This window comes from Anser brachyrhynchus (genome assembly GCF_964034855.1).
Source record: "Anser brachyrhynchus genome assembly, chromosome: 2".
NCBI lineage: Eukaryota > Metazoa > Chordata > Aves > Anseriformes > Anatidae > Anser > Anser brachyrhynchus.
In genome coordinates, this window is record NC_137695.1 from 27,569,055 (window position 1) to 27,634,561 (window position 65,507).

General features: G+C 41.8%; 2 protein-coding genes and 1 long non-coding RNA gene across 3 annotated transcripts; 1 reads left to right on the forward strand and 2 right to left on the reverse strand.

Annotated features, from left to right (window-relative positions):
• Positions 1 to 10,324: 10,324 nt before the first annotated feature.
• ASNS (asparagine synthetase (glutamine-hydrolyzing)) lies at positions 10,325 to 27,029 on the reverse strand. The gene is made up of 12 exons (XM_080578571.1): positions 26,784 to 27,029; positions 25,115 to 25,382; positions 22,298 to 22,535; positions 20,283 to 20,468; positions 19,876 to 19,977; positions 17,599 to 17,726; positions 16,637 to 16,763; positions 15,122 to 15,228; positions 14,437 to 14,537; positions 12,471 to 12,552; positions 12,056 to 12,211; positions 10,325 to 10,641 (listed from the first exon to the last, which is right to left on the reverse strand). Exons 2-12 carry the CDS (start codon positions 25,361 to 25,363, stop codon positions 10,432 to 10,434), a joined length of 1,686 nt encoding a protein of 561 aa, XP_080434697.1. The 5' UTR covers positions 25,364 to 25,382; positions 26,784 to 27,029; the 3' UTR covers positions 10,325 to 10,431.
• A 14,741-nt stretch (positions 27,030 to 41,770) lies between these two features.
• On the reverse strand, positions 41,771 to 56,227 carry LOC308189700. The gene is made up of 2 exons (XR_013946523.1): positions 55,204 to 56,227; positions 41,771 to 45,205 (listed from the first exon to the last, which is right to left on the reverse strand). It is a non-coding gene; the product is annotated as an uncharacterized lncRNA (long non-coding RNA).
• Positions 44,663 to 52,750, forward strand: C1GALT1 (core 1 synthase, glycoprotein-N-acetylgalactosamine 3-beta-galactosyltransferase 1; the record flags this gene model as incomplete). Its single annotated transcript, XM_080579988.1, has 3 exons — positions 44,663 to 44,885; positions 46,499 to 47,166; positions 48,592 to 52,750. 3 exons carry the CDS (start codon positions 44,663 to 44,665, stop codon positions 48,799 to 48,801), a joined length of 1,101 nt encoding a protein of 366 aa, XP_080436114.1. The 3' UTR covers positions 48,802 to 52,750.
• Positions 56,228 to 65,507: the final 9,280 nt, after the last annotated feature.

A 65,507-nucleotide genomic window follows, 5' to 3' on the forward strand; every position in this document is an offset into this window, starting at 1 on the left:
GAAGGGAATGTCCCAGAGGACTTGTCCTCTTCTCTCTTCCAAGACAGAGAAGTTCCTCTGCTCCATTTTAGGTATTATTTTTATTTTCCTGAGGCTGCAGGATAAGGAGAGGAATTTTGTAGATGACACCAAGATGTGTGGCGAGGATGACATGCTGAAGGGAAGGGATGCCATCCAGAGGAACCTTGACAGGCTCGAGAGGTAGGCCTGTGTAAACTTCATGAAGTTCAACAAGGCCAAGCTCAAGCTCCTGCACCTGGTTTGGCACAATCCCAAGCATGAATATAGGGTGGGCGATGACTGGATAGAGAGCAGCACTGTAGAGATGGACTTGCAGGTACGGGTGGATAAAAAAATAAATATGAGCTGGGAATGGGTGCTTGCAGCCCAGAAAGCTAACTGTATCCTGGGCTGCATCAGAAGCAGTGTGGCCAGCAGGACAAGGGAAAGGATTGTTCCCCTTTGCTCTGTTCTTGTGAGTCCCCACCTGGAGTGCTGCGTTCAGCTCTGGGGCCCCAGCACAAGAAGGTCATGGACCTGTTAGGATGAGTCCAGAGGAGGGCCACGAGGGAGATCAGAGGACTGGAGCACCTCTCCTATGAAGACAGGCTGAGGGAGTTGGGGTTGTTCAGCCCCGAAAAGAGAAGGCTCCAGGGAGACCTTACAGTGGCCTCACAGTATTTAAAAGGGTCCTACAGGAGAAATGAGGAAGGACTCATTGTCAGGGAGTGTAATGACAGGACAAGGCATAATGGCTTTAAACTAAAAGAGGGTAGGTTTTAGATTAGATATTCGGAAGAAATTCTTGACTCTGAGGGTGCTGAGGCAGTAGAACAGGTTACCCAGAGAAGCTGTGGATGCCCCATCCCTGGCAGTGTTCAAGGCCAGGCTGGATGGGGCTTTGGGCAACCTGGTCTGGTGGGAGGTGTCCCTGCCCACGGCAGGGGGTTGAAACTAGATGGTGCTTAAAGGTCCCTTACAGCCCAAACTGTTCTGTGATTCTATGAATCTATGAAAAAGCCCTCTCAGAAATAGGGTCTGCAAGCTCAGAGTACAGCAGCTTTGGGATGTTTCTGCAGACCAGAGGGCAGGACAGGTAGTTCAGGTGCCATCACTTTAAGAGTGAGAAGATTTGTCTTCTCTGTTCTACGTCTAGGGCACCTTGGGCTTGCAGGTCTTCACATCCCACTCTGCCACATCCCTTGGGATAGGTGGTGATGGAGACAAGTGGTGCCGTCACTCAGCTAACTTACGTCTCTGGGTTATGGCTCTGCCCAATTCCCCAAGCAAAGTTTGTTTACATCCAGAGCCCTCCAAGGCGTTGTTTTTCTCTCAGACGCATCGCCTGCTCAGCAGAGCTGAGGATTTCAATCCCCCAAAGAATGTCACAGTGTTTCGCAGTCCTCCACTTCACTATTTAACAGACGTCTCGCTTAAGCAGAGATGACCTAAACCAGATGGATTTTGCAAAACATTTCTATTATTCACCCAGCATGTAGTGCAGCTGATTTTGGTTTGCATTTTTATAGCTCAAACAGGAAAACTCATCTCTAAGTCTCCATTGAGATAAAGGATGTGGATTTAAATAAAAACCGGTGGGCAGTGGGCACACACAGGGAAGAAGACTAACAAGTTGTCTTTGAGTCCAAGCATTGGAAAGGCCCAACTCATTTGATGTCAACCTATCCTACCACAGGAGGTCCCAAATTCATTTGCTCAGATACCACCACCATTAGTGGTGTCTCCATGCAAGGCTACAGGTTTCTGGGAGAACAGCTATGGCTCCATCCCCTTTCTCACCTCACACCTACCCAGATGGGGTCCAGGCTTTTGCATTTATGACATCCACCTTACAACCGCACCCTGCCAATGTGCACTCAAACCAGCTTTCCTCTTTCTCTCAAGCCAGCACCCACAAGCCCTCATTCACCTGAGTAACACTGTAGTAGCATTTCTTTCCTTGACTTCTCCAGTCTGGCCAGATCCTGATCTCAAAGCTCTGGCTAGGCTCACTGACACTGTGGAATATTGCTCTCAGCCATATATCTTTGGTGATGCCCAGACACGATTGGGCAGCAAACATCATTCAGTAAGAAAGAAGCTATCAAACATCACCAGGTCACATTTAGCATCAAAGCACAGACTCAATCTACATGGTCAGCTCAGAGTTGTACTGAAAAGAGAGGGAAGCCTATCTCATTGTCTCCAAACACCATGTTTAAGACCAAGATCCCCATGTTTGTTTGTTTGTTTGTTTGAATTTAAGAAGAATTTGTTTGAATTTAAGAAGAGATTGGACTGTGCACTTAGTCACATGGTCTGAACTTTTGGGTAGACCTGTGCGGTATCAAGAGTTGGACTTGATGATCCTTAAGGGTCCCTTCCAACTCAGGATATTCTATGATTCTATTCTATTCTATGATTTGTTTTTTCCTGCAGGGGAGGAAAAATAAATAAATAGATAAATAACACCTTCCTGTTGAAAACTTCAAATCAAGATTATTGTATCAAGGAAAGCACATGCAGCCAGAAGTGAAGAAAATATGAATCCCAGCTAGTCATTCCTGAAGTTACTTTCACAGCATCCTTTTGAGAGCAGGAAATGGCTCCACAGAAAAGGGCAGTGAGGCTTTCTGCAGTTCACCAGGTAAGCTTATGCTGGAGTGAAAAATCAAGTCCAAGTTTCCTATCCTCTTAGGAAACCAGATGGTTCAAGAACCGCTGGGATTGGCATTTCACTGTGCCTCAAAATGTGACATAAAATGCATTATTTCAGAAAATAGAGCTGGGTGTCACAGTACTCTCACATGCACATATCCCTTTTCCCAGTGACCGTTGATTTGTTAACCCATCTTTCCTGTAAGTAACTCATCTACTGCAAAGAGCAGGCTGTCACACTAGGTTTCATTGTACAATACACTCGAGTGCAGTGACAGCAACAGGGAAGAGTCTGTATGAAATGATGACAAACACAGCTGGGAAATATGTGACTCTAGATATAGAGTTTGAGGGTGCTCACAGGGAAGCACACGGGTGCCCCACACCACATCCCTGACCTCAGTGGATTTCAGTGTAAGGGAAGAGGAGGCAGGATTGTCCAGGGTAGAGAACCATGGACAGCAAGACAATGGTTGCTAGAAAACAGAAAGTTCAGTGGGAGCAACTAATAGAGACATATCAGCCTGTCATCCAGGAGAGCATCACAGAGATGTCACTACAGACGTCTAGCCTTAATCCAGGAGGCTGTCTCATATTCTGGATGTCACCAGTAACACCTGACATACTGACCTCTCTGCTATGCAACACGTAGAAAGGACATGAGACCTTTCTTCTAGCAGGCACCTCTGTCATCTTCTATGCCAGATTCTGCACATACACACACACACAAAACATATTGATTTAGAATCATAGAATTATTTAGGTTGGAAAAGACCTTCAAGATCAAGTCCGGTTTTCCCCTAACACTTAATTTCACCACTAAACCATGTTCCTAAGCACCACACCCACACATCTCTTAAATACCACCAGGGATGGCAACTCCACCACTTTCCTGGGCAGCTCGTTCCAATGTCTAACTGCCCTTTCTGTGAAGAAATTCTTCCTGATATCCAGTCCTGGCACAAACTGAGGCCTTTGCCTCACATCCACGTCACACGTCACACGTCACCTGAGAAAAGAGACCAACGCTCTCATTGCTGCAACCTCACTTCAGGCAGTTGAGTAATGAGGTCTCCCCTCAGCCTCCTTTTCCCCAGATAAACAGCCCCAGCTCCTTGAACTGCTCCTCATACGTCTGGTTTTCTAGTCCCTTCACCAGCTTTGTTGCTCTTCTCTCCACAGGCTCAAGCAACTCAACATCCTTCTTGTAGTGAGGGGCCCAAAGCTGAACACAATACTCGAGGTGCGGCCTCACCAGAGCCAAGTACAGGGGGACAATCACCTCCCCGGTCCCGCTGGCCACACCATTTCTGATGCAGGCCAGGATGCTGTTGGCCTTCTTGGCCACCTGGCATGCTGCTGGTTCACATTCAGCCAGCTGCCAGCTAGCACCCTGAGCTCCTTTACCGCTGGACACCTTTCCAGCCACTCCTCCCCAGGCCTGTTCCACTGCATGGGGTTGTTGTGCCCCAAGTGCAGCACCCCGTGTTTCGCCTTGTTGAATACCATGCGATTGGCCTTGGCCCATCGGTCCTGCCTATTCAAATCCTTCTGCAGAGCCCTCCTACCCTCAGGCAGATCAACGCTGGTGCCCAACTTGGTGTCATCTACAAACTCGCTGAAACTCAACAGAACTGGTCCCAGTACTGAGCCCATTTGGGGAACACCATTTGTGACCGTCCACCAACCGGATTTAACTCCTTTCACAATGACCCTTTGGGCCTGGCCATCCAGCCAGTTTTTTTACCCAGCAAACAGCTCATCCTTCCAAGCTGTGAGCAGCCAGTTTCTCCAGGAGAAGGCTGTGGGAAAACAGTATTGAATGCCTCTATCTTCGCAGACTTTTCAGTTACAGGCAGTGAAAAAAAATCCTCTCTATAATTCAGAAAATACAACAAAGGGCTTTCACAGGAGCTGGGTGTTTGAAGCTCGGATTCCCACAGATGGCACCAACTCAGCCCCAGCAGAGCCTGAGCCGCATGGGGCCAGTCCATAGCATGAAATTCACTGAAATTGTGCACAGACAGAAATCACAACTTGAGCATATTCCTGAAATATGGAAATATGAAATACACCATAATGAACTGCAACGTCCGCAGATGGTAGCCCATTATCAGCCCAGGCAATAGCAACCTGTGTATCCACAGCAGAGCTTCCCTACACTTCCTCACCACCATGATTTAAGCTGGAGGAAACAATCAAATCTTCCTGCCCTGCCCTCAGAGGCTGCCAAAAGAGTTCCAATTAGTGTCAATTGGGATAATAGCTCTATTTGCATTTTTAAGCTATTATTAGCAAGTTGTCAGTCAGCCAGTAATTTGTATCACTTTGGTATAATGAGTATTTAAATATTTAAAAAGAGAACATTCCTTTCTACCACCCCCTTCCTTTTTGTGCTAAAATAATAATGGTTTTAATCAAAAGTAATTTGTATTAATATACATTTTGCCCCAGGTGTTAAGAGCAATCTTCAAGAGCAGTGGTGAGAGATGTTAAATAATACAGTTTATTAATATAGACAACTCCTTATAGCCATGACAGTAGCAGAAATGGAGGCTGCTTTTGCAACCAGATCATTCTGGCTCTATTTGGCTACTGTAAGATGATTGTAATGTAGAAATTGAGGTCAGTTTCAATTTTCTCTACCCAGGATTACAATTCCCTAAAGGACTAATTTGGATCCATTATTCCATCCTCTCAGCGCAAATTCCTCAGCTAAGCACCCAGTAGTGCACGAGGCTTCTTCCCATAGTCCTCCCGGAGCAGGTGAAAGGCTGTGCTGGTCAAACTGGACAACCAACTGCATGCTGCCTTTGTATCACCAGAGTTGCTGGGGGATGTTGTTTCCTGACAGGGTTTATTCTGCTTTCTCAGGTACATGAAGTCTCGGCAGCTGTATGTCATCACATAAAACTCACAGAACACATGGATTGCTCCATTTACAGAAATAGAAAATCTAAATGTATATGATGTGCTGCATTTTACAATGTTTCTTCAAAAGCCAAACTAATTCTTTTGAGGAAAAAAAGAAAAAAAAAAAAAAAAGCAAAAAAAGCAGAGGTAAGGCCCTAAACCTTCCTGATGCACATCTGTAAAACTTCCCAGAAGGATTCATAGACATACAGAGGATCATACACCGTCTGAAATCCCATGATCCATATGTTAACTGTGACAAAAATGGGGTGGAACGGCAGACTTCAGAGGTAAAATCAACATTTCCCATTCCCCAGCCGTGTTACCTTCCACATTCCTTAGAATTGGCATTCCATACCATTTGTAACTCACATGTATAATTTATAATATTGTAAGCGCTTTTAAATTATTTTCAAATTTAATATTGAATGCACTCAATATTAATGTATTCAATTCTTAGCTGCCTTCTCACCTGCAGCACCAGAGTAAGAAGCTCTGCACAGTATCTTGTGAGCAAGATTAATTAAACCTTCTTTTCCCCTCATCATCTTCGCTCCTACTCTAATTTACTGTTTATTAAATTCACTTCCATGAAGCTCATAAAAAAAAAAAAAAAAAGAAAATCAGCAACAAGCACGTGTGAAAAACCAGGCTACAAGCCCAACTGAAACAGGATGGAAAGCAGTTTTCACCATGCATGGAGTCTGTTTGCACTAACACGTTAACAGCGGCTGCCATCTGCTGGCTAGAAAGCCACTAGAAAAAATAACTTCCAATCCAAATTCAGACTTGGACAAACTGTTTTTGGCCTGCTGGAGTTATATCTTGCCCTCCTCAGACACAGGCTCATGCCCCGCAGCATGCACGCAGAGCAAGGGGCGAAAGTCATGCTCTGCAGCAGAAAACCTGGTGGGAAACTCTTCTTATGACCCCCAAGTAGGGGGGAACAGCAGCATCGGGTGGCTCCTAGGGTACCATTGGCATCTTCTGTTGTAGCTCATTGAGCATTTCGAAAGATCCAAACCCAAACATACATTATAAGAAAAACCAGTTGCCTGGCTAGTTTTCCCTTAGCGTTTCTAGCCAACTGAAAGATCGAAAGTGGCATCACACAAAAGAGTGGGCGAAGTATCGTGAACAGATCTTAAAAAGGATACAGAAGCTGACTGTGTCAATTCTGCTAGCGACCACCCTACCAACCTGCAAAATACCAGGGCAGCACAAACCACCTTTGCTTCTTCCTCCTCAGTTCCTTCTTTCCTTCTTCAGGCTTTGTAAAAACACCAGCCATTACCTCTACCGCAGTCGGGCTCATTCATAGCCTTTTAAGAGTTTCCTGACTGCAGCCCCTATGCCAATTATAATGTATTAGTTCATATGTAAATAAAAATTTCCAACAAAATGGGAACCTCCACCTTCCACGCCTCACCAGCATTATCCAGGAGATTTATCCACCAGCATTATCCATGGGATTTACCCCACTATAATGGTACGCAGGCTCTCCTACACTTCAGCCCCACAGTCTTTTGGGTTCACTGCTCAACAGCCAGTTCAAACACAGGTTTACCTTGTATTAATCCCCCTTACATGACTCATTTTTTTATTTACTTGTCATATATTAGGTCTATATCAGAATAAAACACAAAGTCCAGCCTTCCAGAGTCTCAGAATACATATATATATATATTTTTGGTATTTTCATTTTAACCCCAATTTACTACATTTTATCTCAGTTCTGAGTACAGAAACCTGACAGCCTTGATTGATATTAACTTTGGATAAAATTCTCTACGTAATTAGATTCCAGAGAAAACATAGACATTTGTTCCTTCAACCTAACTTTCCAAAAGCATTTTTTTTTATATATCTTGGTGAAATCAGTTAAATAAGCATCACCTTATAGAGGTTCATCAGAAGACATTTCCCACACCAAAGGTTCTCCAATGGGCTCTACATATTCTCTTAAGCTCAGACAGGCTGCTTTTACATGTTACTGCGATTTTAAGAAGACACTGCTTCAAACACTGTGGTATAATTTCAAACCATCCCACCTAGAAATCTCTGCCTGATGGATTAAGGCTCCCCAGAGCCCTGTCAGGTGTTCCTCATTTCTTATGTCTTTGTTTGTATTGCAAAGCTTCTCTATATATACACTTTTAGGGGGTACTTAGATGTGGAGACGGTCAGGGAAGCCCCACAGAAGCCAATCAACTGGGGGTTTAAATAGCAGGCAGATTTTTATTAAAGCGAGGCATGGGCGTCACTGAGCAGCCTTAAGCAATTAGTACGGCCCATGTGCTGCGGTGCTCTTTGGCACATACACTTTCTCCTTTCTCAAAGCAGGGAGTGACTGCAGTGCAAACATCCAAAGCAAAAACAAACAAACAAAAAAATAACAACAACAAAAAACAACCCACAAAAAAAGAGCCCCACTATTTTATTCACTTTGCAATAACCTTACAGGTTCTCCCCCAGCAGTCCTGCAAGCCAAGGAGTTATCTGTCTCCTTCCTCCCAGGTGGACCACTGACTTGACTTCTCCACTCCACCTCAGACACACTAGTTTAACTAGCTGCCTCAAGCTGTCAAAACAGTCCAGCTTAATTTTCTACAAATGAAATGTAGTGAGAAAAGGAGGCAACCACAGAAAGAGAAAATGTAAAACAAGACAGGAGAGCATGGCATTCTGGACCTGCGTCCCATTCCTTCCTATTGCAAGCTACAAACTCATTTATGGCTAGCAGATGATCCCAAGTAGCTGTGGTCTTAAAACAGAAAAAGAGAAGAAACTACAGAGCTTCACAGAAGTCAGAAAGTTTGTCGAAGTCAAGCCTATACATGGGGAATGAACGAGTACCTTTTTACTCCTAAGACCCCTCGTATATATACCTCTAACAAGAATAAGACAGCAAGCAGTATTTATCCTCTGCACTTCAGTGAAAAGCTAAAAAATAATTAGGATCACCAGTCCAGGATCTTGCATTGCTATGTGAATGCCCACTTCATTAGGAATTAAAAATAAAAAATAAAAATGGTGGATTTCCTTGAACACCTGGCTGCTCCACAATATTACTTATCCTTGCTAGGCCCTAACACTAATTCTGAAATAAAGAGCAACAGGTGAACGACGTTGAAGCAGAAAGTACATTAGAGTAAAGACCAGAAAATATGTTGTGCTTATTTTTTACTGCAGGCATTTTTCCTATTATCTGAGCCTTGGGAAGTTTACAGTGAGTATTAAATCTCACCTTTATACATCAGTACCCAAGTAATATACTCCATACTCCATACCCAAGTCAAAATATACTTTACTGTTTTAAAGAAAATCCGAGAAGGCAAGCATGGGGCCCTTATGTAAAGAAGTCTGCAGGAATTTGTTATCTTACTCATCCCATGTTCATAAAACAAGTACGTGCAAATCAAAACATGGCCACTACTAGTAAAGCATGGGCTCCATCGTACCACTGAGAAGTTTCAGTAAAGTTTCTGGAACACATCAAATGCATGATTAGGAAGGGGGGAAAAAAGTAATACATAGACAATCATTTTACAAAGATCTTTTAAAAAAGAATTGCTTATATTTTATCTTTTAAATAGCAGCTGCTTTGGTTTCCTTGTCGAGAGGGGCATTAAACTAGACTACTTCATCAAAAGCATGATGTTAATCAAGGCGATCTGCAGCACTTGTGTATATTTTTTGACTAACCTCATGTTTACATTACCTCTAAAAAAAGTAGGCCCCTGTACTGAACTAATTAATAAGAAGTTGTCCCGGATAAAAAGTAATTTGTTTGAATGAAAAGTTTTATGTTTACTGAAAAAGCTTTTTTTTCCTTTTTCTTCTTTTCATTTTTCTGTTTTTCCAAGCAAGGCATCCAATCCCATTGTCTTTGTAGGTGCTTTGTCTGACTAAAATCTATGGTTAACAGGGCTGGCTCACCACTCAGTTGATCACATGCAATTGAACAGCAACACAGTCCACCTTTCCAACATACAGGTGGAAACATTATCACAATAAGTCAAAAACTTCTTGAAATATTATGTCAGGCAACTTCCATCAGACAGATACAAATCACCCATTTAACACTCTGTTTTCAAGAACAACAAATACATTTAAAAAGTGAAGCCCTTGAGTTAGAAACAAAGATGTAACTCAGCTTCTTGTCTGCTCTGCTCTTTGATAACAGTCACAGTACCTTTAAACTTGTGGTATATTTAAAAGATTCAAAATGGCCAACTGGTGGCTTTACAGTAAGGAGTAAGATTCCCTTTAATTTCATTAAGTACCAGCACCACCATTATAAATTCTAGTTAGCACCTCTGCATAGCTACGTGTGTCTTTTGAACACTAGGCCAAGGTTCTTGGGAATTATTACAAAGACATCCAGAACAGAACAATATAGATACAGCCTATCCAAATCCCACAGCCAGATATACAAATCACTAAACAGCTAGGGTGAACTTGCCATGTGCTCAAAGGACCTTCACCAGTTTGCATCACTTTGCCTAATTCAAGTCCTAAAATCAGAGTTCACATTAAAATATATTAAATGACTGCAAGGCAAATTAATACAATTGAGGCCACCGCATAAGGAACAGTGCTGCTGAATAAGGTAGTTCCTTGTCCATAAAGTATTTTCCCATAAATCCCCAAATTTGGGTACAGCAGGGTGAATTTTATAATAGTATACTAACCACAGAAAGCTCTCATTTCCAGTAGCATTGTCAAAACGCATCTTAAAGACCATTTAAGATTTAGGTTTGCATATATCTTTTTTTATTATAATTTTTATTTTATTTTTAAAGTGGAGTGTATGCGAATTGCTTGCAGTACTTCTGTTTGGGGGATTACTTCAACAGCCTATTCTTGGGCAGCTGACTTGTAATGTTTCAATGTGCGAGCAGAAGGATCAGCAGTTTTAACCCATCTTGGCATCCAGTAGTGGGGCAGCCAGCTGCTTCGTCCTGGGTAGTGCTTCTCAAAGATCTGGCGGTAATAATAACTTTCTTTTGTTTTAGGAGGATTAAAAGGGTATTTCTCCGCTGCCTTTTCAAGCAGAAGGTCATCAACCTACAAAAACAGCAAAGTTCAAATCAAGCTGCAAATACATTTCTAACTTATACAAGCCAATTTGCTGCAAATTAGAGTCATGCAAGGATTCACCACTGAATGCCTATAAGTTTTATATATATATATATATATATATAAATAGATCTATTTTAGAGGCATAGGTTTCTCACAGGTGCATTTTGTCATAGGCTCCTTTGATCTTTATGGACTATATATAGACCATATAACTGTATTTCCAGTGCTGTTAATATTTCTCTGTGTATTACATGTGATTACATGTAATTTATGTTGGGTTAGAATCACCTTTGTTAGTTAGCTCAAAAAATCCCCAATAACCTTCTTTTCTATCCTTCTCTTCATTGTCAATCAACTGGCACAACTTAGAGCAGTCTTTTGCCATGTAAGTGCTTTCCTGTTTTTTTTCAGCTCAGACAGAGCTGTTGACTGCTTGTATAACCAGGCTCTTAGCAACAAAAGACCTGGGATGCAGAGGCAAAAGACACCTGCAGCTGTAAGCTGGCTAAGAAAGGAAAGATGAAAAATTGTACCAGTTTAAGTAATTTCTAAAGCAGCTTTCCCTGCCAACATGCTATCTAACTCCCCACAGCCATGAAAGAAATTTGCCCCTACTGCAATTGTACAGGCTCAGTAGGGGCAGCACAACCCTGCTGCGTGACCCATCTACTTTCTTGTCTGTGGATATATTAGAGAAGGAAAGTGGGATACAAGCAGTTGATGGCAGGACAGACAAATACCCATCCATAGGCCCTACTACACATATTTCTGTGTAACAGAGCTGCAGTGTAAAATGAGTTCTTAATCCCTCCTCTCAATGATCAAACTGCCTCTGTACACTAGAGATTATGCTTTGTCCAATGCAAAAATGCTGTAAATATTCAGTGGATATTAATAATAAATTCCGTGGATAGCAACACAAAGAGATGCATTAAAAAGCAAAAGGACTTAGCTAGGCATTATCTTGGAAAAAGCAAATGAAATAAACAAGGAAGGACATTATAAAGTCGTTATACTACTATTCAGCTACAGAATAAGTTCATGCAAGTGTCTTCAACTGAAGCAGCTGCTTCAGAAATTTAGCCCAGAAATTGTGTTTGCCAACACACGATCTAATTTGCAACCCAGATACTTACATGATGCTCATTTCCTTACACAGTCATTTCTGTCAGGCTCTAGCATTACTTTGTACCTACAGTTTCAAATGCCTTTAAGCAACACCGGTAGCTGGCAGACTGTTGATTAAAATTTATCTTGCTCCTCCACCACAAAACTCAAGTTACTGTCATACCCAGATTTATTCTCCCAGCTAAGCATATGACCTGCCTCTCCTTGGCAGCAATATCTCAATAGACTTAAATGTGAAAACAAACAAACAAACAAAAAGGTGGTACGCTACCTGTTGATCAATATAGTCCTGAAGAATAGAAAACCAGGATTTCTTTACTGATGTTATACCATCACTGAAAGCTTCTTTGGGTCTCCAGAGTATTTCTTTGGGAAGTAAGTTGGAGTCTTCAAAGGACTGTCTTAAAAGGTATTTTTCGATTCCATTCTGTTTGCAGAACAACAAACAATGCCATGAGCATCAGTACAATGCAGAACTGCAGTACAATGATTTAAATACTTGACTAAGAAATGGGTTCCTTTCAGAACGTCTGCTCAGAAAAGGGTTCCCAGGAGTCCAACAATCCAGCAAAACATTTAAGAGCATGCTTGGCTTTGGTCTCAAACACTGAATTCAGCTATTTAGTCATGCTTAAAAATTAATGGATATGTGTTCTACATTTGGGTCCAACCCTAGTTTTACATACCTTTGGGGTTCGCATTTCTGCTGGTAGAGATAAATAGTAAGAAGTAAAACGATGATCCAAAAATGGGACTCTCAGTTCAAGACTAAACAGTGGAAAAAAAACAGAAATGACACTGAGTTAACCCAACACATCATCCACTTATAAATTCCCTAACGCATAAGCTTTCTTTGTCTTTCACATAAACACAAGGTTAGCTGCTTTTACATGAAAGACATTTCACTTGCATATTCATGACTAGCTCATTTAATTAATCGATCTGGAAAGTTAAATTTATTGTCTGAATGGATTAATTACAGATCTCAGATGATTTATGATGCCATCTGCTGGACGGCTTCTAGTACAATGATTTCCAGACGACAGTCCTACAGGATTTGCAACATCTGTGGTTTCATGCAAAAAATAAATACAAAACCCACGCTGAACAATGCTGTTGTCCCCAGAGAACTACCAAGAACCTGCAAGTTCTGACTGGGATTTGCATCAGCATTTGTAAAGACGTCACAGAACCAAGCAAAGATTCCCAGTCATTTCTACAATCTGCATTTGTTTGTATTTAAAAAAAAAACAATTAAAAGGAGCCTGTATGGTTATTAAGCTACTGCCTACTGATCCTGCAGTATTTGCACACCAAGTTCTCTCCTATATCAGTAGCAGATATACGAATACAAAGTCTTCTTACTTACATTCTCTTATACATAACATGGCTTTTAAAAACACTGAAAGCAATAAATGAAATTAGAGTAATGGAGGCAACAAATAAAATTACAGTAACTCTGCCTTTGGTAGGAAGAACCCCTCTCAGTATTTTCCCTCCAGAGACATTAAGCTAGCTAGCCTCAAAGTCAAATGGAGATTTTATACTAGACGCAGAGCTGAAGCAGAGTACAGGCTGCATCCAATTTGCTACTACCACTCTGAAGACTGATGTTCTTCCTAGAGTAGTTAAGACCTAGACACTAGGAATAAAGTCATCCTGTGTCACAATATTCTGAATCATTTAGTAATTCAAACAGCAACAATTAGATGTTACAATTTCCTCAGTGGTGGATGAACTTTTCCTAAAAAAGAAGTTCTTAAAGGATCCTAACTTTTTTGACAGGGTGGAGAGGTGGGCCTGTGCAAACTTCATGAAGTTCAACAAGGTCAAGCTCAAGCTCCTGCATCTGGGCCAGGGCAATCCCAAGCATCAATATAGAGTGGGTGATGACTGGATAGAGAGCAGCCCTGAGGAGAATGACCTGGGGGTATGGGTGGACAAAAAATAAGTATGAGCTGGCAATGTGCACTTGCAGACCAGAAAGCCAACTGTATCCTGGGCCGCATCAAAAGCAGCGTGGCCAGCAGGGCGAGGGAGGGGATTCTCCCCCTCTGTTCTGTTCTCGTGAGACCCCACCTGGAGCCCTGCGTTCTGCTCTGGGGCCCCCAGCACAGGAAGGACATGGACCTATAAGACCAAGTCCAGAGGAGGGCCACAAGGACACTCAGAGGCTGGAGCACCTCTCCTATGAAGACAGGCTGAGGGAGTTGGGGTTGTTCAGCCCCAAAAAGAGAAGGCTCTGGAGAGGCTTTGTAGTGGCCTTCCAGTACCTAAAGGGGACCTACAGGAAAGCTGGGGACAGACTCTGTGTCAGGGAGTGGAGTAATAGGACAAGGGGGAGTGGCTTTAAACTAAAAGAGGGTAGGTTTTAGGTTAGATATTCGGAAGAAATTCTTGACTCTGAGGGTGCTGAGGCAGTAGAACAGGTTGCCCAGAGAAGCTGTGGATGCCCCATCCCTGGCTGTGTTCAAGGCCAGGCTGGATGGGGCTTTGGGCAACCTGGTCTGGTGGGAGGTGTCCCTGCCCATGGCAGGGGGTTGGAGCTGGGTGATCTTTAAGGTCCTTTCCAACCCAAACCATTCTGTGATTCTATGATCCACTTCGGCTCTTAAATCACATTTCGTCATCATCCGAGAGACTACACTTTACCCGTGTGCTGCAGTAGTTCTGTCCGCACGAAGTACATCGAACAGGTAAAGCTCCTTCAGAAGCCTCTCACTCTCTTCTGCAGCTTCTTCGGGAGACGGCGCCTGTAACCAGACACATGTATGTAGCACGCAGATCTAATACAGCTGCAGCAAGGGAACTATTACTTGCTGTCCTGCATTTGTGTTGCAGTGATCACCGCGTACAGACCTGTGACATACCTTAGTGAGAATTTAAACATGCCAAGCTAATCTTTGACAGCAAGCAAAAATATATGCAACTTGCACACTGGGATTCCCTACTACCTACTTATATAAATAATCTCTCTTCAAGCACAATACAAGGTATACGTTCTTTACCTGCCTTTGCAAAAACATCATTGTCTATATAGAAGTTATAATTTTGATTATCTTCATTTTCAGGTTTTCAGGAGATTATTTAGGATCAACATGATTTCAGAACTAGCAAAGAATACACACAAGAAATAGTTTCAGCAAGTCTGAAGTTTAAAAGTTATTTTTGAAGTGATTAAATCAAATCCCTTGGATTTTATGCCACCTCAGGAGAACGTCTCAATAAACACACAGCTGTACCAACTCTCAAACTTCACACCTTAAAATCTCAGTAGAAGTTTTCTGTTCAAGGGGAGAACAAGTTCAAGGGCCTGTTGAACAGAAAACGTATTTACCTTATGGAAATATATATATCCTTGTGTCAGCTCATCTGAGCCTTCTCCTGAAAAGATGACCACACTGTCTGTTTTCTTGCGTATGTACTTGGAGACAAGATACATACCTTAAAAGAAGGAGAAAGTTATTAAAATAGAGCTATACATATGTTATATACAGTTAGTACAGATTTAATTTAGCATTTTGGAAGTTTTTCTCCAACAATGTATTCCTCTGTAGCAAACAGCTTCAATACACTAACATAACATCTCATTGTTATTCAAAGCCATCACTAGCCAAGCAAACCAAGTGCTGCAAATAGATCTGTGTACTTATACTTGGCCCTCAAAATATCAGAAAGGCGCATGCGTTTGTGTGTGTTCGTGACCCTGGGAATGCTGGAGGATTCCCATAGGAACACATACCAGAGTTGTTCTGTCTCAATTAGAAATTAAGCACAAGATTAATTCCAGCACAGTCTTGAACAAACTTTCTGGTTTTGGAGAACAAAAATACCAGCAAATGTTGCTGCTTAGCTCTCTACCACTATGGATTGAACTAGATGAGGCCATTTTATCCTTTTTTTCTTTTTTTTTTTTTTTTTAAAAAAAAGAAGTGTTTATTAACCAGAATTATGTCTTCCCCTCATTACATCTTTCTAAACAATAAACTTTTATAACAGAAGTATTAGAGACCTATTGAAAAGGATTTATTTCGCTGTATTTCATACTAAGCAAGAATCGCAAAGAAAGAAGAATGGCAGATGAAAAGTTGCCTTCATTCTTAAACAAACATTTTCAGTATTTCACATAGCAATTCTAGCTTCTTATCCCATACAGTTCTCAAAACTGTCTTGCCTGTTTGGTGTATTAGCTTGTTTACAATGCTTTACACTGACACGAGTAACTGAGTAAAATGCTGTAACTGGCATTACACAGAAGGCCACATTAGATAAGAGTTTTTCATTCTTATCATGTTGGCAACCCTTTTTAAGGACCTGCTGGTGACTGCTGTCATTTCTCAAAAATCAAATGTACATTAGAAGAAGTCTACCTGACTTGAGTGTATATGTATTACTAGAGGGTCACAAGAAATACTTCACTTTAATATTAAAATTATTCAAGAAATGGGGTAACCATAACTGTTTTGCTATCATAATATTCAGTGACCCAGACACTGAGCCTCAAATACAGGTTATGCCTCAGACAGCCTGCAAATTTTTTCCCTTCCTCCAAGGTTCATATTTATCAGAATAGAAAACCAAGACCTGTAGATTTTTTTTTTTTTTAAATCATGTTTCTTTTTCATCCCAAAGCTTCAGGAACAGCTCTTGACAATGTTTACACAGTCAGTGACTTTGAAACTAACAACTCATTTTGTCTCATTGTGAGGTCACAGACAAGACTGGGGAGCAGAACTTGGGAGTCTCAGTTCCCAAGTTCTGCAACAGCTAAAGGATCTAGTAGATGACTACAAGGTTTTGCATAAAATTTATTCAAGCAACATAAAGCAAAAATTGCTACTAAAAATCTTACCGATTGACGCTCTTACTGTTGTTATGTCGTAGGTTTCCAAGGAGAAGATAACCTCCTCGATTGCCTGAATTCCCTCTTCAGAATTAAATATTACTTCATGATGTTCACTGCCTATATGCGCTGCCACCTGTTTGTAAAAGGTTATAATAATGTATTGCATTTCAATTAAAGCATTTTTTAAAACACACTTTGTGTTTTACACACCCATTTTATATGCACACCGGAAGCATCAGCTAGCTTCCTTCTGCCATACTGAGAATAAGATGACATAAGGCCAGTAAAAGGCGACACTGGAGCAATCACTCTGACTTGCAGTGGTACATTCGCCAAAGGGAACACAGTCTCCCTAATTACACAATGTTCAATCATGACTACAACAGAACATCCAGCTGCTTGTCCAACGCCTAACAGAATCTGCAGAGGATCTAAATACTTTGAAATTTGCTCTGAAAAGAAAAAGCAGCTCAAAAGCCTTAACAGGCTGGATACCTAAAGTATATCCCACAGTTATCCTTTCCAATGGATATCCTACAGTTTGTACAAGGCTCTAAATTCAATAAAATGGCAATTAAATTGCAATATTTAACATATATACAAATGTCGTAGCGTAGGAGCAATAGCATGGTGATAGACTCTAAAACCTAGAGGCAGAATTGGGACGACTCTGAAGGACTGTCCTGTTGGACACTAATAATGCACTAATAATCACAAAAAAAAAAAAAGTCTTCCAAAAGGAAGAGAAAACGGCTAAGACTTAAGTTATCTCTTTCTTAAGATTTAACTAAGCAGCAAATGTTGTACTAAATGATTTACTGCAAATTGATTTACATCATAGCAATAAATGAATAATAATCAGCATTACAATCAATACCACATCGTGAAGTTAGTACCATTATTTTACATTGTTTAACATTCAGCAACTGTGAACAAAGTGGAAGCCACATGAGCCACATGTACTGTACCTTTCTGGCAGCCAGTAAATCAGGGCTGTTTTCCATTCCAATTGCAAAGGTTTGTAATGGATAATTGATGTTCATTTCTTTCATCAGTTTCAGAAGAATGGCTGCAACCAAACTGGAATCTAAGCCCCCTTTAAAAAAAACACAAGCAAACAAAAAAAACACCCTGATAAACCACATTTCTTGGTTAGGTGTTTGACTGTTTTTTGTTTCCCTTTAAGGGAACCAACTCTAGATAGTTGAATCTTATGAATGGGTTTCATTTTTAAGCAACGTGAATCTAAGGTAGTTCTTGTAACAGTTTACCTCTGCTTAACAAGATAATCATATGACTTTATTGGAACATCTTCAGTAAGTTACCAGTACTTTTAATGTAAAAAGCATCAATGGAAATCCTGCATTAAGACAGAAAGTACTCTGAAGTCATTGTATCACTAGAGATGTCCCTTCTCAACTCTGCTACAATTGGGCTTACTCTTCATTCCAAAACTGCTCTCCATCCTCTTCTTACCTACACATTTGATACTGTAATACTAGAACTATTTATTTTTGATTTGTTGCTTGAACAGAATTAAGTAAAAGTCAAGCAAAATATTTTGTTTGACCTACAACAGAACATTTAGTGAAAGGATTCCACTCTTCCCCAATCATTTTTCAAAAGCATGTCTGATTTTTTTAGTGAAATTAACCTTTGTAACAACATCAAAATGAAAAGGTTCACTAGCGATATTTTTTTTTCTCCTCATCTTCTTTCCCAAAGGAAGACAGGGAAGGATTTGAACAGTATGGAAGACAAACACACTGTAAAACACCAAGAGGCACACAAGGAGCCCAGATATACCCTTACGACTCCTCCATTTTATTTTGAATAGCTAGCCCTATTACTTCTTGACCACTTCTGCTTGTTGCTCCCTCTCTGAAATACTGATCAAAGCACAGTACCTCTTCTCCCACACCTGCCTGCAGTTCTAACAAGCAGAAGGCAAAATCCTCTTCTCTGCTTCCTACACTCTGCACACGTTTTTTCAGCTGAGAGCATTCACATCTCTTCCCACCCTGATTCCCTTTGTAGGAACACTTCCCTGACAAAAACTTTCTCTAGAAAAAGACATGCAAAGTCCGAAGAAATAAGGACAGTGTAGAAATCAAACCAAGTGCTTGGGATGTGAAAATTGGGGAAATGAACACCTGAGTTTCCACTGTGAACTTGAGGAACTCCCTTTGTGATTGGAAGTACAAGCATTTCTCTAACTGTGATGCTCCAAGCATACTCAAAACTGTGAAGCATGGAGATACTCTGTTATTATATCAGCCCAGGACATTAGGTTTACCACAGATACAGAGTGTGCATGTGGATCTGAGGAGCTGACCGTCCTCTGATTTTATTTCTGAAATTTGTTTTTGAAACAGGCTTTTTTACTGAGGCTGGGAAGTCCCAGCTCTGCATGTCTCTCTGTTTCATTTACCTCCCTCCTACTTTTTATGATGCCACGGTAAGGAAATACTCCAACAGTATTTCCTGTTTAGTTCTCTCTCATTCAGATGCACACTTAATAGAGTATGTGATAAACGATGCAATTATTGATGCTCAGTGCGTGAATGAATAGCATACCAGAACTCTAGCTACAAGTACAAAGTGCTACAAAAACACAGTGAATAAGATGTCAGTCTCATGGCTACAAAGCCTTACCTCTGCAAGACTGAGCCACCAAATCACAACATTGATCAACTAAGTCAGAGAACAAGTTCTTGAGCCACAAGCTATTACCTCACCTGAAAAAGAGCGTACTAAATAATTATGGTCCAGATGCTCCGCTGCCATTTGGTAAATCAAGGGCAGTTTGGGATGGAAGCTAAAGCACAGGAGGTGACAAGCAAACAGGAGAAACTAAGTTCTATCTGAAATATGCCTTTCTCTAAGCTCATTCAGAGCAAAGTGAACTTTTTTAGACATCAGCCTAAGCGTAAACCTTCCAAGTTTAAGAGTACATTTGGTGACTTTTCAATATGACTACTACCTTTGTTTCTTCTTCGTTAAAAATGGTCATTGTCTCTACAAGACAACATCCCAGCTCTAAACTTTAAAAGCGTAAGACTTTCAAGATATCTGTAATCTGGAAAATTTTTTGTCACAAACCACCAAGTTCTCTGTAACCAAGAAAGCAAATGAAGATTCAGATCAGGTACCTCATAGCAGAACAGTCAGTTTACTTTCTTTTAACTGGTAGATGATGCGTGGAAGAGAGAAAAGACAGAATCACTGGAATTCTTGCCACTTACCTGACAAAAGACAACCAATTCTTCTGTGAGCCATCAAACGCTTTCTAACAGCATTTTCAAACAGAATACGGATGTTACTTTTTACTGTTTCAAGATCAAAGCCTGTCCAGGAAAAAACAAAACCAAAAAACATTAACGGTGCTGCTTAAACTTGGCGGCATTATGTGATTAGGAAAAAAATATATATTTGTCTGAATCTCCTTTGATAATAAGGGCATGCAAGTTCATATATCTTGGTATGTAACTATCTTCAAAAATGATTCTCAACTTGCTACGTTATAAAGGTTCTTTCATTTTTTTCAAATGGCAAATTTTAAAAAACAATCAGTTCAAGCTTCATATTCAAAGATTATGATTTTTCCCCAGTTTTTAATCAGAATTAACAGGCAAATGTTTTGCTGTACTACCTGAAGGTAGATTTTCCACTGTATCACAAGCAGCATGGAGTGGTTCATCTTTATAGCTATGAAACTTTACTAATTCCACTGATGCAACCTTGCCAGAGGGCTTCAAATCCAGCACTTCATAATGTCCCGGAAGAAATGGTTCCACTTTAGGAAATAAGGATGCTGAATGCTTTAAGTTGATAAGTCCTATAGATAAAACAGGAACAACAACAAAAAAAGTTACAAAAAGAGTTAGAGAGTTTTTAACCTAGATTGGCTAAGGCATACCTCACTCAACAACCCCACTACTAAAACTGTATACAAATATTTTCTCCAGATCTTAAATTTGTTATAAAAATATCATTCTGAGTCTGAGTCTGCCCTGGTTTATGGGAAGGTAGAGGGAAAATGCAGTGTCCTTAGGTTCCTCAGATGCAGCATGGCTGGAGAGAGCAATGTTGGCGCAGCAGTAAACACAACACTTCGCTTTCAGGTACTTAGAGATCAGAATAAATTGTTAGGCCCCTACATCCAGGACAGTAAGATGTATACAATCCAGAATTGGATGATAAGCTACTGCTGCAATCAGTGGAAAAAAAAGAGTTACGACACGTAGAGGCCTGAAATTTCATCTCTTGTAGCATTTAGAGACAAGAACACCTTAAGTCTCTAAACGGTTAGTCTTTTGAAGAGAGACAGGCATAACCTCTCCTTTAGAGAGCATGGTGACAAAACACCACCTCTCCTTTTTGTAAAATACCTAGAGATTAGAGACCTCTCATCCAGGAAGTGGTACGCCCAGCTTGCCACTATGGAGCATGATTCTGCTTCTGGCAGGTTGCACACCCAGATCTGAGCCATTTCAAGCTGAGGCTGACAGCATACGAAGGAAGTCAGATTCTACTAATTGATAAGAAGCACTTCACTCCTGTGAGCATTTCTCTGACTGAATACATGATGTCCAGGTCAAGATCTAAGATGCTTATGACAATTCAAAAGAGTTAATAACTGATTTTATGTTAAAAATTAAGTGTAGTCAAGCTAACGAGGGGGTTGTAATAATTTTTTATCCCTGAAGTGATTGCTTAATTGACATTGATTTACTGATTTCATAACTCATCAATTTCAGACTCATCTACACTGTTGCTTAACAGAAGTCAAGAATCAGACTTGTGGCCAAAACTTATGTCCACTCCTCTTATGAAAGAGGATGTTTTGCACCTGTTGGTCACCCAGATGCTACTTGAAGAATTCTACAGAAAAGTTCCTAAGTTACTGTTAGATACAGACTGGCAATCCACAGTGAGTGTGATAGGATACAGCTCCTAAAATATTCACTTCCTTTCTTCCTCTCCAAGAGCCACAGATGGTACAGCTGTGGTACCACTTAGCACTACTAGTAGAGGAGTCAACTTACTTCAGAGTCTGATAATAAAGTGATATGGAACAATCATGAAAGTCCATTTTAGTCAGAGTGCATTTTAGGCAAAAAAAATCACTTTTGGCATTATTTATGGAGACTGGAGAGAATTATGTTAAAAAAAAAAGAACAGTAAAGGTATCATCTCAAAGGGAAAAGAAGTTCATCAAATAACACAAGCATCAGTAAAAAATTATCCAAGGATGCAGGAAATTTCAGTAGGATTTTAAAATTCTTGGCTTTTACAAATTAGCAGTTCTTATGGCATTATTTCCCAGTTCGCCCCAGAATACCAGGAACAAATACTTGTATCATTTATTGTAGCATAAATCTAGCCTAATTCTATAGACTATATTCAACTTTGGGTTAACTTAAGACATCTTAGGCTCAATCTGCAAGTTATTTAAGGGATATTAATGATAATTAAATGTCTTCAAAGGTTACTCTCTGTAGCTTTTTGTTTTACCAATGCATAGATTTTATACTACTAAATATAATTCATTTATTACTGAACTTACAGTTCACTTTCTCTTCACACTTAGGAGAGCCTGACAAAGAAGTTGTCTCCAATAACAACACCTAAGTTTATTTAGGCACTAAACACAACTATTTTTACCTTTTGCCTCAGAACAGACACCCAAAAATCCATCATCAGTCAGCACCTTAAACAGTGGTCTGACTCCATAGGTATCTCTCGCCAGAAACACTTTTCTGTTTGCTGTGTCCAGAAGGATGAAAGCAAATACACCATCCAGCATGGATGCCGTTTGTTCTATTCCTCCTTTGTTGTAAAGATGAAGGATAACCTCACCATCCACCAGTGTTTGATATTCAAATCCAAACTGCTTCTGCAACTAAGAAAATGTAAAAAGAAAAACACAAATAGCATTGGCAAACATTGCTTATTAACTGGAAAAAAAAAGCAACACACTAATGTAATTGTTTAAGATGACAACAAAGCTGTGTTTTTTTTTTTGTAAAATACAGTTCAAAGCTACATAAACATTTCTGCCAGTGAAGGAAATTAGACTTTTGTGTTCAAATTACTATCCAAGATCATCTCTCACCCAATGTAATTGACTCTGTAGCCTTAAGCAATGTGCATCATAGCAAGTTTTCAGAGAAGCATCTATATCTGGGAATGTAAAACTGCAAACACACAACGCTGGTTTAGCCTCCCCATCTCCACAGACAAATGGCACGAGGAGGCAAGCACTGGTCCTAAAAATCCAACTCAAAATAGGATCAGAAACAAAGGACAACAGCATTTCTTGTAGTCTCAAATCTCTCAGTACCACTTTCTTGTCAGATAATAGAGATAGCAACATTTACTTAAGGCTCTCTGCCCTCCAACACGTTGACACAGGTAACATCTCTGCAGAGTAAAGTACCTCAGAAACAAACTATGTTTTATTTGTGTTGTTACTCAACTCTTCAGTGTTTTTTTTATGCACAGAGTATTTCCTTCTGCATAATCTTCCTCCATTCTTCAAACTAACCTTTTCACTTTGTGTAGTTGAAGTTGGGGAGGAGGAAATTAGCTGTCAGGCTAAGTCAGACCAACTATATATTTTGTGTTCTTGTGGTGTTACTTTTAAAGGCCCTTCAAGATCTTCCAGACACCTGGAGTGAAGATGGGGGTGACAGCATCAATAAAACGCTAAAATAAATAAATAAATGAAGAAACCCCACATAACCAATGATTTTGCATTTTAGCTTATGTTCTTTGGTTTCAATTGCTATTCATGGAACAGAGTTGGTTCAAATTGATTCAGTACTAAGATAACTAAGCCACTGCCCTGAACAAGATGGCTGTTTCTCCAATGATTCTTTCCTAGGTAGGTTTCAGATGTTTATTTGCAGTTGAAAGCCTGAAAGAAAAGTTTATTTATGAAGAAAGAAGGCACCTAACCAAGGTAGTGAAAACTGAACAAACTCCTGCTGATGGTGATCCAAGTTTTATATAATTAAATTCCCCTTCCTACCCTACACAGGTTTCCGTGTGTAACATAACAGGGAGTGATTCCTACTCCTTTCAGCAGCAGAAAAAAAAACACAATGCAAAACACAGCAAATACCATAGCCTGCTGACACAATACATTTCACATACACTTTGCCCTGCCATACATATAATCATAGAACCACTTAGGTTGGAAAAGACCTCCAAGATCATCAAGTCCCACTGTTAACCTAGCACTGCCAAGTCTACCACTAAGCCATGTCCCTAAGCACCACATCTACATCTATCTTTTGAATACCTCCGGGGATGGTGACTCTACCACTTCCCTGGGCATCCTGTTCCAACGCCTCACAACCCTTTCAGTGAAGAATTTTTTCCTAATATCCAAGCTAAACCTCCCCTGGTACAACTTGAGGCCATTTTCTCTTGTCCTATTGCTTGGGAGAAGAGACCAACCCATACTCCGCTACAACTTCCTTTGAGACAGTTGTAGAGCCAGATACTTACAAAATTAAATAATAGTAACAATCTCCTTTCTTTTCAGTCAAATTCCCAATGACACCATTGGGAGTAACCTGACTTCAAAAATGCATTGTATTAGAAGCAGTGACACCTCAGATTATTTGTAGATTTCTGATACTACCATGCTCAATTTACGATCCATTTTAGGCATTTAGTTTCAGCATGATTCAGGATCAGTCAAAAACCGCAAGCCGCACTACACGCTGAATTCAGATTAATTAAATCACTTCCCTTTATGAGCAACACAGGCAGTGTGGACATCTCAGCACTGGGAGAGAGGCACACAATGCTCAGCAGCAACATCACACCTATCAGGGATATTCTGACACAGGACAGAGTTGCAGCTTGTTTTGTGCCCTAGAGACTTGTTTAGGTGACTCTCAAAAAACCCCACAAAGCTTCTGCCTTAAGCTGCAGACACCTAAGGCCTTTGGTGGCCTACAGGAAACTTCTCCCTAGTGCTTGCTGTTGTTACAGAAACACATAAGCATTCCTGCTTTAAGTTAATAACTGACATGTCCCATCTAGATTGAAATGCAGAAGTAAAAACGAAATACCTGACAGACTGGAGAAGGACCCAAAATAACTGATGTGCAAGACACTCTAAAATCATTTGCATTATGAAGAGGAAGGTGGGAGAGAAAGGGGGCTTGGAATTTCCCTCCTGAAGGATTAATGAAGAATGAACCTTTGTTTTAAGTTCAAACCTATAGATGCAAATACTATTTCCTTTCTTGTCAATTAAAAAGGAATTTTTCAGTATTAAAGACTGTCGCAATCTAAGCCACCACAGATTGACAGCTTACCCAGAAATTTTTCCTCCTTTTTTCTTCCTTCATCTGATAGCTTTTTTTTTCTGATATTTTAGTCCACCATGTTTTAAACAATTTCTGAATACCTACCAGTTTTGAAATAAAAAAGAAAATACTGTACGATCCCTACAACACTTACCTGTTTGAAATTGTATATTTCTCCATTGTAACACAGCCACAGATATGGGAACTTCTTCACCCGGATAGGCTGCATGCCATACAGCTGATCAACAACCGCGAGGCGATGGAAACCAAAACAACAGTTGGTGAATCCATTGACGTTCTCGAAACGAAATGCATCGGGACCTCTGTGTGCGATCTTCATGGCACTTAGACACTGGACAGAAAGGCACTCATCGCTTCCAAACAGGGCCCAGATACCACACATTGTGAAGCTGTTGAGTTACCTAAAAACGAAGAATGTGTTCAATTAAAAAAAAAAACAGCATCACAGCGTCATCTAAGTTGGAAAACACCTCCAAGATCAAGTCCAACCATCAATCTGACCTATATGCAATAGATGACACCTAGAAAGCAGAGATCCAAACACAGGTACCAAAAGTAGGCTATCGATTGTTGGACTGTAAAGAGAACCGATGAAGAACGTAGCAGACTTTATTAACATAAGGTAAAATAGTTTCCCACAGTATGATAAGCAATCTTTGTCCAGTTCAAGAAATTCATTTTAAACCTACTTTCAGGTTATGTTTTTTCTTTTTTTTTTCACAGAGCATAAACAGAACAATTTACTTCTGGGCACTGGGTATGACTCGCTGAAGTAACATCACACCAACAGCTCCCTTCACTCCTTTCAGAAGAGAGCCGTTCTCCCTTTACTGCAGTGTACCAAGGCACGAAGGTAAGTAACTCCGTGGTCAGGAATGAAACAAGTCCAAGCACTTCTCCTCGCACTTAGGTAGAAGCTGTTTACCCTGTTACACTACCTGGGCAACAACTCTTTCCATACTCCGAGCCAACAGAACAGGCACAGACCCAGCCTTTACACCAGCTGCAGAAGCCAAACCACAGCTGAAGGCCCCACGCGCTCCCCTGGGGCTTGGGACGCCCCAAGCGCTCCCCTGGGCCCTGGGATACGCCAAGTGCTTCCCCCGGGGTTGGGACCCACCGGGCGCTCCCCCGGGGGCTTGGGACCCCCTCCCCAGCCCCTTCTCCCCTGCAGCTGGGCAGGGGCTGACATTTGGCCACACAACACACTGGGTCCCACCTGGTTGCGCACGGGGAGATGGCAGGGGACGATGGCAGGCAGGGGACGATGGCAGGCAGGGGACGATGGCAGGCAGGGGACGATGGCAGGCAGGGGACGATGCCAGGCAGGGGACGATGGCCCGCAGAGCCAGCCGCAGGGCAGGATGCCCACAGCCTGCGAGAGGCACTGGTTTAATAACGGGAGAGGGGAAAGTTCAGTCCCTTGGCGCCATCAGAGGGTGCCTCCGGCCCCGCCGGGTGACTCGGGGCAGCTAAGAGCAGACACCACGAGGGACACAAATCCCTCCTGCCCCTCCTGCCCCGCTCGGTTCGCTGGGCACCGCTCCCCAGCCGACGCGCCAGCCGCTTTCCCCCGGGCTCCCCCCCGAATCCCGGCAGCCCGGCCCCCGCGGCTGTGCCCGTGCCACCCCGCCGAGCACGCCCAGCTCCCCGGGCACCACGCGGCAGCGGGCCGCGGCCGCCCCTTCCTTCCCCGGCCGGCTGCAGCGGCCCCCGGCGCCCCTCGCTGCCGAGCCGCGATGCGGGGCAGCAGCGGCGCCGCCGGTGCCCGGCCGGCCAGCAGCCGCCGCCCGGGCGCTTACCGTGCGCCGGGGAGAGCCGCCGTCCTCGCTGCGGCGTGGGGAGGAAGAGGCGGCTCTGCGCCGTGCCAGGCAGCCAGAGCCGGCGGCCGGGCTCCTCCCCCGCCGCCTGCTGCCGCCGCCGCTGCTGCTGAAATCCGCCGCCAGGTTTCATCATGCGGCTCCCTCCCTCCTGCCGAGCGGCCCTCGTGGGCCCCGGCCGCCCCCGGAGCCGGCAGGGCGCGGCCTCCCTCCGGCATCCGCTGCTCGGAACTGAGCCTCCGGCCTCGGCATCCGGCTTTTTGCCTTCTTCTGCGTTAAGACACGTCCCTCCAGGCGGTACCGGGGCCCTTAGGTCGATAAGGGCGGTGTGCAGCCGTCGGAGACCCCCGCGTGGTTGCCCTAAAGCCGCTGTATTTCCCTCGGAAGAGGGAGCGCTTACAGAGCTGATGCCTTCAGAAGCGTTCACTGAGGAGTTTGCTGGGGGAAACTCGGTCTTGAATAAAAGATGCCATGGGTAAAGGCGTTTTGGTGGCTGCCTGAACTTCATTAACGGGCAGTTTTGCCTTTTCGCCTTTGAGAGCGCTAAAGTGAATTAAATTCGGCTCGGAAGACCAGAAAGTGAAGTGCTAAATAGGAGCCTTTATTCGCCACACACGCTTCAGGAGTGCCATTAGTTGTCATTTACATGCACTGCGGTTTCATGGCTTGCTTTAGTGGACTTGGTTTAAAACTGCAGTGCAGTGCATAAAATTCGTCAGGTTATGGAGACTCAGCAGTCAGGGCGTCTGTGCGTAGAATTTTAAAAGGACCTTTAAGAACCCTTTAAAGTTATATTTTTTTAGAAAGAAAAGCGTGTTAAAGTATTGCATGCATAAGTAGGCTCCTGAGCTGGTCATGCACATATGGAAGCTTCCACTGAGCACTGCTTCACCTACACCTGAACCAAACAGTGCTGAGACTCTGGGCAGCTGCGGTGCCAGGTGTGCAGTTCGCAGAGGCTTTGCGCAGCCTGGACAAGCAGAGTGAGAGCAATGGCACATCGAGACACCACTCGCAGAACGGCGTTTTTTTCTTTTGCTTCTTTTCTACCCACAAAGACGCACAGAAAAGATTTTTGGAAGGGTCTGCTTAGGTTTAGGGTGTTGTCGGGATGTTTTTATTTTATGGGCAATTCCTGGTTCATAACTGGATCTCATGCAGTGCTTTACAATAGTAAATGCAAAAGCATTTGGGAAAACGCAGATCCTTTCATGGAGAAAGTGAAGGAGAGTGGTGAGAAGCAAATTGCAGGAAGTCACCCAGAAAGGCTGGGCAAGCACGGTCAGTGAAACTGCCTAAGTCATCACTAATGTCTGCATCCCTGGGGCACACTGGATAACAGCCACATATTTCGCCTCCCTTTTACTACCCTCTTGTAAAAACTGGAGGTAACTGCTGCATTTTAGTATGTCTTGCATGTTTTATCTTCCATTTTAACGAAGTTTATGGTGTTAAATATAGGACTAATGGGAGAAATACCAGACAAAGTCTATTTTCAGACATTGGCAGTTTTACTGTTCTCTAGCTACAATAGCACAGGTGATAACTGATATGTCTCTGTCGTTTTCTAGCCTTTTCTCTACTATTGCCAAGTAGCCCTTTACTGTCTATTTACATTAAGTGTTGTACTTCAGTGTCCAGTCTTTGTTTTTATCGTGTCTATATACAGCACCGCATGTAATTATGCCCCAGAGTCTCCCAGCTCCATTCCTCAGTCATCTTTCCTCTCAGTTTTCCCCCTCCTGCAGACACTGTCACGTGTAGTTAGTTTCTCCATAGCGTTGTCTTCTCCACTATTTCCTTAAAGCAACTTGTGGAAGTATTCCAGCTTTCCCGTTTCTGTATGCCAGGATCACAGCCGTCCTTGTAAACCAGACTCTTTGCAAGCAGACTCAGATCTGTATTCCTTATTATTCTGATAATTGCCAGGCTTAGATTGACTTTTGGTCAAGGTTCTACATGTCCCAATGTCCAGAATCTCTCCTCCGGCTACTCAGAGAAAGGCCAGAGAAAAGTCTGGCTGTCACTAGTAGAAGAGGAAGGTTTTGTTGACTTTTTGGCACCCTCCCAGTGCGGCGTTCCAGGACCACCCACTAGAGTATGCAGGAACATATAGTTAGGGAAGAGCCAGGTCATTTTTTTCCTCCTGTGTCCCCTACTCTTCTTAGGCTTAATGTGACTCTGTCTTAGAGCAGTGGCTGGGTCCTAGTACCTCAAAAATGAGTCATCTCCCTAGTCATAAGTCTAGAAAGAACTTTTAAAAGTGTTGCACCATGGGTGATGACTCACAAATAATGATGAAGAGGGGTGAGTAATACAGTCATTAACGTTAAAATGGTAGCTTATGTCTTACTTATTCGTGAAGGAACTAGAAGTGCTTCTGTTCTTTATTTTTTTTTAATCTTAAGACTTCTGGTGTTCATGGGTGATATCAGGCAATGAAGGGCACAGTTGTATTGTAGCTGACAAAATGACTTTGTTGGAGGTATGGGACACCTGAAATGAACGGCAAAGAGCTTACACTGGAGGCAACAGGTAATTGAGTATTTACAAGGTGGAAGAGACCAGGTAAGTAAGTATAATGTAGAAGCAGAGGAGCAAGCCACAGAAAGGCATTAGTGGGAGTCGCTGGATATTTGTGGACAATTTGTAGAGAAACTAAGGGGGGCAAAGATGTCCTTTGGAATGGACAAGTATGAGTAAATGCCATCTGCCTTCATTTCCGACCCTGCCCTTCAACAAACTCACACTTTCTGTGCCTGGCTAACATACTACTACCCTCAGAGAATTTGCATCTGCTCTCTTTCAACATCCTGACCCTAGGACTTTGACGATTTGCAAGCAGTAATTAGTGAGCACTGACTTACGAATAACACTGAAGTCCACTGTTTCCTCTTGGTCAGCTGGCTTGCTTTCACACTCAGTTTTTGGAAGGCTGTATGTCATTGAACTGTTGCAGCAATGTTAACTGTTGCACTGAGGTGGTCAGTAGTTGAGCACTGCTCGTCACTGAAGTCTGTGCTCCTCAGTTTATTCCCTAAAGATTAATACTTTTTCTTCATCCATCAGATGCGTTGCCACCAGCATGCCTGGAAGACTGGAAATGTGTGAGTTCTGTGAGATCCATGAAATCTGTTTGTAGGGCAGGTAGAACCGAGGGGACAGCGGAAAAGTCAGAGGCTGTGATTAAAAGAGACATGCAATGAAGGTCTTTTGGTTTCAAAGCGATCACTGTAGTACCTGGAGGTTTTGCAGAGAGTAGCCTTCTGAAGGTGTCCCTCATGACTTCTGGCTTTTTGCATGAGAACAAGTTTCAGCTGGTTTTGTGATCATGGCTCTCCCAGCTCTCTCCTTGCGTCCTGTGCTCTCACCAAGAGAAAAGAGAAAGAGTTTTTGTTCAAGAAAACAAGATCTTAAGTAGAAGACAATAGCCAGAACGCTACAGAAATCCTTTCCCTTTTACGTCAGCATCAAATGCACATACTCCAGAGTTTCTCGGACAGGAATTGAAGGCCCTATGTTGACAACGAAGGTCACAATGAGTGGATTTACAGGCCAGGTCATTAGGGAGGGCAAGACTGCAAAACATCTAGTGATCTGCCTCAGCTCGGCCCTTGTACCGCCCCTCTGCATGGCAACTGGTAGTGAATAGCTGGGGAACACGGGCATTCTGCACCCTGTCTGAACGTCTGCATAGATATGGATTGTTAAACACACTTCATCACCAAAAATTTGAGGGGTGATAAGGGTAATTCTGAAACATTTTCTATTTTTAAAAAATGGGAGCTTTTGGTGGTGGGGAGGTGATGGATATGTGTCTTGTCCACACCCTTATGATTTCCTTTGCATCATGTATCCATTTTCATCTTGAGCCAACTACTCTCCATTTAGCCTTGAACATATCCTGAATTACAGTAGCATTTTTTTTTCTGTCTCCAGTCCTAACTGGTGTAGTAATGCAGTCATGGGAATAGGCGGTTTCTGGATTCCAGATGCCTCAAGCTATCCTTTTTTCAACTCTTAGTGACTGGATGTTCATGACGTAAACTCGTCGCTGATCACCAAGAGTCCTGCATTTGCCAGCTTGAAGTTTTTCCTTGATGTATTTGCTGCACAGCACTTTGCCACATATCATCATAGGCCCAACTGAACGGGATATGCTACCAGGATTTGTGTTTGCTAGCATCCACAAATTACTTTGGTGTTAAAGACTGTGCTACACTTCATGTGCTTCCGTCTTCTCTTCCTGAAAGCACACTGTAACAAGAATATAATGCCACTTTGGGGGCAGGGAGAATCAAGTGGCAAACAGCAAATGCTCGTTCTGGCAGCAGGCTGGTATATTTTCTAGGCTAGGGACTGTACTTGAAGACAGAAGACTGCTTCTGGAACCACACAGAAACGCCCTTGCACCATGATAGCTTTGGCAGCCCATTATACACTGGGAGAGATTAGTGGTGGGCAGGACCCAGTGGAAGCTGGAGATCAGTTTCTCCTCCCCAGCTGCATGGATTGGCAAAGATAATGTATACTCTGGCTATCTTTACAAATATAAAGACATGCAGTTGGATATATGTACACTTACCAGGAAATATTTGCAATGCTAGGTGTTCTGGTAATATGCCTGCCATCCAAAACATACAGCTATGTGTCAGGGGTATGCGTATGCAGAGAGCAAAGCCCTTTTCCTATCTTGGTTTTTCTTCCCCAGGGGACTAGTAACATGATGAGCTAACCAGGTGAAAGTTTGAGAGATTGCACTCAAGATCTCAGGCAGCACCATGTTTTAATACTCCCATTTGAGCGGGGAAAAAAAGTGCAAACAGAAATTATCAAATTCAAAAGCTGTTTGCAGGTCTGTAGCTCAAAGTAAGATAGGCTCACATTTGTATGAGCCTTAGTCTACCTTTTACCCAGTAGGATTGCACCGCATGTCAGAGAGCTTTGAGCTTACAGCTTTTAAAGGCCTTATTGACCTATTGACTAAAGGCCTTATTGACTTATTGACCTATAGCGGAGCTGTTTATTCCTATAATTTTGAATATATCTATTTTTCTTTTATTCCACTGTGTTCTTTTTTTTTTTTTTATCCTTTGGAGACATTTAAAGGACATGCAGACTATTTGTCTCTCCTCCAGACAAAATCCTCTCTTGGTATAAAAAGTAGTCGTCTCTCCCCCTGGGAGTTCCTATTGCTGTCGTCTCTCTTATTTAATCCTTTTTCTTTTCTTTCTACTTAATTATGTTAAGCTTCAAAACAAATAAGGCTTGCTCTGACCTCAGAGTTGAGAGGTCACAGCACCGAAGTGTTAAAAGAATATCTTTTCTAGAGCCGGGCATTCAGGTCTTCAGTAAAGCACTAGAAAGGCATGTCTAGTGCAGCAGTGAGAGAAAAAACAAAGTAAGGTGATTTGTTACCGCCTACACAAAAGCCTTAGCATTTTGCGCTACTGCATCATCCTTTTTTTTAACGTCCCAAGTCCTTCCATTATCCCCCATGTGTCTTAGCACATACAAGAAAAGGTTGTTGAAAGAGCTGTTGGCCATACAGCGCCCATTGCAGGCATGGCATATGGCATACCAATGGCTCTTTTGTAAGCAGGCCCAGGACCACAGAGGAATGAAACATTGCTGACTTTAACTGAATAGTGGTCTTGGCTAATGAGAAGAAATCCAGTGTAATTTATGCCCTCTTCCCTGCGGGGAGGTGAACAAACCCCCAAACCAAAGAACTATTACATATGCTTTTTTAACCACTTGTAAAACGAGACAGAAAAATTACTTGTCTGATGCTAATAATATAACATAAAGAGGAATAATTCTCTAGAGTTTTTAGGCATACTGGTAGAACTAATTTAAATTCTGGTTCTTTTTCATACAGTAAGAAAGACTAAGTGTCAGCTGAATTAGCATTTAAACTAACAGATATAGTCAACGTGGCAGGATTAACTAAAAATTACAATCTTCAGTTCACTTCTTCATTGTGATTGACCCATTGTGATATTTTGCCCAATTCAGTAGATGTTTTAATACAAACAAGATCCTTTTAATCTAGAGCAGAGCTAAATTCCACTGTAAGAGACGTGGCTAGCTGATGTAGAGTTGTTATAGCAAAATCCATGCTTGAACGTACATAACAGAGTCTTAAACACATAGGAATGTAATTTTCATTTGGAATAACTAGACTTGATTCTAACAAAGTCATTTTCACACACATCGTTAGTACTGCTTTAGTCTTTTAAAGCATTGTGTTTCATTTTGTGATGTATTTGGAAGACATCAGCAACAGTGTCCCATGAAATATGCTTGGATGCACATATGTGCCCTCCTAAATACAATTAAGAACAACAAGAGAGGAAGAATGACAGTTATTGAATACTGCATGTGGATAATTTTTTCAAAGAAAGTAAAATAGTCTTTGGTAAAGGACTGAGAAACTATTCTAAAACGTATGAATGCCGCTGCTCTTTCCCATCACTAGGTAGAGCTATTGCCTCAAAATGAGAAATCGTCTCACTTAGCGTTTGCAGCTATCAAATATGGGTGGAGAACAAATACAACAAAGAGCTGCAATGAAATAATTAGACTGGCAAATGTAACACTTTGCAGTGTGGAAAATAAACAACTGCAACAGCACATACACTGAGCCAATTATTTTCTTTAAAAAAAAGTTCCAGTTTTCTCACCAAAGTACATACTAAAATATAGCTTGCTGCACAGCCAGTGTATAGCGCCTTTTTACTAACCCGTTAAATCAAACAGTATTGAACCCTTTAGATGATTGCCTTGCTTCTTTATTATAGCTATTTAGTCTGCTTTTTTTCCTAGGAATTAATTCTGAATTCTGTAGAGGAGTAAACTTTTATTGCTGCTATTTCTATTATATAAACAGTAAAATGGAATGGCTCTCCTCCTTATTCTTCCCTAGCTAGAAACTCTAACAACAGACTTTGTAAAAATAGCTTTGTTTCCTTACATATAAAAAGAAGGTAAAAGAGAAGAAAAATAATTTTCTAACTAGAAAAAGAGAAGAAAACCAAAAAGAGATGAAAACCTAAAGAGATGAAAACCAATTCTAATGAAACTCAAAATGCAGTAACAGTTCTAAAGGATTAAAAGAACTGAACAATTGAAGGATTGGAAAGTAGGAGAAAACTTTGTTCTGTGTGCTGATTTGTACTGAACAATACCTCATTTCTCGTCATAGATGTCAGATAACAATGTGGATATTTCTACTAATTTAAAAGGTTAATTTCCAATATTAATTCCGACATTTTTATTAAGCTTTTTGTGTTCTTTTTTTTTTTTCAAAGTAAAATAAGGAAATAAGAGCCAACTAAAATTTTCTATTGACTTTCACAGAAATACAAATATACAATATTGATGCTCGAATTTCATTTTAGCTCACAACGATCCATTAAACCATTTTGCTTTTGCCAGAAACAAGTCCAAGATAGGCAAACAAAAGAACGTATCCACAAGTGTTGGCTACTCTTCAAGCCATTCTGAAAGGTACTTCTTTTGGTTGGGACCTTTGATGTGTCATTTTCGTAGGCTTTGACAGAGAAAGTATTTGCTCTTGCCCTGGCTACCTCCTAAATTGCTTGTAGCTGTAGAATAAATGGAAATTTAGTTATCTGTATAGAAATATATCAGTAAGAATAAAAAGAGGTACATTTTTCTTAGGTGCTTAAATCATTTTTTCAATGCTATTTCTATAAATAAAGCAGGGCCAGCAAGTACATTTTAGTACAGTAGGCTGAGTAATTATTACCACACTTGTCAGTGTGATTTATGCCCATGCCAAGCAGCATTCCTTGAGAAAATCCCTGGGCATGGTTTACAGAATAACACCCACCAAGAGCTAGTTCTAACGAGTGCTATGGGCAGGACCGAGGTTTCCCCCCGTCCACAGTGCAGTCTGCCAGGGAAATCCAGCAGACTTCATGACCCTTCGGTACCCCTGCATGCCTTCCCTCCACATTCCCCAGTATGGAAACTGTGCACTGCTTTCTCAGTTTTGTGATACAAAAATATCATTCTGGTGGGCTGCACAACAGCCCTCAACTTAGTTTGAACTGAAAAATCATAACATAATTATGCCAAATAATGGTCCCTAGCTCTGTCTTACTTAGAAATATGTGTGTAGCCAAAGCATTTTTAAGTGCTCTTTGGGGCAGGTGTGTAAGCTGGACAGAAACACTGTGGGATGTGCTCTTCTTGCAGAATTTCCAGGACAATCTCATATTGCATTTTGTCCAATATTTCTAATAAAAATACAAAGACATTTCACATTCTTTAATTTTGGTAATGAACAAAATTCCTTCACTTCACACTCTCTTAAAGTGCTCTTTAAATAACACATGTTCAGCAAGATCCAGTGATTTATTTTTTATTCTGCCACTCGAGGTGTACCATTTAAGTTTTTGGCACGCACCGAACACTAATCTATAAATTCACAGTGGATTGTTTTAAGTCAATTATTTGTTGCAAGCAGATCTAATTCACATGAATAGCAATGCAGAGTTTGTACGTAGTTTAAATGCAGACAGTACTTCTAACTTTTCAGATCAGTGGTGTGTATTATCGCATGGCAGTTCCATTGTTGTTTGTGCAAGCAATGCAGGGAGTGAAGTTCCTTACCATAATAGGTGGTCAGACTGTGAGGCGGCTGGTGTTCTTATGAGTAAAGGGAAAGTGGGGTGACACACGTCAGCACAGAGAACCCTCTTCTTTGTTATATTTAAATCCCCTTTTCTCAAATAGATGACAGCAAATAAATTAGTTTTACAGCTTTGTATATGTTTCTAATTGTCCCAAGACACCCAAAGGAAAGACCTTGCACCAAACTAGTGTGTCCCTTCCCAAGAGGGCAAAGGAGTGGTGGTAAGTTGAAACTCTGCTTGCTTTCCTAAAGGCCTTTGTTTTGCTCTAGCAGTTAGTGTAGGCATGAATTGTACTTCATCTAGGCCAGTGTGCTTTCAGCTACAGTTTGTGGGTTCGCAAGCTGACACAGAATAGGCTCTTTAGAGAACAGTCTCCCTCAGTCTGAAAGGCCAAGATAATGGGATTTTTTTTAATAAATACTATACAGCAAATAAAATATAACATTTAATCTTGTCATCTCTTTGACCAAAAATGAGTGAGAATGGAGAACACAGAAGCAGCTTTCAGTTAAAAGCAATGGAAATTACTCATTAATATATTTTTTCATGGTATTTGATGATTATTCATAAAAGTAATGTTGTAAATGAAGTCAAGATAAAGTCAAGATAAGACCATTCATAATTGAATAAATTGTTGAGAAAGCAAACCAGCTATCCATAGGAGTATGTAGAATTTGACCTAGTAAAGCTGGTTTCTTGCCGGCCATCAGCATGTAGAAAGCAACTTGCAGAAGGAAATCAGTTTCATCTTGGATATCTAATTAAATATTTAAATGTATTATGACTTGCCAAATGTCATTATGACACCAATGACTTGCCAAATGACAACAGCACTTCCTCTTCCACCTTAGCTTTATGTCCTTTCTCTTATTTAGAAACCTGCATTCTCAGCCTCCTGTACATGGCAATGAGCAGGGTTAAGTAGCCGCCTGTAGCTGTTAGGGTAGATGTGTACTCTGGAGTGCTCCCCAGAGGGCCTAGGGGTGAAGATGCCCAGCCAGGCAGCTCATGAAGGCGTGTAAAGTGGCTGAGGGCCTCTTACCCTGCCTTTGCCCTGTCGCCTTTTGAAAGCTTGCATTAAACAGTCCGTATGTTGACTATGGCTAGCCTGTCTACGAAGGGAAAGATCTGTCTTTCCTTCCTTTCTTATATACTTCCATGAAGACCAAAGTGACTAATTTCCTTGTAAATGAAATGACTTCCCTCTCAGTATAAATAATTAATATTACAAATAAATATATTTCTAAATATATATCTCATTATAAATAAATAATTTCCCTCTCATTCATTCCCAGCCACACATACCCAAGAAGGTAAGTGACATGAGCAGAGGACAAAGTCTCCCACAGAAGTAGCACATTTCTGAGAACGACTGTGGTCAAGCAGATCTGCAGGCCCTGCAAGCAAGAGAGAGCACCAGGCTGCTCCTCTTTCCTACCCAGAACAAGGGGACAGCTTTTCCTTCTGCAGAGCCACCCAGCGGCATGCTCTGTGGTGCAGAGCACACCAGCACTACAGGTTTGCAGAAGTGTTTGCTACCGCAGCTCATGCAGGGCAGCCTCTTAGAGGAAGTCCAGCTCTGCATGCTCCTTCGCTCTGAATCCGCAGACTGCTCATCCATCCCCGAGTGGAAAAAAAAAAAAAAAAAAAAAAAAAAAACAAAAAAACCAGCTTGTATGTTTGCTATGCAAGTTTCTCCATAAAATGTGAAACAGCCATTACACTGTGGCCAAACCAGTCACATTTGTTAAAGCAAACACTGTGTGTACACCAATATTGGCAGACCATAATTGACCTTCGTTAAATTACGGTACATTCCACCTTCTCTTTGAAATTTTCCTTTCAAATTAAGCTAACAAAGAATAAGATGGCTCAGTAAACATGTCAATATGAAAACGTGTAGCATATGTATATACGTGGGCCATGATCCTTGACAGTACCACTCCCATAACACAGGTGCCAAGTAAAATGAAGTTTTACATTCAACTAAATCCTATTACATCATCCATAAGATGAGACATTTTGAAAACTTCACTTACTCTATTTCAGAATGTTAAGGCATGCCCTGGGCATGGGTGGACAGAACTCCAATCAGAATTAGCCGGGGAAAAAAAGGAGGAAATGAGTAAAGACAACTCTCTCTCTTTTGCAGCCTTTGCAATTTCCATTGCCTTTTAATAGTTTATAGTCGGATTTATTAATGCCAAACACACAAACTTTTCCTCTACAACAACAACTGTATTCACCTCACTTTTGACAGAACTAGCTCATGGAGATACCATTTCCTAAGTTGCTTTTAGTTATTATTTTAAGAGTGCAGCAAACCATGAGATGGGACAGGAATGGAAACAGTGACCTGAAGCCACATGAGAGTTTATTTGACCCATACAAAAGCCAGAATCTTGTGTACCTATCCGGAATGCCTCATCTTCCAGAGAAAAAGAACTGAAAACAGAGGAAGGGACACACGCCACAGTGGACCAGTTGTTTTGGAAGGAGGGGAGACAAAGAACAAGGAGGCATCTCTTGCCATGAGGGGTAAAGCTATAGTGTGAACTGAACCTGGAGGGAGAACCAAGAGCCATGGGGAGGGAGATATGGCAAGACACCAAGAGCAGTGCGCACAGTGGACTCTGCTGACAGGAACTGGCGGCCCTCCCCAAGGACCAGCTCTTGTCCGCACTTCTTTGCACCCCAGTCCTCTTACAAACACACGTCCCAGTGGTGGAGTCACTGTTCCTGGGGGTGTTTAAGGTTGGACGTGGTGCTTAGGGACACGGTTTAGTGGGTGATCGTGGTGGTAGGGGGATGGTTGGACCAGATGGTCTTGGAGGGCTTTTCCAACTTCAATGATTCTGTGTTCTCTATCTGGGAACTGCAAAACCTCATTAACTTCCTGCTGCTTGCAGGATGCTACAGTAACAGATTTACAGTAACGCAAACCGCCTTTTAAATCTACAATCCCTCTGCGTGCTTAATCCATTTCCCTAAGGAAATACACCCCAGGGCACGCTGCCCACCGGCGCTCCGAGGCAGGCCGCGCTCGCCCAGGGCGATCAGGCGCCATTTCCGCGGCCGTTCCCCAGCAACCGCCCCGAGCACGGCACGGCGGGGGCTGCGGGCCGCCAGGGGCCCGGCCTGACGGCCGCTCCCGGGGGCAAGCGGGCTGCAGAGGGGCCGGTAGGGCGGCCGGGCCCGCAGCCGGCGGGCGGCGGGGCGGAGCGGAGCGGAGCGGGGCCTCCCTCGGCGGGCAGGGCCGGGGCGGGCCGGGTGACGCGCGGGGCAGTGCCATGGGGGCGGCGGCGGAGCGCGGCGGCTTGCGGGGGCCAGCGGCTGAGGGCGAGCCGGGCCCCCGCCGGTGAGGTGAGGGGACGGGAGCGGGGCCGGGGGGCGGCGGGGGGGGGGGGAATGAAGCGGGGCTGGCGGCCCCACGGCCGGCCCTCGGCCCCGCTGCCGGGCACTTCCTGGAGCGGTGCGGCTTGGGCCGGCGGCGCCCCCGGTGCGGTGGCTCCTAGCGGGGTCCTCCCGCCGCGGTGCCGCTGGGCTGTGCCCGGACGGGGCAGCCGAGGGGTTTGCGCCGGGGAAAGTGGCTCTCGGGGGAAGGCTGGAGCCCTTAGGTGTCTTAAAAATGTACAGCTTCGGGAGGGAAAAATGCTGGGTTGGCAGGAAGCTGCTGCTGTTCGCAGCGAGCCTCGGTGCGGGCAGGGAGCGTGCAGCTGCTTTGAGTACAGCTTCATCTGACAAACCCGGGTATTTACACGTAAAGCTTCTAGAAAGAGCTTTCTTGGGCACTGTGCAGCTAGCTGTGCCTTCGGGGGTTTGACTCGGGTTGTTCTGGTGCCTGGCGTGGCTGCTGAGGGCACGGTGGCAGGGATCGAGCTCGCTGCTGACTGCAGCCCTCAGGACACAGCTGCTGTGTGTTGGGCCCCAGCACTCGCTCCCAAGTCAAGGATACAAGGAAGAGCCAGCCGTGTGTGTCTGCTAGTCGTATTTTTCGTGGTTAATATAGGAATCTTAGTCTAAAGTGATAGTGGAATGGTACTGGGATTAAGCAGGTGCAGAAGTATCTGCATTTTGTGCTGCATGCTGTGAATTGCAAAACCCCAGATTCATTTTTCTCTGTTGAATGTGTTTCCTCTGAAACGACTCCAGAAGGTTTTATGGTCTGAGTTTGCTTAAAAATATTAAAGGTGGTTTTGGGGAGCAAGCTCTGGTATCATATATTCCTGTTGCTTGCGGATCCTCCTTAGGAAGGACCCTAACTCTTCTCAGCACAGCCAGCAGAGTGAGAACAGTATTTTAGATGATGGGATAAAAGCCTCGTCTCCAGGAACACAAGGGAGCAGAGGCACAATGGCAAAGGGGGGAAGAAACATTAACGTCATATGGGGAGGAAGCCCCCTGCCCTGTCACAGGAGAACCAGCACCCCGTTGTCCAGGTGTGAGACGTCAAGAGAAGTCAGCAGAAAGGATCTTTAGATCATCTTACAGGGTTTAGGGGGGTTACTGCGTACAAGGTGTAGGGTCATGTTATGGGAGCCAGGAGAAGAGCGTCTTGTGATTGTATAGAACTTATGGGATGCGTAGGGAGGGACCAAAGGAAGGTGACCAGGTGGCTTGGAGGGGAGCAAGTATGGGAAAATAGATGGGTAAGGGGATAAAAGGGCCCAGCCACCGGCTGGTCAGCGTGCTTGTCTGGCTGTGCTCTGTGCCATATTACCACAGCCCTTTGCGTTCTCTCATTAAGCTCCATTCCTAACCGCTTTCCTGGATGAGAGGACTTTTTATTCTGTGTTCACCTGTGCACAGTGAGGTTGAAGCTCCAGCAACGGGGGCGGTTCCGTAAGCTATAGGGACTTCTGTGGCTGGAGACAGAGGGTCTAAATGCCCGTGGTGGACTGGGAGCACAAGTCTGCAGTGGTGGTAGCAGAGAGCCGGGAGTGCGCGCACATGGTGTGGGTGAGCACGTTGCGGCTGTGGGTGGAGAACATCGGGCTGGGCTGGTGCACGGCGAGCAGGGTGAGAGGCTGGGGAGCCAGGGACCGAGCTGTGAGTGTGGGCACGGCACTGGTGAGATCAGAGGGTCCTTGAGCGGGCAATGGGAGAGATCAGGGCGTCCAGGCCAGCTTCTGGAGAGACCGTAAGATCTGGCGGCCGCTTCGGAGACTGTACTTGGTTGGGTGGCACGAGGCCAGACCGCTGGTGCCGTCTGTGTTTGCACGAGCTCTCACTTCAGCTGGGGCGGTCTCTGTGTGCAGGTGTGTGTGTGGCTAGGGAGTAGCTGGTGGCAGCGTGTGGCAGGTGTAGCCCCTGGCTGCACCTCGGGCCGTGCCACTCGGCTGCCAGGTCCACCAGCACCTAACGTGTAAGCAGTACCTCTTCTGTAAGCTGAGGATGCCGAAGTCTTTGACTCTCAAAACTGGAGACTGGAGCCAAATCTACAACGACCGTTAAGCTGTAATAGAGTTGTAAAACGTTTGTCATTCTGGCTAATGCAAATAAAGCTACTTGCACGCATATGTAAATAGAGAGATTTGTTTAAGCTGCCGTGGTGTAGTAATGGAGCACAGATTAAACGCAAATTTAGGCTTTTGTTGTAGGTGTTTTTTTTTTTTTTTCTTTTTAAATACGATCTGGTTTTGAAGTCAATAGAAGTAAAGATAGAAATAGGAATAAAAATGGGGAACTTTTAGTGCCGTGGTACGTTTTGCACTTTCCTTTTCCCTCCCCATATTTCTCAATCTCGAGTAAATCTGGTTGTGGAGAAGAATGGTAACGCAGAGCCTGAATGGGGGTGCTTATCATCGTAAGAACTGACCTTCCTTTTAGACGCTTCCTGGTTTTAGTCTAATGCTATAACTTTCAGTTATCGTTGCTGGCAAATTAAAGGACTCTGCTTGTATCAAATATCAACATACTTTTAAAAAAGCAAAACCAAAAGTTACTGTCCTGCTTGCTGTTGGAGTTTGTGAAGATGTGGATATGCACGCGTGGGTGTAATGGTCCAGTCTGGTGACATGAAATCGATAGACTGAGAAGCAGATTGTTTTAGATTGGAAACTGTAACTGGAGGCATTTCCTAAGAAATGTGAAGGGCTGCTTCAGCACCTGTCCCTTCTTGCCCCAGAAGTCCTGCTTGCTTGTGGAATACCACAAGTAAGCTTCAGGTTGCCGGATGGGCTGCACGTACTTTTTTCTGCTTTAACATTTTCCATACACTTAGGGTTTTTTTTTTTATTGTTGATGTTTAAGAATATAATGCAGTTTTAATTTAACATAATGCCATCATTTAATAAGCAGCAGTTATTTCCAATGACTTTATTTTGCTTTCTCCAAGCAAGAGCAATTTTAACAGCTGTTAGGGCAGATAACCGAAAGTGCATGGCAGAGAGACACAGCATTGCAAAGTGGAACAACGGGGACGTCCAGAAAGTGCTGTAGGTACGCTGTGTGTGTGCATGGGTGTTTTTTTTCCCTTTAAAATATGCTGAAGAAGGCGTTGTTTTATCCTGATGCTCTCCCTTTCTGTATTGCTAATTTTAAGGGGATCTTTGTGATGATAGGTGGGACAAATAACAACAACAAAATGTATTTTTAGTACAGTGGATGCTTTTTGGCGTCATAGGCTGCTTCTGCATACAGGCTTTTCCTTAAATTGTGGCTGGGGCAGGGTTGGAGTGTACATGATGTAAGTAGTCCTTGTGTTTTCTTTTCAAGTTAGTGACATGTAAGAGCAGAAATAAAGCTAGACATGTGATATATGACAATATATGATTAAAAATTGTATACTGTGCAATTTCATATTAAAAAACTGGAGTTCCTTAACACCTATAGTTGTAATTATGTGAATTTGGTACAGCCTTTAAGTTTCCTAATTTTTCTTTTGTGCTTCAAGTTGTGTTTCCAGTTTTGTTTCATTTTTGTGGCAGCATGGTAGGGAAGCCCTGTCATGTGTTACAGCTTCTCCCCTCTCAGATGAGCTAGGTGCATACGTGTGCAGTCAACCCGATGATCTCCGAAAGTGCCAGCCTAGCGGTAGGCACACCTGCTCTCTGCCCGCTCTGCTTTCTGATCAGGAGAGAGGTGGGAGGGATGAGAGCGGGTGTTTGGAGCAGGTTCTTGCTGCGGAGCTGGCTCGGGGGCAGTCTTTTTGCCAGGTGCTCTTCGTAGCCAGCAGGAGAAGTGGGTGCGGGCTACGTGAGTTGTGCTGGTGGCTGCAGCTCGTCTCTGACCAGGGGTTTTCAGAAGGAGAGCAGCGTTTGGCAAGGGCTGATACCTTGCTTGGAGTCGGCTGCCTGTGTGGGGCCTTTGCTTCTGCTCAGATGTAAGACCTGGCAGCACCAGGACCGTGTAAGGTTTAGAGTTTGGGGTCATCCCGGTGCTTTTCTCTGCTCGTTTGTCTTCAGCGGTAGTAATGAGATGCACTTCTGCAAATCGAATGTATTGCAGACAGCAGGATATCAACTTCAAATACAATCGCTGCTCTAGAATTAACAAGTAGGCGGTGCAACAACTTTTTTAGCAGGGTGTCCCACCTTTAATATGTACAGTACTTTAATATGTGCTCATTTTGGGTCTGAGCTACTGTATTAGGAAACTTGGAGATGAGTTCAGAACAACCTAAATTGCACAGGTTAAGAGATGTTAGGAGATGACGCTCTTTTAGCCAGGTTCGCTACATGTGTCACGGAGCACTGTAACATTCCTGTTCCCTAAATAGTTTCTCCCTTTTATGTCTGTGTGTCTCAGACATACCTTTGCAGTCTGGACCCTGTTCCGAGATCCCCTTCCCTCGTTCTTGTGTAGGAGGGCCCCATTCTTCTCCCACACTAGGAATTCTCATTCCTTGCAGTTGTTTTTCCTGCAGCGCTGTCAGTGTCACCGCAGAGCTGAAGGATATTGTCGCGGAATGTCTGAACACTTGCTCCTGCCTGCCCTGCTGATCTGCAGAGAGCAGCAGATTGTGCAGACAGCACAAGTTCTTTTTAAAGCTAATCCGGATGGTCTGTGTAATCCCGAACTTTTTTTGGCTCGCTACCTAATGCAGTTGAGTTCAACACCGGTGATGCTAAGGGTGATGCTAGTGGAGGGAACGCCATCAACTCGTTTGTAAGGGTCTGGCTTGGCTCCAGCGTGGATTTCACTGGCTGTGGTTTTGTAGCTTAGTCATGGACTATTACAAAATATCTCAGCCCTTTCCAAAGATGAAAAGGCCTTAGGCCTTAATGGCCTGAAATTGGCCTGCAAGTGCTTAATATGTTATAAATTCAGGATTGATTTGAATGTGTAAAGCTCACTTTACATAGGCATAGATGTTGGCTGCAATTAATTTTATAAAAATGCTAAGCCAGGTCCTTTTGGTTTTGAGAAACAAGGGTGTGGCTGAAGTGGAGGTTTTACATGACTGGAATACACATTTTTTGATGTGTAGAAGAGGCTTTAAGGCTGATATGTCTTACTCGCCTTTTCTGCCAAATGCCTTTCAAAAGAGAGTGTTTCCTTATGAAAATTCAGATGTTGTCCTACTCTTTCTTCTGAACATCTATCCTTAGCACTTTTAAAAGTGGAAGGAAAGGTTCCCTGCTTTGAGATTAGAGTAGATTTGCTTTATAAGTCTTCAATGTCTGCTCGTATTTGACATCTGTGAAAGAATTCCTGTCATAAACTGACTCCTCGGGTTTAAGTCCATCTCGTGACTACATGGGATCTTGACCTGTAGATGGCCTTTGATTGTCATCTTTCAGTTTTGTAAGATTTAGCTATTACTTTTTTTATGCACAATTTTCTGAAGACCAAGAGAATAAAGAAGTGAACATAAATCACCTCTTTATAATTAAGATCTAGCACTTTAAACATATACATTCCTGTATTAATTTTGTATCAGTATAATTAAGTAAATGAATGTTTTCCATTTTGTATTCTGACTGTCCTTTATAGTTTTAAGCTAAATAGTACACAGCTGGCCTTTTGCACTAGATATATGTCTGTACAGTTTTATGTAAATATTTGCATTGCTCTTGTACTTAAACTTTCGTGCAAGTCCCGGGGAGCTGGATCTGAGGTAGCATTAAGATTTCTGCTTTTAAAGATTTGGTCCTGATTTCTTCCTGTATTTTTTGATTCAAGTTCTGTGTTGAACTGTTTCAGGCTTAATATATTTTTCATTTGTTTTGGACAGTGCATTATCTTCAGGAAATGGCCTCTTCTAAGTCCTTGATGAACGTTCTAACCTTCAGTTTTGGATCTGCAATAGGATTTTTCCTATGCTATCTTCTGTTTAGCATGATACTGGAAGAAAAGGTTGAAATCCAACCTCATATTCTTCACAATGATCCACACGGCCAACACTCAGCAGATACGGATAACGATCAGTTGCAAGGACAAATGAATTTCAATGCAGACTCTGGACAGCACAAAGGTATCTTGTTACACCTGACTGATTATATTGGGTGTTCCCTTTTCATGTATTGCAAAATGTTGTTTTCTTCACTGCCAAAATTTTGTATGAGTCATTTTCTTTCACTTTGCCAACGTTCAGGTTACATCTAAATAACTTTTATCTCCCAAGGTCTGCTGAATGGTGGTTTTCTTCAATTACATCACAGCAGTGATTCTTCCCTTTCCCCTTGGAGCCTAACTGTTTGTCCAAGTACTGGATCCAGACTTGGCAGTTTCTTTAGGAAGTTTGGAATTTCTCTGTAGGAATTTCTCAGACGAACCATTGACATCAAATGTGATCTGTTAAGCAGATATATTTGTTAGTGTTGTAGATGTGTTCAAATAGCTTTTTAGCTTTTAGAAGGTAATTTTGGACCATTTCTAACATCTCATCTAACCTCTCAGATGAAGCTAAAAAGAGGAAAAAAAAAAAAAAAAAGGAAGAAAAGCAGCAGTGTGTCACTGGGCCCTGTTTACTAGGCTGATTATGTGGTAATCCAAAGACAAATTGCTGTTCTCAGTCAAAAACAGAGAAATTGGGTTACACTTTTTTCTTTCTTTATCCTTTTTTTTTTTTGTTTAAAGAAGGTATACTTTTATATTTGACACATCTCATTATGAGTTCATTCTAAATCCTACGTGCAGGTAGTATCTGAACTGGGGCAGTTTAGATTAGAAAAAACGCATGCACTACAATGCATTTGCTGAACAAGACATTAATAGGTAATTTGTTATTTCAAGTTATTTAAATTGCAAACTCTGTAAGACAAATTTGTGAGTGCCTTGCATATAATCACAGAAAACTGTTGCAAAGAAAGCCTTGAAAAGGTTATACAGGAATATTTTAGGACCAGTGGTGCAGATCTCACTCTCCATGGAACGTTCTTTTATATGAGTTAACATCACTCTGTATGTGTCAAGTGAAAGGTTTCTTTGAGGAAAATGAACACTTTGGCACCTTGGATAACATTATATTACATACGTCTTGTTCAGCACAGCAACAGTAGGTGCATACTATGCTATTTTACTTCTTCTGACATTTTATAAATAAGATTTAACTTGATATTATGATAAGTTCTTTTGTTCTGGCTTACCATCTGCTTTTCCCTTCAAAACCACATTGCTTTTTTAGAAATATTTATTAGATTCTGTTGGTTAGCATAAAATTACATAACAAAACTGAGAAGCTTTTTGACCTTTTTGTTGCAGTCGTGTTCACTGGGAATGGTAAAAATACTCAGTTTTTAAATTGTCATTCATTTTCCAGTGCCATAAAAAGGATGGCTTCTGATAGTTTGTATGTACAAATCAAGACGTTCTAAAGTCACACTTTCCCAAACAGATTCCCATTTTAATGTGGCTCTTATGCTTTCCTTTATCTTTTGAAGTTAAAGTAGCCTGAAGAATTTTAATTTCTTGGTTTGGGGAGTTCTGTTTTTCTTCCTAAATGTAATGTTAATTTCATTTGGAATAAAAGACCTCCTCTCTGTCTCTTCTGATTTAGAAATGGAACGTTTGGGGAGAGGTTGTTCTTGGATTTATTTTACTGCTCAGTCAAGTCTAATGCTTTCAAATTTTCCTCTTTTTTTTTAGATGAGAATAAAAATGTTGCAGATGGACTGTATCAGAAGGTGAAAATACTTTGTTGGGTCATGACTGGACCTCAAAATCTAGAAAAGAAAGCCAGGCATGTTAAGGCCACTTGGGCCCAACGTTGTAATAAAATACTTTTTATGAGCTCTGAGGAAAATAAAGACTTCCCAGCTGTGGGCCTAGAAACCAAAGAAGGCAGGGACCAACTGTACTGGAAGACTATTAAAGCTTTTCAATACGTGTATGACCATTATTTTGATGCTGCTGATTGGTTCATGAAAGCAGATGATGATACATATGTTATATTGGACAACCTGAGATGGCTTCTTTCAAAATACAGTCCTGAGCAACCGATATACTTTGGAAGAAGGTTTAAGCCTTACGTGAAACAGGGCTACATGAGTGGAGGAGCAGGGTATGTTCTAAGCAAAGAAGCTCTGAAGAGATTTGTTACTGCATTTAAAACAAACAAATGCTCTCACAGTTCCTCTATTGAAGACCTAGCACTAGGAAAGTGCATGGAGATCATTAATGTACAAGCAGGAGATTCTAGGGATACAAATGGCAGGGAAACCTTTCATCCCTTCGTTCCAGAACATCTCCTAATCAGAGGATACCTACCAAAAACATTCTGGTACTGGAATTACAATTATTACCCTGCTGTAGAGGTAGGTCTTTAGGAACCTGACAACCGTTTTATGAAATACATCTTATGATGGTACGATGTGTGTATTGGCATATTAATGGCAGCTAAATGTATTTTAGAAAAGAAGATTTTCTTGTGACTTCCTGAGAAATACCTCTGTGCAGACTTGTTAAACACAGTAGTCATCAACTAAAACTTGATGCTAAGAACTTATTGTCCTGGAAGAGCTAGTGAATCTGGAATTATTATTGCTGTCTTCCTATGTTCTGTGGACAGCAAGAAATGATGAAATCTTTCTAATAGGTTTGTCTGGTGTCTTCACTACTACCTTCCTTGCAAAGGTATTCCTCTGTTTTGTACCTCCATATCCCATGGACAGTGTCCCTAGCTTCTCTTCCAGCCACCCACCTACCAGAGAGCAATGAGAAGGGAGGCTAGTGTGGTTTATTACAAGCTGTGTGTTAAAACTAATATTTGTTTCTTATGTTTTTATATGCTTCCTCATCCTTCAGGGTGTTTTTCTTCATTTTATCTTACAGCTTTAATTTCGGCTGGCTTTGCTTAAATTAAGTTTCCAACTTGAGTATTTGTTCAGCTCAGCCTTTTGAACTTTCACTTTCAACTGTTTTCCTGGAAAAAAATAGTCGTTTTTCATTTAGGTTTTTGCATATCTTTGTATGCCATATGCTCAGTTACAGGATTTTTTGCCCTAATATTAACGTTGATAAGAAATTTCCAAGTGTAAAAAATACCTGAATCAAAGACATTGCCTCTCGAAGCTGAATCAGAGCTAGTCAAAAACAATTTGTAAACAATGTGTTAACAGCTATCTTTTAGCTCTTCAAAATGCTTAGTAATGTAAACGAAATTAATAAATTTAAATAAATAAATAAAAATAATACTTCCAAACTGATTCATTACAGCAGCTTTCTCTATGTAGAAAGTTAGATACTGGCAAACCATGCCATGCTTGAGCACACACACAGGTGCACGTGAGCACGTTTGGCCTTTGTATTCTGGGTGATTGATAGCATGATAACAAGCACGTATTGTGTCACATATAAATGCAAATGTATTGCTTCTTATATAAATACAATATACTTCTGCCTGCTTGATGCTGCTTCGTTTTGTTTAAACCGGACATAAAAAGTGAAATATGGAAAAGAAAGAACACGCTCTGGCATTAAGGAGGGCAGCTGGTTTCTTCATTGGCTTGGCTACAGAGGCAAAAGATTTTGTCCAACTGTGCTTTTGGAAAGGTGCTTTGGCAAATGTGTCTGATTAATCCATTTTGCTTGCCTAATATTAAGCTTTCAAATGCACAAATGATGATAGTGAATTTCTTCCCATGAAGTCAAGTGTGTATTTGAATTCTTCCTACAGTATCTGTAATGCAGGGCATGCTCTGGAATTCTTCCTGATTATTTTGACTTGTTTTGTATTTTAGGGTCCCGGATGCTGCTCCGACCTAGCCGTTTCATTCCACTATGTTGACTCCATGACTATGTATCATTTGGAATATTTGATTTATCATCTCCGTCCATATGGGTATTTGTATCGGTACAATCCTGATTCGGCAAAGAATCTAGAAGAGCAGAACAAAAATGAAGCACTAGAGGATAAGCAAAAGCTAAAGCAAACAATTTCTGAGAATTAAATGGACTTTGAAGGAAACTGAAGGAAGCCAGTACAGAGAAAAAGGGCCTTCCCCATCTCCTGCATGAAGCTTGTGGACTAGAATTATTCGTGGTGATTCTTATTTCAAAAATCACGTTGGCAGTACTTCCAGCCAGTGTCTGTGCACAACAGAGTCCAGTGAGGGCTCTGACTGTTTGGGATAGTCTGATCTTGCAGCCCTACTCATGAAGATTTGGGGCCCTAAAGCTGTGAAATAGGAGGTTGTTCTGGTACATTAATCTCTGGAAGAACTTGTATTAAAAACATAGTGAACAAGTTCAAAGATAATCATACAGTATTTCTTTTCTTTGTTTGTTTCTTTGTTTCCTTCCAAATGTTCTGTTAGGTGAGGTCTAATACTAGAAATCTGATATCGCACAGTCAAATATTTCATGATGGAAATATTTCTCTTGTGTTCTCAATATTTAGAAATTACTTCGTGTATTTTGCCCTACAAGGAAGGGAGAGGGGTAAAAGTACAGCCTCAAATCTGCTTTGCCTTAACAACAGACCGGTTGATATGAATAGACAGAGATACACCTCAGTGACTCACTTCTGAATTATTTCAGAAATGAAATTCCCTGCTGTGAATTATTTATTTTTTTTTTTGCTGTAAGTCTCTATTCTATAAAACAATATGAAGTTGGATTACTGCTAGTAGCTAGGAATAGTTACTATTCAGATTGCTGAGGTGATGTGAGGAGCTTGCATACTTGGCCGTAGCTTTTTTTTTTTTTTTTTTTTTTAAGTCAAGTTACCACTTGGTAGAATGGATGACTCATCTGAGAACTTCATAAGATAAGGTAGATGCTTTGCCTTACAAAAGTCTATCTTCCTTCACACCTTCGCTATAAATCAGAAAAGTTAGTATCTTAACAAAGCTACAACGGCATATAATAATTTGGTTTCAGCCTGTGTTAGAATTACTTCATCTCTCTCTGATTCTCACATTACTCTACTTTCTGAAGTTACCTTATTCATTAAAATTTTGCAGATACAAACAAGTCCTGTTCTAAAACTGCAGCAAAGCTGATTTGACTGCTTGGCTGAAGTACTTAATTTCACTTTTCTGAACTTTTTTCATCCATTCTTAACGTTTCTTCTGTATTTGTTTCTTGTATTTTTCAAAACGCAGTGTTACATGATCCCTGCTTCACTCTTGTGAAGCTGAAGTATGTAGTTGTTCGGGTGCACCAGCCTGAATGCAGGAATCTTTCAAAGTGCATTAACTCTCTCCACTACTTTATGAGTATCTCTGCCTCTTAACTGCCTCTTAACTGGAAACACTTTCTTGGTGTGGGACAAAATTGTGTTAATAACTGAAGAATTTTCAAAGGCCAAGCCTGTGTTTTACGTACCTAACATAGAACTTTCTGATTTTCTCTTCATCAGATTCAACTGATAGCAAAGTTCAGGGGACAGGGTTAAGCTTGACATGCCTTTATTCCACACATCGGCAAAATTTCTTTATCTTTTTTATCATTTTTCACCTTCATCATATTGATGAATTTGGACATAACCTGATTACCTCCAGTCATTGCTTTGGAGAGGGCACATACTGGTAGCAGACAGCCGTACGGACTGCTGCTGTCCTTCAGGGTGTTCCTTGAAGAGGACGTTACCATAAAGTACTGGAATTTTTTTTTTCCAAAGATGGTTCTCGCACACGGATTGGGGTTCTATCTGTGGTCCAGCAGTAAAGTTCATGACTTCCTTTCTGGTCATTACTCTGCAGTAAAATGGCAATTACTGAAATATTTTAAGGAATCGAAATGCTAATGTACAGCTTCTCTGCCTGAATACAGGTTGGGTTTATATATAAAGTATTAGTTAAATGAATAGTTCCTGTTGCGTTAAATCTGTTGATCCTGAGAAAGGTTCTCTCTGAAATACTGAAAGAGACAAGAGCTTTATTTTAAGTTAACTGACTTAAGTAGAAAATTATAAATATATTTGTTTAGAAAAAGGAAAAAGTCTCCAGTTAGCTGTAGTCAGAGGGACACTTGTCCAGAGGAGAATGTATGATACTTTATTTCAGATAGATGCTTCCGTCTGTGAGTTGAATGTTTATCCCATGTGCAACACAAAACAATAATATTGTGAAATCCATATGCTATTGATAAATCCAGTGGCATTGTTCAAAGCTGCAATTAAAAGATTCTGGAATACATAAGGAAACTATGAAACGAAATCAATATCCCAACTTTAATCTCTTTGCCTTTCCTCAGCAGCAGTTGTAATACTTGTCTGCTACCCAACTGTCTCGTGGGTTTAGAAGGCAGGGCAGGAATGTCCCTCCAAGAAACATGCAGGGCGCTAGAGGGAACGGAGAAATAAAGGAACAAGCAAGCAGCATGTAGGTGCAAGTTGCATTTCTTTAGGAACGAGGCAAAGAACATCCTACCTTGTGATAAACCAGCACCCTAATCTGGAGAAGTGAGAGTCGCCTGCTCTTCAAATGTTTGTTCTTGCTTTGTTTTAAAGTGTCCTCGCTCTTGGGCCTCTGAAATGATTTCCTTTGCCTTTTTGACAGCACTGCACAGTATTTTTTCCTTTCAATATCCAGGCAGGCTGGAAAAAAGTATTGATTTTTCATTCTGTGATTCTCATAGAGGGCTCTTTGTTGAAGTGTATGGTTGTAATCATGAGCTGATACCTCCCAGAACAATTGGTTTGCATCTCACTCTTCAAAAGCTTAGGGAGGGAAGATTGGAATGTGAGCAGTTTAATTTTCACGTATAATATTACACAACTATTAGTAGTTTATTATTTCACTCTCAGGGCTTCATGCTTTGACAAAATATTTATTGAGTTTGAGTATTTCAGCAGCCTAAGGAGGCTACATTACAGGTGTGGTCCCCATTCTGAAGCACAGAAGCAGACTTTCAGGCTATTCAGATCGTTGCGCTCGCTTTCTCTGAGATTGCTTCACTTTATAAAACAAAAAAGCTTCCATTGCCATAGTAGTGCTTTAAAATGGCACATCTCAAAATTTTGAATGAGTTGTCTTGAAGTTACAAAGCAGCAGCGTTTTCTTAAGCAGCTGCTTGCGCTTGGATGTGGGATGTCACTTAGTGTAACAGAGCACCATTTTAACCTTGTGTTAAGTGGGTTTTAGTTCAGAAGGAACGAGAACACCAAGTGGCTGCCTTCCGATAAAAGTCCCTAGCTGAAGGACAGAAGTAATCGTGGCTTGCAGAAGACTAATTTTAATCTTCACTCCTAGTTCATTTTTGCAATCTTTATCGTTCTTAAGAGGTTAGACACTGGTGATGTTAGCACAGTCTCTTGTTTTGTGGAAGCTCTTTGCCAATGCCTTTTGCCTTTTAGAACACTTTGGTTTGCTCTGGTGGGGGTAGATACTAAAATCACTTTTTGTTCACATGTTGCCATTTGCTCTGTTACCTTTCCAGAAGTGTACCTTTCAGTAAGTAGCTGATAGACCCGTTACACGCAGTTTGCTGTCTGAGAAGGGTTTTTTATCTTTGTACAACAGAGAAAAGTGGGTTATTTCTCTGATGTACCTGCTGCTGATGCAAACAGTGCACACGTGGATGAAAACAGACCCCTCAATATGGGTCTGCTTGGGAAGGCTGTTTTGTCCTTTTTCTGTCAAGAAAAACGTCTGTGGAACTCCAAAGGTGTAATTTGCTTTGTTTTACCATACTGTATTTAAAATACTCCAGAAATGTTGTTAATCCTCTAAAAAAAAAAAAAGAATATTGCTGCTGGACAGTATGTTCCACTTAAAACCTGTGAATGTTTCCTTTTGCAGTTCTAGGTAGTTGTGTCCCTAATGACAGGTATAGGTGACTTGTTTGGACTGATCACCATAAGATTGGTTTCTTAAATACCTTCTTTAAAGTGCCTTTGACCAAATTTTAGCATCAAAGTTAAGTTGAGAATTGAATAAATAAAATAAGTTATCTCATACACAGTGCATGTCTGTCTTCATTTACCCATCCTATACACTAGTAGTGTAGCAGCACAGTTTCGATGAATAAAAATGTTCTTTTTTTGGTGGGTACAGGAAAGTTGAAAAGCTTCTTGCACTTACTAAGTTTTCTGTTATCATATTTACATTACTAACAGGTAGCGAGCTGTGTAGAAAACAGTTTTGCTTTAAATATTAAATTAATTGTTAGTGCTAGAGTCACATAAATGGACTGTTGTTACTGTGTTTTGCTCATTTTCAGTGTCTCCATGTTGTTACAGCATCCTGAGTGAGCTTGACTGTAGCTGATACCTCAAAGACAAAGCAACGCTGTTCAAAATTGACCACATTTGACAGGGAACGCAGCCTTTTTTAAAGGATTTATTCTTTCAGTGAACCTCTTCCGTGAGAAAACTGTTAAGATGTAAATGTGCTTTCTAACCTAACTTTCTGCTATCTATGCCAAGTAAGGTTCAGCAGTAAGGAAAGTTCCTTGTATGCAGATAGGAAGCATCTTTATGTGCGTGCTTGCTAAGTACAGGAAGTGAAACAACCAATTTGACTGTGCTCAATAGCTGGCACGTTTTAGCTAAGAAACAGCAGCCAGTTGAAGAGAGGATAAAAACTCCTCTCTGGAGTTCCAGGTACCTGTTAAGCTCTTATTGCTGCTACCATAACTTTCACCTGTCAGGATGAAACTAGATCCAGCAAATTGCAAGATGCTATTGCTGGGGCAGAACAAAAACTGCTCTAGTGAAAAACTGTTTCGTAACTGGGTTTGCTTTGCCTGCTTTTTTTTTTCCCTTTTGTTGTTGTTGTTTTTCTATATATAACAGACACTGCAGATTTGATTACCAGAAGTTACCAGAAGTTGCAAAGATACAAGTGAGAGAACATTAAACGAAGGTAAGTTCTCAAAACCTGTCCACGTACAGAAAGCTTCACTGGCTCAAGGGAGTTTTCTGGCATTCTTTTCTCTGTGCTAGTGTGAGTTAAAAAGAAATTTAAGTAAATATCCAAGGACTGTGAAGGTTGTTGTAAGCTGCATGGAAAATAGGCCTGCACATTCCAGCACTCACTGCAAAATGGTCTTTCCTCCTTTTTGCTAGTTTTTCACCTTAATGAGGCTCACCTTAATGAAGACCTCCTATAGGTTCTAGAGATTTTGTAGTGAGTGACTTATTTTGACAGCTATGTAAGAAAATCAGAGCTCTCCAGTGAACATTTTCATTGATCCATGTATGAAGTAATTTGGCATAGATTTGGGATCACGGGATCTTACTTCTAGGCATTAGGGTGGTATTTGGCATTTATAAAGGAAAAGTGATTATTTAATTCAGAAATGCAGTGTCAGCACTGCGTTTTTCCAGATTTCTAATACATGTATATCTGTTCCTGGAAGACTGCCTCGAATGCCAACAGAAACAAATTGTATAGAGGTACTCAACACTGGTTAGTCAACAGTATGTGGCAGGGAGTACTTCTAATTACACTGTTGTTAACACTGGAATTCAGATGTGGTTTTGCACTATGACCCATGCACTTTCATTTTAACTCTTCTTCCCAGTTGACCTCAGCCCTGTCCCATTTGTTTGTAACACTTCACTCTTGTGGTGAAACTACAAGCCACGAGGTATGTGCCCTTCCTTCCTTTCCGCCAGATGCCTTTCTATAAGCTTTATTTTCTTCAGGTTGCAGCCTCCGGTGCTGGAGCATGCAGTGGTACTGGCCCAAACTTCATATTCCAGCCTCCCACTTCTACGTAGATGTGTGAGGCAGCTTTTGGGATGAGAAAGCGACAGTTCTTTTACATGCTCAAGGTGTTACCTTCGCTGGAGTTGTGATTTGTCTCTTAAAAAGATTCACTTCTTTTTTTTTTTTTCTCTTTCCCCATGAACAGCTTCAGCTCCTGCTCTGCGAAGTGCCGTTTGAGGAGCACATGCTGGCGGATGGGTTGTCATTTTCACACTTCAGGTGTCTGCGGTTCACTTCAGGTCTGTATGTAAAACGTTACGCTGTCATCAGTGAAGTTAGTAATTTACCAAATGTTTTGAAATCGCCCTGTCTAAATGAGTCACTACTGCAGCAAGAGTCAAATTAAGAGTTACAGATTAAGAAGATCTGAAGAGATGGAGTTGTGAGTTTCTCAGGAATGTTTGTTAAATAACAAGTTGTGAACAGCTTGCATATTTTCTGTCATTTAAACTAAGGTTTTGCTTGAGTAGGTAGATAAGTTTGCAGGATATAGCTCTTCAGTTTTACAAAACCAAACTGCAGCCTGTGTGAACCCATCACTTTGACATCTCGAAGTCAAAAAGACTGGTTTGTTTTTCTGAATTTCTATTCTGGCTGCCAGCAACACCTTGCCCTCTTTTGATTTCTTTCCACTTCTAGGATAAAATCCTCATGCGCTGAAAGAGGAGAAGCTTTGTCAGTAACTTCACTCACCTGAAGAACCGGATCAGTCTGCTGCTTTTGTCCTGTTCCACCCTGCGTTTTCAGTGCTCCTCAACAGCTTTGGGTCCTGCATGCTCCTAGGTAGTCAAGGTCTCGACTCCTCCTCCTCTCTGAATTGATCAGAAGGACTTAGAAATTGATGTGTGTTAGTACCCTGCACCTTTAAGAATTTAGACAATTATTATTTTTTTCCTTTCATTGTCACACTTGAATTCTTATCTAGCAATCACGGCAACGTTAGGCTGTTAAGGGCTGTAATGTAAGATTAAAGATAAAAATTAACTTGGGGTCAAATGCTGAGTACTTGGTAGAAATCAAAACAAATAGATGTCTGTTTTTTTTTTTTTTATTTTTACGTATTTTTTTTTCTCCAAACTCCCAGTTCTACTAAATTTGGGAGCACAACACCATTTGTTGAACTTCTGTTCTCTGGCTCGTCTGTCCAAAGTGGTGGAGGTACCTGTAAACTCGAGTCCATATCCTTCCTAGATTTGTAGCCCAGGTGAACAGCCTGCAGGAATTAAGCATACATCATAGGAAGATCACACCCGAGGCTCTGAAATCTTCCCCGCACAGAACAGTACTTAACCAGCAGCTCAAGCGTTTGCCATTGAAAACAGCAAGTTTCACAAACTCCGCTGTAGACTGTTGGAACTGAATCTACTGGTGTTTCAAGGACAGGAAGGGTAATCATATTTGAAATCAAGTTTCAAATATTTAGAAAGGTACACCTCTCCTGTTTAGCAGCTGGCAGAGGTTCAATGTGAACAATGAAGTCATTGTTCCTATTGGTCAGTGTTACCTCATTTTTAGCAGAGAATAAGTAGAGTCTGTTTACGCAGATTAGAACATCGGTTGTCGAACTAATTGAGAGCGTCCTGCTTTTAAAGCAATTCCCTACCAGCTAGCTTGGGTTTTATGCGCTTTATCAGCTTCCAAAACTGCATTTCAAGCATCGTGTTCAGATTACTTCAAGTAACTATTATTAAAATGCACTGGCTGTATTTCATTCCAGGTAAGTTTCACAGTCTTTAAATGTAGAAGTTGCCGTACCATACTTAGATATGAATGTTCACAAATTCAAGCCAATTCCAGTGGGAGAAAGGCTCATGAATCAGCTGTACCTTCGTGTTTTAAAGCCGTCATTACCAAGATAGCATTTCAGTCTTATTAGTGCATTGTACAATTAGGAGTACTTTCTCCAGGAGATTGTGCTGAAAAACTGGCAGAGCTTTTCTTATTTCATCTTCAGAAAAACCCTGTTGTAAATGCAGTTATGCCAGTCCACAGTTTGGCCAGTGCTTGTTCGAAGAGCTTTCAGCAATGATGACTGAAAAACTGGTGGCTTTCTGGTTTGTGCTGGTCTTTGCCTTACTGATCAGTCCTCTGGTAAAGATTTTCACTATGGTTATTGCTGAATGTTTTTCCAGGGAGTCTGGGTCTGGATTTCATGTGTATTTTCAGCAATGCTTTTTAGAAGATCCATGTGTACTGGTGGCAAGCAGTCGTGCTGGATGCTCAGTGTGAGTCCATGACACTCATCAGTCTTAAAAAATCGGAGAGGGCATGAGCTACTCTCGTAGCACCTAGGAATTTTACTCCTGACATCATTGTAAAATAAGGAAACTGTTACAAATGTTTAGCAGCATGGGGAAAAAAAGAAGGTGTGGTCCTTTTAGCTAAATATGTTCGTGTGCTAAGTCTGGTCCCAAGAGAGTGAGAAAGATCTTGCAACACGTAAATGAACCAAAAACGTTGGCTACTCCTGTGGGATTTTGCAGTTAAGCAAAAGTTAATTACATGCTTTCAGCTGGACCACCTAGCATTTTTATTTCTAAATGTGTAATTGTGTACTGTAAAGGTATCTCCAAGATGGGCATGAGGAAAGAAAACACTAGTACAAGTAAAGTGGATGTCCCGTGCTAATATATCAGTCAGTAGTAGCAGCAGAGAGATTCTAACAGGACTGAAGAGAGGACAGAAACTTTTGATTTTGCAGTTTTCGTATTATGCCTGACTGCCTGGGTCTCTGAATTCCCACATCTGTTTCAGTTGGAGCATTTCCTCAGGGGAACGCCTTAATGATGGGGTTTCCATGTATGGCTGGAAAGCCTTGTACTCCCTGCTGTCTGGCAGCACATTCTCTATTTAATAACAGCCCAGGCTTTTCCACCCAAAATGCCCTGACTCTCCTGAAGAGCTTTGAGCTGTTCAAGATGGTCAGGTTTTGGGGGATGAGGCTCACTTTTATGGGGTATTTGCCTGTCTGCTGGAGTGTAGAGGCTTGAATAACCTGGTTCATGCATGCAGCTGACTCGTTTGAGTGGGACTTCTGGACGGACCAGATGACTTCTGTGGTCTCTTCCTACCTGAGTTATCTCCTACAACCCTAAAATGTTTTGTCAGCTTTGCGGGGACATGTTTTGGCAGCTGCATGTTTTCCCCTGAACTCCTCTGGGTCCTGCTGGTCCCAGCTTTGTAGTCAGCTCCTTCCACAGCCTGCAGAAACCCTGCTGGACCTCAGGTGGGCTGCGTCCTGGCCACCTCATCATTCCTGTGTTCCCATGCTGCTTTTCACTTACCCCCTTTCCTTCCAGAGGAAAGGAGATACCAAGGCAGGAGTTCTGTACATCTTTTTGACTAACACTACATGAAATCTGGCTTTTATGACCCATTTCACAGAAGGGTAGTTAGATGGCTGTTTTGTCTCAAAGTTCATGTGTATTATTTCCATCAGGTGGGGAGGGGACTGTTCCCTTCCCTTCCGTGTCGTTTGTGACATTTAAAGTGTAATGTAAGTGACTAACTGTAGGTTGTTTGCCTTCCTCCTTTCGGTGTTGTATCCTGGTTAACACACAGTTACTTTTACGGGTTTAAGATCCTTTCTCTGTGTTCCTGTTCAGTAATTGTGCGTATTGACTGTTGAACTGAGATCACATTTCCTTGGTATACAGAGCTAACAGGTTAACCCTGGTAATGACACAGGTCCTTTGTGTAACAAAGGCTGCTAATACCTGATAATCAGCAGGCAGCTGCTATTAAAATCCCCATAAAAACAATTATGGGCAAGGTGAGAACATAATCCAAGCCATTTTTTTCATGCATGGACACAATGAAGTGTCTTCACACAGGCTTGCTGCCTGCAGTACCTGTGCCAAACTTTAAGAATTACTTTTTGTAATTCTTAAAAAGTGAGTACATAAAGAGCAGGAAACAAATGCAACAAGGTAGAAAACGCATTCCCTTGATGTTCGGCTCAGCCATCATGCTGATATTTAGCATGTCATTACTGTTTCAGAAATACATCTGTTCCTTGTTAGAGGGACCAAGCAAACTGGTTAAAGAAAGCACAGTTGAAGAAACACAGGCAGTATCCAAACACTTTACTCAAAGACCCACGGAGGAAAATGTCCAAACTAGGGCTTGCCACACCATGGGGTAACCTGTTGTGAGGGGAGCACCTGAGAACAGGTGGGGATGGAGACCATGGTATGCTGCTGCCATGTAAGGGGACAGCGAAAGCTCCACGTGCACCTGCGGGCAAGAATGACCCTGATACGATGGTTGGGCTGATTTTTATACCACAAATAACTTCTAGATCTGATGTTAACACTGCCCCCTCCCATTGCTGCTGCTTGATTAATAGCCAGTGCTCCACTGAAAGCAGAAAAGGGATCTCATTACAGAAAAAGAAGGTACAAAAAAAACAGTGTAAGATGCATAAAAGTAAAAAAGGATGGGGGAGGAATTTAATGAAAGGACGTTCCTGGTGTGGAGATTCTGTCCCAGGTTGTATCCAGGAAGGGGTCATGCTTGGCACACCGACGTGCAATCCAAAAGCAGAGATCAAAATCTTTAATCCTGCTGTTGTCCTCCATCACCTCTCTGCACACTTCCTCCTGAGCTCCTTAAGCTCCTGAGCTCCTTAAGGGCTCCTGAGCCCTTAGCCTTGGACCACCCCGGTGAGTAACCCAGCACAGCGAAAAGCTGCTCCTGTACAATGGCTTCATTTCCTGCACGGCAGGTTCTCCACCCAGCTTTGTGCTGGAGGTAGCCTGGGACCGGGGACTCTCATTCACTGCTGCTGCTGTTTTGCTGAGCCCAGGTTTCCCTGGTGCTTGGGTTTCCAGAAGGTGCTCCTCGGCTTGACCTTAATTGCCAAAAATGTGCTAGATGCAGCACTACTGGTCATGGCATGGTCACAGACAAAGCCGGGTGCTGCAAGGAGAAATTAATATCTGCAGTTAATCATTTCTCTCTCTTTCATTGTGTGATTATGGGAAGTGTTGCTCCTTGGCTTTATAACCACGGTACGGTGCTTAAACACCCTTTTTATAGCTGCTTCCTGCTTCAGCATAAATACCAATACCAAAAGAGAACATTTGTCCCTGCAGTGTTCAGTAGCTGGCTTCGCCTCCTACCTACACGATATCCAGTTTAAACATCAGTCATAAGACAATTTATAAATTTGTAAAGCTATAAATTAGACTGAGGAGTATGAAGTAGCCACAGTGGTGAGAAGTGACTGTAATTTTATGGGATGAATTAGGAGGCGAATTAGAAATCTTCAACCAGCTACTGCTGCTGAGCCAGTTGTTCTGGGAGTTGTTACTCCAATCTGATTTGCAAAAACCTCTTGAGATGTTGCTGTGATCGCTTTATGGAGGCATTTTGTTGTTTTCCTCCTGGTGGCACTGTAGGATAAAGCTGTGGTTGTTGGGGCCCCGGGCTGCATCACTTAAGATGCTGGGACTTCTTTTCCTTGATGCGACAGATTCTGTAATGCTCAGGTTGGGAACCAGTACAGCCTCCTACTTCGTGTTACCCTGAGTTACCAAAGTGAGCTTTAACTTACTTAAGGGAACTTTTGCTGGATAATTTAAAAGTTGTTCTTGTGTGCAAATGGTTTTCATTCTGCCTGTGAGCCAGAGCCCAGGGGCAATAAAGTTAATGGAAAAGCAGCTTTTCCTCCCCTTCGCTGAGATTTGGATGAGAGATTATTAGCTGTGTTTGCAGCAATTTTAAAGCTATTCCAAAACTCTTCCTGCGGGTTTACTCACCTATTTATTCTTGTCAAAACTCGCATCTCCTGTTATTTTTACACTAACAGATGGTTTCGTTTGTGTCCCAGGGTCAAATATGCCAGATGCTGGAGAAATCCCTTTGGCCATGCCAATAGAACGTAAACGTGGCCCTTCGCCCTCTCCCTGTCCACACATAGGAAGGTTACAGTTGCTGAAAGCAGAGACTGTGAGACAATGGGTCAGTGTTCTTCCTTTATTCTTAGAAATTGCTCTAAAATAGGCATGGCATGCTGTTAGGAAGCCAAAAAGAAAGTCTTTATGGATCACATTTTAATGCCTTACCCATTTGGCTGAATTTCTACATATTCCTTGTTAGGAAGAAAAAACAACAACGACAATAACAACAACACAAACAAACAAAAACCACAAACCAGGTTTAAACAGAACTTGGCTCAAAATTTCAGTTTCATGTATCCATGAAGCTTAGACCTGATTCCCTCCCTCCTAAAAGAATGATAAAACTCCTGGAAGTTTATTATTTATAAATAATAAATTTATATTTAAGGCATTTATATTTAAGGGTACCTCAAGTAATAACCTAGTATCATTAATATAATTTATATTTCTTCAGGGTTTTTGCCGTTTAATCTCAGAGTCACCTCTTGATCATTTGGGGACAAATTTTATTCCTCTATTTAAACCTTATGAAAAAATGCTATGATCTATAAATGATAACAGCTACACATGATTATGGAACTCAATGAAATGATTCTTGCTCAAGAATACAGATTGGGTCTTTGACAAATTTTGGGGTTATTCTGAGTGATTTGACTTGTTGAGTTTATGTTTATTATCTAAGCATTTTTTTTTCAAACTGAAACTATTTCCCAGCACTCATTACTTCTCTGCGAACACACATTTTTTAAAGGTAGTTTTTTCTGAGAATTCATTGTGTAGCTATAGGCTAATGGCCTTTTCAGGAGCTTAAAGCAAGCAAGTATTATATCTTCCTATTGTAGATGCCATTTTTTATTCCTTTGCTGTTCTCTATAAGAATTAAAAGACAAATTTTCTGTTTAGCTTTTTTTTGGCCAGATCACCTGTCTGCTTTATCCATGTTGCTTTAGAGATGTTAATAAATAATTAAATAGAAAGCCTTCTTTTAAGACTGACGTGCGTCTCGTCATGTCACTTCTCTATGCTTTGTATTAAAAAAGGAAATCAGAGATTGATCATCGCAAATCATTGCGTGCTGCTGCTCGTGCAACGCTCGCTTCTCCCAATGCTCCTTCCTCCTTTGATTTGCACATGAAAAGCATATCTGAACATAAACTGAACCAGATAATCTAATTTTTTGTTGTTTCTATGGTTTCAAGACTTTTGACTGTTCTAGGTGGTTCCATGTTAGTGATGGAAATGCTTAGCAAATAATTGTATCAAGTGATGGACCAAGTTTTCCAGCACTTTGCTGGTAGCTCTGTTTATAATTTGCCATCCAAATATATCAAGTAAAGGAAAATCTAGGTCTGATCATTTTACCTTTATATATATATATAATTGCCTATTCTTCTGCAAATGGCTACACACAGTGTCCAAGGAATCATCCTATGAAAGCAAACAGCAGCAGGTAATGCAAGAAACAACAAACTAAATTTAGTCCATAGCTCTTACTATTTTTACTTTTTTGGGGCAGAAGTTTCTGAGAAGATAGTGAGGTCCTCGTGATCTTTATTTTAGCATGTGCTTTGTTGAAAAGAACCATGTTCGTGTGTTCATTTTTAGTCCGTGTGCCTGTCAGTGCTAAACCTAATTACAGCTCCCTGTGCAGACAGGTTAGTCGAGGGACAGAAGGGAAAATTATAATTCTGCCACAACCGCGATGGTTTGGGGCAGTCTATAAAAAAGGAGCTGGTTATATTTTGTATGCAGAACTGAAAAAACAGTCAATGCAGTTTTAGGATGTGTTTACTAAATGGAGCCATGAGCGACTTTTCTGAGCGTGGTTGTGCTTGTTAACTGAGGGAAGTTGCTATGAACTGTGTGCCGTGAGCTGCACGCCTTTGTAAGCTTTGAGGAGGGTTTGCTGCTTGTACAGCTGGCACCAAGACAGCTAAGAAAGATGAAGGAAAGGAGGAAAAGTGCAGGAATGCTGCCCTAAATCTATACTGTCCATAAAAGCTTCCTGCCAGAAACAAAGGAAAAAACACCAAAAAGTGGGTGCTTGGGGCTTCTTTTACAGCCACTTCCAAACGAGGAAACGTGGTAATCATTTTCCTGGGGATGTTCGAAACTGCAGTCCAGGGAACGCTGCATATCTTCGGTCAATTTACAGTAGCACAGAGGAAATTTGAAGATGTGGGAGAAACTAAGGAGTGCAGCAGGGCACTCGTTGAACAGACAAGGTTATTAACCACTTTGAATGGGCCCTGGGGACAGGCAGCAACTAAACTGGACTAAGGCAGAGACGAATTCAATTTGATGGTGGTTAGCAAGAGAATTGCAGAGTTGCTCAGAGTAAAAAGCTGCTGCTGGTCTACTATGAGTAGATAGGGTGCTATTTTCTTTTTAATGAATTTTCTTTTCTGAGCCTTTTTCCATGGTTACAAGCTCAGATGTCTGAAATAGAATTCAGATTATAATGATCAGTTATACAGGGGGGAAAAAAAAGTGTTATTCTCAACCATATTTTAGCTGTTAAGTCTTATAGCATTGGGCATGGTCTTTAACAAGATATAAGGATTTCATGATTAAACTCTTCTTGCTTTAAAATTTACCTGTAATGTTAATAAACTTTTTGTTTGTTTCCCAGTGAAAAAAGTAATGCTTTCAATTAGTAATGATGTTCTAGAGTTTTCTACAACTCGGGAATAATCAGCGGGCATTTGGCAAAGAGTGCCCTCTCCTGGTTTATTGACCGCAAACAACCTGGAGGATGTGCAGCTGGGTGAAGAGGCGGGTAAAGGACATTTATTTCAGGATAATCTGATTTAAGCAGCATACTTTTCTTTTTTTTTTTTTTTTAAATTTATAACCTTTGTTTCTGCTTTTTTACCTCAGAAGTCATGGCTTGCAGAGGAAGAAACAATCCTTCTTTGAGATCATCGCTCCTCAGTGTGCATAGTTCTGGGGTGTGACATGGAGAAAAAGTCTGCTGGGTGAAGTTCAGTGGAGCCATAGGGACTCTCTTTAGTGGCTTGAAGGAATTAATGGTTGGGGAGGGGCTTCATCTGAAAAATTATGTGGTGTTTTTTTATTTTTTATTTTTTATTTTTTTCCTAGTAAGCAGTGACAGCTTACTGCATTTAAACAAACAAACAAAAACCACCCTAAAAATATCCTCCTGTTAAAAGAGGACAAATATGGTCTTTGTCCAAATAATGATGAGACAGCTTCTTGCTCATTTTTGGATAGTCTTGGACCACACAACAGGAGGTCCAGTTATCACTATCAGTATTTAAGCACGGAGTTTTTCAGCTGAGCTGAGGCTAATGGGATGAAGTTCAACAAAACTTCATTGTGTTCAACAATACTTCATTGTGTTCAACAATAGCCTCATTGTGGCTTTTCAGTACTTAAGGGGGGCTTATAAGAAAGACGGAGAGTGACTCTTTGCTCAATCAGATAATGACTAGACAAGGGGGAATGGTTTTAAACCAAAAGAGGAGAGATTTAGGTTAGAGGTTAGGAGGAAGTCCTTCACTCAGGGTGGTGAGGCACTGGCACAGGTTGCCCAGAGAGGTTGTGGATGCCCCATCCCTGGAGGTGTTCAAGGCCGAGTTGGATGAGGCCCTGGGCAACTTGATCTAGTGAGCGGTATCCCTGCACATGGCAAGGGGTTGGAAAAAATGATCTTAGAGGTCCCTTCCAACCCGAGCCATTCTATGATTCTATGAAAACCAAGTGCCTTGTCCTGCACTTTGGTCACAACAACCCCATGCAGCGCTACAGGCTTGGGGAAGAGTGGCTGGAAAGCTGTGCAGAGGAAAAGGATCTGGGGGTGCTGGTTGATGTTCACCTGAACATGAGCCAGCAGTGTGCCCAGGTGGCCAAGAAGGCCAACAGCATCCTGGTTTGTACCAGGAACAGTGCAGCCAGCAGGACCAGGGAGGTGATCGTGCCCCTGTACTCAGCTCTGGTGAGGCCGCATCTCGAGTACTGTGTTCGGCTTTGGGCCCCTCACTACAAGAAGGACAGCGAGGCCCTGGAACGTGTCCAGAGAAGGGCTATGAAGCTGGTGAAGGGCCTGGAACACAAGTCCTGTGAGGGGCGGCTGAGGGAACTGGGATTGTTTAGTCTGGAGAAGAGGAGGCTCAGGGGAGACCTTATTGCTCTCTACAGCTACCTCAAAAGGAAGGTGTGGGGAGCTGGGGGTCGGCCTCTTCTCACAGGTAACTACTGATAGGACTAGAGGGAATGGCCTCCAGTTGCGCCAGGGGAGGTTTAGGTTGGAAATAAGAAGACATTTCTTCTCAGCAGAAGAATGCCAGAGCAGTCGGGCATTGGGACGGGTTGCCCAGGGAGGTGGTGGAGTCGCCATCCCTGGGGGTGTTCAAGGAAAGGCTGGACGTGGTGCTTAGGGACATGGTTTAGTGGGTGACAATGGTGGTAGGGGGATGGTTGGACCAGACAATCTTGAAGGTCTTTTCCTACCTTAATCACAGTGTGATTCTATAAATTCCAGTGGACACTGCCACTGTGGGTTTCCAGGAGCAGCTAATCCTAAAATATTTCTGGGAGGTGTGAAATGAAATGGGTCTTGACACCTGTTGCACTCAGATTTTACTGCCATCCACATGGTAAGCTACAGAAGAATTTAACTACACATAATTTTCATCTTTTCTGGATGGGAAGTTCTTTTCTCTGTATACTCATCTGGTAACATATCTCAATCCCTATATATACATATATAGAGACCAATCTATCTCTCTGGTTATCTAAATCTATCTCCATCTCCAACTTCAATAACTTGCTTGCCTATATCAATACAACAAGTTATTCTTGATGAAGTGTAGGATATTACACTGACTTCCTGACTCCAGGCTACTTTGGGGTGAGGGTCCTTTTGGGATGGGGAGTTGTTTTTTTTTTTTCCCTTCAGATGACGTTTTTTTTTTCTCATGGGAGTCATATTCTGTGCTAATCTTGTTCTTAAAAAGATTGTCAGTGCCTCTTTGTTTTAGGATTTCTTACATTGTCTTCGTGATCTAACTGAAATGAATGCCAAATACTGGATTTGAGACATAGCCTAGAAAAAAAGTCTCTCAATACATC

Excerpts from the sequence above, each read along its gene's own strand:
- ASNS (XM_080578571.1), bottom strand. The coding sequence starts at position 25,363 with ATGTGTGGTATCTGGGCCCTGTTTGGAAGCGATGAGTGCCTTTCTGTC. Across the intron at positions 20,469-22,297 it reads TGTCTGTTCTGAGGCAAAAG|GACTTATCAACTTAAAGCAT; the intron begins GTAAAAATAGTT and ends TTTTATCTATAG. Across the intron at positions 12,553-14,436 it reads AGAACTACTGCAGCACACGG|TCTTGAACTGAGAGTCCCAT; the intron begins GTAAAGTGTAGT and ends TCCACTGTTTAG.